This window comes from Poecilia formosa, unplaced genomic scaffold, assembly GCF_000485575.1.
Source record: "Poecilia formosa unplaced genomic scaffold, Poecilia_formosa-5.1.2 Scaffold111, whole genome shotgun sequence".
NCBI lineage: Eukaryota > Metazoa > Chordata > Actinopteri > Cyprinodontiformes > Poeciliidae > Poecilia > Poecilia formosa.
The window spans coordinates 925,751-990,795 of NW_006800050.1; the positions used below are offsets into that span (position 1 = coordinate 925,751).

Genomic DNA, 65,045 nt, shown 5'->3' on the forward strand with positions numbered 1-65,045 from the left:
AGACATTCGTTTAATTGCAACTTCTGTGCCATCATCTCTCAGTCCGAGGAATACTTCAGTTCCATCACTTCCCTTTGCTATGTGAAATTCTTTATTATTTACATAAATAATGCCCTGTATTCTTGTCACTTTGCTTTCATCAATGCTTACAAGTTTTTTAAGCTTGTCATTCCACCTTTTGCTGATTGGAAGCCTTTTTCTTAATGGTGATGCTTTGGTTGGACTGTCATTAAATGGCCTTACATTTGAGAGTAACTTTGCTACAGCAGGTATTTCTGCATCAGAAGCAGTTGTATCATCACCACAGCTTGGGTCTTCTTTTTCGTCTTTCTTTGTCTTCTTCTTCTTTTTCTTCTTTTTTTTGGATTTAGCCACAATAGAGCTTTCATCACATTCAGTCTGTGGGTTGTCTAAAAATTTTTTTAGACGTTTTAGTCCTTCTTTTAGTTTGTCATTCATTTTGGTGTCTGCGTATATCAGTATGTCCTCAGGTACTGATTTTATCAAGCCTGACTGAAAGATCTTAGCTGAGAGCAGGTTTGCAAATATGCCATATGTATAGGCCCTGATATCATGGGAGTACTGCTCATCTACAAAAGGACAGACTGTTTTGCTCAGTGTTTCAATAACGTCTGATTCCCAGCTGTTGATGTCCTTTGTTTTCTGTGTTATCACATAAATTGTTGGGAGAACAGCCTCCCAAATTTCAAGTCCTGCTTGCGTTTCCAGAACAGCCTCCCATGTTGTATGTCTCTCTTTTAGATGAAGCTGATCCAGCAGTTTGGAAAGGATGGCCTTTGCTTGTTCATTTGGTATGTCGTCCATTGTGCAGAAAACTGCATTTAACGTATCAACTACTGATCTCACTGATCCTTTTGGGATATTTTGTAAACGTCTAATTGCACTTGATACATATCGATTTAAATTATTCATTTCCTTAAGCCAATGAATACTTCTCCCTTTATAGTCTTCTACCTTCTTCTTCGCTTCTGCATTCTGAAGTGCATTTCTGCACGTCACATTGAACAGCACTTCAATCATGGTCAAATGGCTGTCAGGATTCTCCCGTAACATATGCTTATGAAAATCTTTGAAAACCTTTTCTGATGTTTCCTGTCCCACAGCAATTTCAACATCCAAAAAATAACAGATTTTGGAGCAAAAAACATTTCCTTTAGATCCCAAATTATGAATAATCCGAGCTATGATTTTGTTGGTTTTCAGTCTGTCGAGGTGTTCTGGTGGTAACAACAACACCTTTGCTTTAGCAGAGAGGAGCATTCCGACAACATCTTCTCTTTCATTACTGGCAGCAGTTTGTAGTGGTGTAGGCATCACAATTTCCCCGGGTCTCCACCCATTTGGATCTGCTTTTGCTTCAAGAAGTTTTTCTACGAAACCAATTGGAGCTTTGGCTAGTGAGACATAATGCAAAGGTGTCCACCTATTGGTCGAGGCACGATTTGGGTCTGAACCTTGTTTTATAAGGTATTTACACAAACGCATGTTATGGTTTACAACAGCAGCAGTCAGAGGGGTTACATTATCATTTAGTTTACTGTATGGGTAAAGAGCATTTATAGAGTTTTCTCGCAGTAACTTTTTAAGATTTGTTAAGTCGTCCTCTTCAATACATTTTATCACTGGATGTTTCACTGGTAACATTTGTGCGACCTGCTTGATATTATCCATGTTTGTGCTCCAGATAACCTGTAGAAAAGAGACAGCCGTTATAAACGTGTATTATGTAGTTAAAGTTACATTTTCATGTGTGCAATAGAGACACAAAGACATCTAAACACTGACAAAGTGTCAAGATTTTCCACATAGAAATAAAAGCTGTATAAAAATAGCAATTAAACACAAAAACAAGAAACTATAAGAATCATTTCACCTATAAGTTAAATCATAATAATTAATGATAACAAAGTCCATATTATTACAAAAGTAGCCTAATATTGCTCTCAGTCATTTTATAATTTGTATGTTTTGAATAATTCACCAATGCTTACCAAGCAGTCTGGGAAAAATGTGTTTGCCTCCAGTGACACAGCACACCAACACACCCAGTTTCTATGGCTATGTTCATACAACAGGCAAGTGCAACCCAAATCCAAATTTCTGCCCCTATGTTACCCTTATACAACTTTTCCATTGAGTGTTTACAGCCGTGAAAATATGTAATTTTCACACATTTGGCAGCATCTCCCTGCAGATTCACTTACCCTAACCCTACGCCTACCCTTTTTTCCAGCACATTATCTCTCTGGGTTTCGATTCTGCCGTCTCCGGTTGTCCTTGTTGTACGGCAGGCCGTTTTAACATAAAATCGGTTTTGTTTGATTGTCCATTATATTCTAGATATCTAAAAATGCATTTTGACATAACCGGATTCGTCATTTGAAGGGTGACACTAACATGATTATAATTAGTTAAAATTACATTTTTAGATATCTGGATTAATGATTGCCCGTAAGCTTCTGTGTGCTGCCTCTGACAATTTCCGTTGTCCTGCACAAAATAGCCACAACAGCTCAGCATTATGGGCTATGTGGAGAATGAAAAAGTTTGTGAACTTGAAGACATGCTTCAGAAGTCTGTAAAGAGTCTCAAATTTATTATCTTCCGACAAACACAATGCACTTAAAAAAAAAGGCTAAATGTGCAACTATTAACCCATTCCAAAGCGATGCCTTTTTAAAAAATCTTTAAAATTTTATTTAAATCCATCCATTCATTCATTATCTTACACACTTATCCCTAGGACGCTGGTGCCAATCTCCATCACAGGTCAACACAGAGGCAGACAGGACAAACAATCATGCATGCACAGACCCACAATAAGGGAGAATTTAGAGAGACCAATCAACCTCACAGTCATGTCTTTGGACTGTGGGAGGAAGCTGGAGAAACCACCGCTGTATGCACGGGGAGAACACGCAAACTCCATGCGGAAAAACCTCGGTCTTGGATTCAAACCCAGGACCTTCTTGCTGCAAGACAGAAGTAATACCAACTGCAGCACTGTGCAGGCAATTTTTTACAATTTTTTTTTTTTTTTTAAGATTAAAAAAATCTTTACATTTATTTTAAATCTTAAATTAGTATTCTGCCCTGACAGAATACTAATTACATCTTGACTAGGTATCAGTAATGTCATTCTGCTAGTCATAAACCAGTTTCTGAAATCTGTAACGTAAGTGTGGCGAAACCAATTTTATGATAAATTGGTCTGCCATACCGGCACTGACGTAACAAAACCGAGCTGCACGCAAGAAACGTGATTCCCCCAGCTCAACGTCGGGAAATGATCGAAAAACTTGTATAGACCTTTGTAGGATCACATGTACTGACCCAAAAGTGCACTGGCCTACCAAGTAAAATGCCCTGCATGCTAAGCCGTCAAACATCAAACATCCAGCGTAGTATTACTACTACTGATAAGAACTATAATATTATACAAAATAGTAAAACATTATGTGTTACTTCGAAAAATCTTATACCAGAAGGCAAAAAGGAGATGTGGTTTTCCATGTAACCGACTTTAGTAAACATGTCATGATTTTACTCGGCAACATTTCAAATAAGATCGTGAAAAACAACTTACACGGGGCCGTCTTCATCTGTCCCTCTGGCTTCTTGTATAATAGATTCAACTCGGTATTCTGTTCTGTGTGCTTGCTCCACCCTTTTGGCATCCGGACGTAACGTTATAAATAACACCCACATTCTTTTACACAAACTGAGGACTTTGTGTTTACATTTATGCCTAAACCTGACATTTTTCCTAACCATAACTCAGCTCTATTCCCAGCATTTTAACCAAACTTCACACCATCTTTAAATCTAAATAGTAGAAGACAGCAGGAAAAAAAAAGTGAGGATGGAACCCCATACTTTTGCAAATGTTAATATTGCGAATGTGGTCCTCTACAGGTCTTGCATGAATAAAGAGGACAATTATAACTCCGTCTCGCGGTCCACGTCCTACCCTATTTCCCCCTGATGATAAGGTTCTATTTGCTCATTTTACGTTACATTTAACGATAACTTTACCGACACCCCACACTAAAAAAATTGCTCTTAAGAAATCTCCCTGTTTACTGTACCCCCAGTAATGAAAATGAATTTCCTCCCTTGAGCGAAGCGTCATTTTATTTTGACGGTTCTACCGGAAGTGGTTTCATTTTGACAGCTGTGGCAAAAAAGTGACGTTGCAGGATAAACAAACGAAGGAGGAGGCGAGTGAGCGGTGTTCATCCTGTATCCTGACATTTCTACATTTTACAATAATGCAGTCTTCTAAGAGGAGTGAGAGCGACTGGCAGGGACTGGTCAGCGAGGTAAGAGGACCGGTAAACACCGAGAACCGCTGCTTTTCAGACGGGCGGCTTTAACAGATGTTCCTCTTGTCCATATGGAACCAGCAGGTGTGTTTGATGAACAGAGGTCATAAACTCGTTACCGCCACATAGACTCACCCGCTAAGGTCTTCACCAAGGCTTTTAGCTATGGCTCAAAAAGGCAAATATTTAAAGCCCATATAGCATCCGACAAGGTGTGGGAACGGACGGAGCAGCTAATTACAGGTGAAACACACCTGTAAGCCTACCTGGTTATCAGGATGTTTGCTTGAAATTGCTACCAATTTCTGTTGCTCAAACACAAAAAAAAACTCAATAAGATATTATAGTTTGTACTTATTAGCTTAAGGGTTATGAATACTATTGTAAAGCACTTTACAGGTCATAAAATTAATACTTCTGCACATTCAGCTTCAGCGGCAATTTGGTTATAAGCAAGATAAGGGTTCCTCTGCTCTGTTGTAGCTCTGGTAAAGTTATTATTCCTATTTTTTGTTGTTTTTATTAAGTTCACTCCCACCCGTAAATTATCAGTGCTCCTAGAATGATGAACTGGTATTGCACTGTATTACATTTCGTGCATCTGCATAGAAATTCCAAAGATGGCACATTTTGATATAACATAGCATTTTATAATCGATTTGCCCAGAGAGTTATCCAAGCAACAGGTACACATTTAAGTTCAACAATGCAATTCCCATCTTTTGTCAGGCCTGTGCAGGAATTTTTTTCATTAGTTTCCAAAAACATGACTTTTAAGATGTTTCTCAATTGTTGCCTGTGGGACTGAACAATAATCAGAAAAACAACCAATTGCAAACTTTTACTTTTTGTTTGCATTATTATTCATAACAATGTCCCACAAATTTGATACTCTCATTTGTATTAAAGTATTTCACACAGTGATATTGCAATAATGACTGAATTCCAATATATAACACAGCTAGTTTTTTTAGGTCTTCTTATTTTCCATTTATTAGTCTATATTTTCATATTTGAGCAGATATGTTACTGTTGCTGACATTCAAAAGAAACAAAACCATGATCTTTTTAGGATTTATTGAAACAATGTAATATTGGTTTAGTTCAGGTTTTCAATAATCCATATAACAAACGTTTCATATTAAACTCATTCTTCTTCAGCCCACACAAAGTATTGGGTCCATTAATTGAAAGTTATGTCACTTCCTGAATCGTCAATATAAAGGCATAATATTGGAATCATTTCAAGAGATGATGTGAGGTAATCTGTTTTGATATCATTTTTTAAAAATGTTGCAGATATTGCTTATTTTAGCTTAATTGTTGTCACAGAACTAGAACTCTATAAAAAATGAAGTTCGAGAGACTATAGGAGACGACTTGAAAGTCAGGAAGACTAATTCTGAACATTATAAGAAAGTCTGGCTGCTTGTTAAGCAAAATAAAAAAATAAAAATAAAACGTCGACCTAGACATAACTTGAAACCTAATCCACTCTTAATTCATTTTGTAACGTTACTTTACTGTTTTCTGTTCACTCCATGTTTCAGTTCCTGGTGTGTAAACGCAAGTTGGAGAGTAAAAAGGAGGCGCTGCTCATCCTGTCCAAAGAGCTGGACACATGCCAACAGGAGAGAGACCAGTACAAGCTGATGGCCAACCAGCTGAGAGAGCGCCACCAGGGACTGAAGAAGAAGTACAGGGAACTTATTGTGAGTATTCAACATGCAGGAAACAAAATAGAACTGGATAGAAACATAATGTATATTTTACTTCTGATTTTAAGGACATTGATAAATGCATATCTGACCACTTTCTCTTGTTATTGTGGCATTTAGTAAATAAAAATAATGTTGGTAATTCTAACTGGCCTAAAATGTAGGACGTTTGGTCTGATTTAGCTTTGGACAGTGAGAAAGAAGGTGTGTGTCTTTTAATTTATTTTATGTAAACTTCTGATTTCAACTGTAATTTTTTCTCGTTTCAGGATGGGGATCCTTCTTTGCCACCAGAAAAACGTAATCAGGTGAGTTACTGTTCACAACAAAGATGATCAAATATCTAATTTAAACCTGACTAACTTCTCATTGTTTAACTTATCAATACTGATTGTAGTTGTTACATACGACAACAGAAACTCTTACACAATAATGTTTTGGTCAATTTTATTGCCATCTCATTTTCTAGCAATACTTTTGTGTTAGATCTTAATGAGGAAAGCATTTATATCCCCCTTGAAGGTTTTATTAGTGTATCTGCAAGCTTTTGTGAGGAATCAAGTGGCTTTGCGTGGATTCACTTTCCCCCTCTCCTCCTTCCTCAGGTGAACCTGGGTCAGCTGTTGAGGGACTCCAGGGAACGAGTGAGGAAGCTCACTGAGGAGGTGAAGGACCTCAATCAGAGGCTGGCTGAGGCCCAGGGGGACAACAAGGTGCTCTCACAAAGATCCACTGAAAGAAAAACCATGAAGGAGAACACATATTTTTGAAGGAATTGAACTTAATGTCTTCTTCTTGCAGCTGCTGAGGATGACCATCACTCGACAGAGGCTGGGAGACGAAGAGGTGGGGGTCCGCCACTTTCCTGCACATGAACGAGAGGACTTGGTTTCTCAGCTAGAAAGAGCAGGGCGACAGGTGACATGTTTTATCTCATGTTACTTAAACAAAATACATTATTTTTAAAAGTTTTCTATCCTTGTATGTTGCTATAAGCTCTATTGCAACACCATACCAAAGATGTTAAATCAAATTTATATTGCAAGTTAAATTGGTAGACTTTGTCAAACCCTGCTTTTGTTTTTTTTTTTTCGCTAATGGTCTCGTGCTGATTTTTTATAAAATATTAAAGATTGTGACCACTGATCAAACAAAAACAACTGAGACTCCTTGCTGGTAGATATTGTGTATTGGTGTCATATAAGACACTTTTTCTTTGCCTCCTCCACAGCCATTCTCCTGAATTTTTCCTCTGCAGTCCTGACATTCAGGATGACTTATCATTATTTGGCTATAAATACGCAAGAAAAAAAATTATTTGACCGCTAGAGGTTAACGTTTTCTGTCAAATGACTCCAAGACTACAATTGTAGTGCTGGTAAATTCATAATGTGAGGCTTCTCATTTCCTGAATAATGAAAGCAACTTGTGAAGTCTCAACAAGCTGTACGTCACAGAAACCTTTGACCTTGTCACGTGTTTGTAGATGGAGGAGATGGAGCACACCATAAAAGCCTTGACGGACGAGTTGCAGGACGTTAAAGCAGAACGCATCGTTTTTAGGGAGAAGGCTGACCGGCTGAATGTTGAACTGAACCACATTTTAGGGAACCATGAGTCGCGCATCATTGATGTGGATGCACTCTGCATGGAAAACAGGTGAATAGAAAACGCTGTGCATCTTTTATTAAGTGGTTTCCACTGTAGGCTTGTAACGGTGAGGTTCTCAGTTTGAACCCCAGCTTTGGGCCTTTTTTCATGGAGTATTCATGTTCTACCTGCAAATGTGTGGGTTCTGTCCAGGTACAGTCCAAAAACATGAGATGTCAAAGGCTCCAAAAAGCATGTAGCTTTTTTTATGGATGTAAACTGAAATCATAGACCACTGTGCAAAAGTTTACTGTTTTCAAAGCAAAGTATAAACACATTAGGGATGATTCAAAACCTTGGCACATTAATGTACCTGAACTTTATTATTTCATGTATCGCCTTCTGCCTTGTTCAGAATTACCATTTTCCAGAACTTAGAACTGTCACGTCTTGCATATAAAAAGCCTCTAGCCATCTGTGCTTTGACGCTGATCGCATTTTTAATCGCTTTCACGTTAGGTATTTACACGACCGGCTCTCGCAACTTCAGGAGGAGGTGAACCTGCTCAAATCAAACATCATGAAGTACAAGGTAACTGCTTCTGTTCCAGGGTTAATGCTACAACAGTTTTTTAAATCTCCGAAGCCCACAGGATTTCCTTTTTTGTTTGTTTTTGTTTTTTTATGAAAGAAGCCGCATAAACTCAAATCATCCATCAAGCTTTGTTGTCTGGTTTCCTCTCCACAGACGGCCCTCGAGAGGAGGAAAAACTCCAGCGCATATGGGAGATCAAACAGCGTTCCCCTTACAGGAGTGCTGTCAGCCAAACAAGGTGAAAACACCAACTGTTGAGCTCACGTTAAACATAAAATACAGAGCCGTTCATCTGGAAAGCGTAAAAAAATGAAAAAGCTGGCGAGACTGTGCCTGTCACCTCGGTTTTATCTCCCAAATTTGATTAGATATCTTCATTGTCATCAGTAAAAGAAACTAGTTTTCCCGTCTCAAGCTGTGGTTTTTACTAAATTATTTAATAACCTATGTTTTGCCGATCCTTCAAGCCACCATCCGGACACCAACTGTGTTTTTAATTGTATTCTCAGTGGTGCAGAGTGCCACTGGCAGGGAAATGAGGCTGCCATGATGACTGACAGTCACTGGCAGAAGCAGCACAGTGGGTTCTGGAGTTAAAGTTAGGGAGGTGTCACCTAGCAGACAGCTGTTTCTAACACTCCGTCTCTGTCTTACTCTTGTCACGCTGTTTCCTCCCCCTCTCATTCCGTCAACCTGTTTTCTCTGATGTCTGCTTTTTAAGGTTTTGTTGATGCATTATTAGTAGATTGTGGCTCCGCTCCTCTGTCTTAGAAAATTTCGGTCCTGCTTTTCCTGTCACACTGTTGTCACTTTTCTTCCATTTTTTTTTTTTTAGTCCAGGAGATGCTCCTGGAGGAGCAGGGCTGCAGCTTACCTGCCACACCTCAGTCCATCTCTGACCTCAAGTCGCTCGCCACCGCTCTGCTGGAGACCATCCATGAGAAGAATCTGGTCATCCAGCACCAGAGGCACACAAACCGGTACAGCGCCTTGCAAATTTTATTTTATTATTTTTAACTCTTCCACATTTGGTCACCTAGTAATCTTGAACTGCAACATTTTACTGGTGCTTATGATATGGTAGACCAACTCGAGATGGAGCATAATATTGAAGTAGAGAGAAACTAGTGCATTTTTAATGTGTTAATAAAAGTTTTATAAATTAAAAAATACTGAAAAGTTTGCCATGCACTTATATTTATTGACTAATCATACTACTTGACACAATCGCTCCAGCTCTTTCAGACTGAGAAGAGGGTGTGGAAAAAGATTTTTCAAGTCTTGGTAGAGATTCTCAGTTTTGGTCTGAACTTTGACTAGGCCATTTAATGCACAAATATGCTTTGATCTAAGCAACCCGCAGCTCTGTTTAGCTTGTCTGTCTAGCATGATGCTGCCACCACCATGTTTCACCATCTGGCGGGTGTATTCAAAGCAATATGCAGTGTTAGGTTTCCTCCATTTTATATTAAGGTTAAAAAGTTTTGGTTTCATCTGACCAGGGCATTTTCTTGCATGCGTTTTTGTCTCCTTCTGTATGGTAGTTAGTGAACTTTAAAAATGACTTCTTATTATTTTATTTTTACTATGGCAGAGGTGCTCAAGTCCAGTCCATGAGAGATACTACCCTGCAACTTTTAGATGCATCTTTGCTCCAACACACCTGTCTCAACTGCATGAATTCCCTCATCAGCAGTCATTGTTTTACAACCTAACCTTACTTTAGGTGATTTATTGCATGCACTTGATTTTATGTCTTAGTATTTGCATAAGGGATTCTGCATACAAAGGCACGCCACACTTTTCAGATTCAGTCTTACCATTTTACTTCCAACACCACCACCTGACACACTTCAGTAGTAACTGTTATATGAGCCCTCCTCCTCAAAGACAAACACTTAAGACAGACAAACACAGACTAAGTGTGTGTAGAAACCTTACCTCTTATTTCTGTTCTGCAGGATCCTGGGAAACAGAGTTGCAGATTTGGAGAGGAAGTTAAAAACCTTGGAAGTCTCGGGATTGTGGAGTTTACCAGGTGAGTTAAAAAAAATACATAGGAAATGGATTATACTGTAGTAAATACTGAAAACCTAAAATAATCCCCAGATAGTGAGTGTCAGGAACAACCCAGTTCCACCATTTTTACTGTTGTTACAAGAATGAATGTCTTTGTCAGTTTGGAATTTAGCCCAAATTTGTACATTTTCAAGTGTACTTAATTGTCAATTTCAGGCTCTTTTTGTATCCATTTCTATGTTTACCAAGACAGGCGACACTGAGAACACAGTCGCTCTACCACACCATGAGCAAACACAGCTGTGTGACTGTTCATGTTTATCCTGTGTATTAACCTTTCCTCAACAGATCCGTCACCACTACTGACAGTGGACACACTTTCTTTCACAAAAAAAGAGTAGAAAATAAATATTTTTAAAGGTTATTTATATATTTTTTTCTTTAATATTAGTTTCCCTGACATTTTTTTGTGTGAAAAGTATATATTAGTTAACTCTAAATTCCCCAAAACTCTGCATGCCACACATCTTCTGCTGAGGTGTAAATACATGCATGTCCACTCTTCCTCTATTAACTATAACATATCAATAAGGTTTTGTATTTACAACGTTGTACCTCTCTGTCTCTCCCCTCTGGCTGCGTCTCAGGCTTGACCTACCACGTATCTGTGGGAATTGGGAGTATGTATTCCTTCTGCCCCACTTAGCCCATCCATGCACCCCCTCCTCTGTATGTCATGCCAGAACAAATCTGGGCAGATGCCCAGAAAACATGCCACCTCGTACCCGCCTTTTACCATGTGTCAACTCCATTGACCACCAGCTAGTGTGTTTGTTCATGATACCATCGACGCAACCAGACCACATCATCAACACACACCGTTTGTATTGATCCAGCTGGCCTGGTATAGATGGGGGAGGGAGATGGAAGAAAAGTGCTAGCAAAAGTATTCATGCTTTCAGATTAGTCACAATCCTTTAATATATTTTTGTGGGATTTAATCAGATAGGCAACTCAAAGTAGTTTATATTTGTGTACAGAAAAAGTACATTTAAAAAACATCTTTTTGCAAAAATATGAAAAAAAGTTTCATGTTTACTGTGTGTTGTTCATGGCATGTGGCGAACTAGGAACAATATTTATAATGGCTTTAATTTAGGATATGCTTTCTTGTTGCCACTTCCATGATCAACTGAGAGCCAAATAGCTGATTAATGCTCTCTTTGCCCGACCTGCTAAGTTTGATGGATGGCCATTAAAATAAAACATTTTGGATGGATTTGTACAATTCATAATCAAAGGCATGCCACACTTTTCAGATATTTATCTGTTCATTTAAATTTTTTTAAAATTCTACATTATTTCGACTTGCTCCTGTTGAACCTCTTAAGTGGATCAATGACTGGATGAGTTTCACTTCCACTTAAAAAATATGCAACGTTTTGTGTTGCTCCATCATTTAAAGTGCAATGAGGTTTGTGGTGACAAGAAAAATAAACAAAAAAAAAAGATTAAGGGATATGAAGATTTCTGAAATCCAGTTTATTTCTTATGTTAAGGTTCACCAGAAACTTTATAAAATACAGCTGTAAAGGTTATTTAATATTTAACTCATTATTAACAGTTCATTTACAGATTTAAAGCCTTTTTGTAAACAAAGTAGTACCATTATATTCAGCTGAAGTAAAAAAAAAAAAAACTTAAAGAAAAAAATCCTTTAGGATCCAGAAGTAAGAATGTAGAACTGAAAGTCAATCTTCAAGCTGTTTAATTCCTTTAAACAAAAAATGTTGTGTATTATGTAAAGTAACATTCTTACTCGAATGGTCTGAGTAAATCCAAGTGACCAACCCTCTTCACAAGAAAAGCACTTCCTCCTTTTTGCCACCGGAGGGCGATGTTACACTATCTACCAAGCAGTGTGAAAGGTGGAGGGGCTGTGGCTGGCTGGAGGTGCGCTGTCATGAGACCGTCATTCTCTTCGCCATAAAACTGACAAGCATCCATTACTGAAAATGATTGCCCACATTACAAACACATTTAGGGGAATGTGCCGTTATTAGGGAATTTGTAGGCGAGGGCCCAGAGTGCCTGATGAGCACGCTGTCCACCACAGTTAGGGAGACAAGGATATAGAGAAAGAGAGGCGAGTGTCTGTGGCCTTGATGTGATAGGACGTCGGGCTGATGGATATTAGAGCCAAACAGGATAGGATGGAGGGCCTTGGCTGCCTACCTGAAGCCCGGAGAACACGGAAAGCGACTACATTGTCTACGGATGAGAGAGGGCAGAAAACAATAACAATCACATCGATGTAGTGAGTTAGATGAAGTTGAGATTGATGGGCTCTCGCAGTCCGCCCTAACTTCATGCTAAATAAGTGCAAGCTGAACTGTAACGCTGCAAATGGAAGCCTTGAAGGGTGCGTCAGGCTACAGACTGCACCTTCAAAGCTTTATTTTATCCTACTGACAGACTTCAGCTGCTTAAGTGACTCATTTTAACTGAAAAAGATGTTTCACAGCTACAAAGGACTGCGTTCCAGACTACCTAAATGAGCTCATTTATCTTTCTTTGGTTTTCAGTATTTTATTATAAATATGGCTTTTTGAGGTTTCACATTATTATAACATTTCTTTATTGCTGGATAAAGGGATGAGTAAGGACTGAATTTGAAAATTTTTGGACAGATAAAACTAATTTTCCTGCCTCCTCTGGACACGGTTTAGTCTAGGTTACATGTGGAGCAGATAGTATCTTCCTGTGATGCTCTCTTAACACCTGCCAAAAACATTTGGATGCATCCTGGCACAACAGACCATCAACTAGACTTGCACTACTTTGTTAAAACCAGCTTAAAGACCTTAAGAGGTCTTCCAGGGTGCATCAAGAAGGCGTTGCACCCACCATTACAGGTGATGGAGGTTGCTGTTTTGAGCATTAATGGTATGGCATTATCGTCAATAACTGTTTTGAGAAACAGATATTCAACTTACTTTTTATTTGTAGGCATTAATGAGTAAAAATGTCTAGATCTAGAAAATTTCTGCTTGATTTTAAAGACAAATATTTACCATTAGGGCATTTTCTGTCTCTATTGACTGTTTTCACCAGCAAAATATACAAAGGAATCAATTTATAAGTTTTTTTTTTTATTTCAAGTCATTTTAGATTTGGTGAATCTTTACCCATTATGCTTTGTCAGACTAGTGAGAATAATTGTGAAAAAGACTATCAATTGGGATAAATCACTTTTGAATAATTGCTGGGTTTTTTAAATGAGGAAGCCTTTAGTGTTCATCCATATTGCATTCTGCAGTAAAACAGATCCAGTGTTTTCTCACCATTGTTGGCAATTTGCAGTTTTGTCCTATAAGATGTCACTTTAAAGGTCACATTTTGCCTTTTGGGTTTCTTTTTCTTTCCTTCTTGTTACAAAAAAACTTCCCAAAACCCTGAGTTAATGGTGTTATTCTCTCCCTACGAAAACGGAGCAGCTGAGCCGCCTTGTTTTGTGGCCCAGGCTTTTCTTCCGTTATTTGTTTACATCAACATGCAACAGATTTGCATAATGCCTGCCTTCTGGCTATGTTGGCACAACTCAAACAAAGAAAAAAAAGTTGCCCTTCATCATTTTTAACCAATCTGAACAGAGTTTTTGGAATTGGGGCCAAGAAAAACACATCTTGTAGTTTTTTTTTTTTTTTTGCCATACTGTGACAAGCAGTTCTGTAATAATAGAAGAGTGGAGAATAACTAAGTTTTCTTTATTGTTTTTTTATAATACTAAAAATTTATACAAACTTCTTTGAGTAGAGCCTTAATTAGAAACTGGCATGACACGAATCGGTTTTCTATAATCCTTCCATCAACTCTTACCAGCTTTCCTTTCAAGCCTGGGGAAAATGACCCCCCCCCAGAGTATGACTCTGCCACCACCATGTTTCATCCTGGGGGTTTTCAGGGCGATGTGGACGTTGAAACGTTTTAATCTCAGACACAATTTCAGTACACATGATCTCACTCACTGTTTCGATATCACATTACAACATGCACTCATAACAATGTTCCCTGTTCACCACTCTTATTTCCCATGCATCATCACTCCATTGTTGCATCTGGTTTTTGACTTCTTCTTTTTTTTTTTTTCCTCACAGTAGAACTAGTCTGACTTTTACCAGCTTGTAGTTTCTGTAAAAGAACTACACACATGCACACTTCTGCGCTTGTGTTTATGTGCGCATACAAGGGTGTTTATATTTATAACGTCTGGATTATGGTGTACAGTCTCTTTCGAGGAGCATATGGTGTCAGCCTAAAAGGCGTGCAGCCATCACTAATGAAGACGGATGACAGGGAGCTGAATCCTCTTTCTGTGAGCGCTGCACTGCATACGTGAGTGCATGTTTGTATGATGTGTGGTTAAGGGGGAGGTGGGAAAAGTCTTAAATGTGCTTCATCCATTCCATAATGTCTTAAAAGTTACTACCGGCTTAGTGTTTTTTTTTGTTTTTTTTTCTGTCGTCGTGTTGGATGTGAGAGTAACTGAGGTCGGCGGCGTTTCTGTCGTCTTACAGGAACCAGGGACAATATGGCACTAAATGAAAATCTCCAGCCAGAGCTTCATCCAACGTGTGCCACGTCTTTGCCAAACACGCAGCCCCTCAAAGGTGAGTCTGTAACTGTGTGTAGCTTCTTCTTACTGATGAGAATCCCCATCCCTGCCATTAACACAGGAATTAGCCGCCATGTGGAGAAACGCTCCTTTCCGTCTCCCGTGTTTAACCCGAGTCCTTCCCCTTCCCGCCTCTGCTCCTCTCAGCCTCTTATTGGTGCAAGCTGCCCAAATGCCATGGCATTTTGGAAATGTGAAGCGAATTCTCGCCCACTGACATTCAGAAACTTCTGCCATGTTCTCTTTTAAGAGAGGGTGGAGAGGATGCCATAAATATGGATGCCACTTCCAGTAATGTTGCTGTTTTTTTGTTTTTTTTCCTCTCTTCTCGCTGTTTTGGCCTCTGAGAGTGTGTATAAAAATGTGGCTGGGACTGTGCGTGCAGTCTTTAACCTTTTTGCCTGAACATCCACAAATATGGGTCAGTGAGCCCCTAAGAGAGGGATTTTCGGGGACGAGGCAGAACTAAGCTGTTGCTATTACTCAGACGGAGGCGTCATACTTGTTTCAGCTCCACCTGTCTGGGGCACTGCTGCTAAATTTAGCCTGATTCAGTCACATGCAGCGTTTGACATATTTACTTATTCCTACCGTGGAACTTGTTCACATTTTGTCACATAGCAATCACAAACTTCAGTGCATCTTAGGGGAGTTTTGTGTGATAGGCAAATGCAAAGTAATAATTAGGAAGGTAAAATGCTTGGTTTTTAAGAAAATATATAATAAATAATGTAAACCTAGAAACACAGCAAACTAGTCAGGGAGAAAGTTGAGCAGATGTTTAACAGCATTAGGTTATAAAATGATTCCTTAAGCTAAACAAAATATCCCATAAATATAAATGCAGGCCCCACTTTTTAGAGCATTATTGGTTAAAAATCACCAATTCTTTTGCTTCTACTTACCCTCTACAATAACTTATTACTTTGTCAGTGTATCCCATAAGAGCTCAATAAAATTCCCATATTTTTGTGACTGACATGTCAAAAAAATCTGGAAAAGTTCAAGTGTTGGTGAATACTTTTGTCAGGCATCATATGAAACTCAGTTTTAAACAAGTAACAGTGATACATTGACAATTTTTCTTATTTTGTTGTGTTTAGCACATCATGGACTTGGTTTTTGAAAGTAAAAATGTGTTGTAGAACTAAACTCTAGTTACAGATGTAAAGAGAATTTGAAAAGATGCAATACAACGTTGTTGTTTTGATGTGCGGTGCCGTTTGTTTTAATGCGTAGATGATCTCCCCCGTGAACACCATCAGGGCAAATTGAAGCAAAAGTGTTTGCTTTCTGATCTTGGCTTTGGCTGCAGCTCAAGTGAGCAATTACAATGACCAATCACCTCAATTTTTTTCCTTCTCTCCTCTTCTGTCAGATGACAGAAGTTCACATGAATCATCTTGGGAATGCCGCACCGCTGGCAGTGACCTTGGCACAGATGGCGCCGGCAGGGAAGACGCACCTGCACTGCTCAGCGGCGCGGATCCTTTCGCGGGCGTGGAGACGGATGGGATTGACGGGAGAGAGGGAGAAATCGTGACCCTGAGAGACGATCCGGAGCCGGAGGATGAACGGAGTCCGGTGGAGGAGGCAGGGCGCGAAGAGGAGGGAGCCGAGGACGAGGAGCTGGGCTCCTCTGTGGAGGAAGGGGAAGAAGCCGCTCTGGCACTGGATCTCCGTCTGACTGAGTCGAAGCTTCAGTGGCTTTCCATCGCACAGACTTCTGTCAGATATTCAGAGGTTTCCTGCCAGGACAGGGAGTCTAACGATGCACTTGAACACGAAGAAGCCTCGGCATCGATTCCAAAGAGTCAGCCCACAGAGGGACAGAGTAACACTGAGTGGGACATTCACTGTCCATCTGCACCTGGCATGATCTAATGTCACGAAAAGATAGGGGGGAAACTTCTCTAAGTCCTTGTCGTCGTTATTGATGATTACATTAATCATCCCTAGTTGGATTCCCACTGCTTAGCCTCTGCTCATTAACTTCCTTCCACACTGAGCAGCTCGCTTTCAGTCAATAAAACAGAGAAAACACTTTTCTTCCCTTCTCCCCCCCAGATGCTGCTGACAAAGCCAGAGGTGCACTCTGCATCTAGACTAGCTTCTGTTGCGCTAAAGCAAAAAAAATCTTTCAAACAGTAGAGCTGCAAACTCGATGCCCTGCAGAAAAACTAACAAGTGATCAGCTTGTGTATCCTATATTCTCTTGTTGCGTTTCCCCGTGAGGAGATAATCCCAGTTGTTTGCTTTATTTTTCTATCAAAGCTAAGGAATGCCAATAAAAGTGCTGCATTTTTGGAGGGGATCACTTCCAAAAGTGATCTCAAATTGGTGAAGTGCCAAAATTTGAATTATATGTGTGATGGATACTTTTGAATTCATTGTTTCACCTTAATACTGTTAATATTTGTTTGTCTAAATCTTGCCTATTTTTTGATGTATTTGGATGTGCCTTATGTGTCAAAAATATTTAATATTTATAAATGGAAATTCATAAAAAGCTGCCATATTGTTTGGTTGTATTCATTTGCAGTACAGAAAGTTGGGATCTATTTGTTCTGTTGTTTTTGTTTCCTTATTTAAAAAAAAAAAAAAACATTAATCTCCAGCCAAACGTACTTTAAACAATAACATGGAGGAAGAACATCCTTTGAAACCCACAGGTTGTTACTGCACACAGCCCAGTATTCACTAACAACCCATTACAAAAGTAATTTAATTTCAAAGAGATGCTATGATTAATATAAACATTAAAAATATATTCTCATAAAAGAAAGATAAAAGGTTGTACATCACAGACCTGCTGGTCATGAGGCATTTAAAAAAAAAAAAAGAAAACCTGTTTGAAAGCTTAAAAAACATGAAAGCCACAGTGAAGGCAACATCATGCTGTAGGGATTGTGTTCTTGGAACTTGAGTGTGACCGTTTGACCTTCCTGTTCTTCATTTTTCAGATTTTTTTTTTTTTAGTTCGACATGTAAATGCATTAAAATATTAACTTTACTTTTTTTCCTTTTTAAACATTTTACAAGGGTCATCAATAATTGTGCAGAGCGCTAAAGCTGAGGTCCAAATTGCTCTTCGAAACCCAAAAGCTTAAGCTTTTTTAATAAACATTTAATTTAATTGACTCTTAGCCTTGAGAGGAAGATGTTTTCTTCTTTCAATTCTCTCTTATGAATGAATAAATCGCACACTTCATGTAGGACGTCAGTTTTATCGCGTTTTAAACTTAAACGTGCAGTAGAGCTTCTTCAGTACAGCAGAAGTTTTCCTGTCGAGAAAAAAGTTGAATCCGTAAACACACCCGGGTCGTCTCGTGGCCAAAGTCCAGAGCGCAGTGTGTTTTGGGAAATCAGCAGCGAGTCCCACTCCTACATGCAGGTGACAGCTGGCCTCTCCAGGCAAACGCAGCATCAAACCCAGAATGCATGAACTGCTTATTCTGCAGGAGGCCGCTTGCTATTTTTAATCACTAATATAAAATAGAGCCGAGGAAAAAGAGGGAATTCAGCTTTGGAGTGGGGTGGAGATGAGTGGGGGGGAATAGGGGGAGCGTAGCACGTACACAGCATGGGACCTGTGCCATGCAGCTGATTTGGCAAACTGCACCAAGGCTTTTTAATTTTTTTTTATTTTATTTTGTTCCAGCTTTAAGTCTGTCACCCAGATGGGAGCTGAACTAATAAATTTAGATGATAGCAGCTTGCCTTTAAATTTCTCCAAAGCAATTGCCTAGTTTTTGATTGTTTGCATGCATATAAATGATAGGAGGAACCCAGTTAGCTGGAAAATACATTTTTAGCAAACTACATGGCCTGATGCAGTGAATGTGTGATTGTGGATTTTGGCCAAATATCGGTGCTTTTGTCAAGTTAGGTGAACCTGCACCGAGGAACGTAGAATAGTCTGTTACATCTTGCCTGTGGTGTGGAAAATTTCAGCTCCTTCAAAATGTATAACAGAATCTGACTAAAATCTTTTTGAAGAATTGCTACACTGGAGGACAAATGTCAACAGTAGTATCTACCAAGGTATTTCAGTCCAAAGATGCTTAGATTATATTTCCTCTGGGAGGTTTGCAAACACTAAGTGTGTGGCTGAGTTTGAGATTTCCCTCTGATTTAATATAGCTTCTCCTTAATTCGTACTTGTTTGTAATTGGACACGCATACATTTATCCAAATTGATGTTTGGATAAATGTGCCTCAGCAAGTTTCCCTTGGCGCAGCCATCAACTAGCCGCTGGCGTAATTCAGCCACTGTTTTAAAGATAAGCAAACAAAAATGAACACCTATCTAAAAGAAAGAAATCAAAAGCACAAGTGATGAGGATAGATGAAGGAATGAACTATCACTACTACTATGCGCTGATTTGTGTTGGTTTATAACTTACAATGCAAATAAAATACAATGAAGTTTGTGATGTTTCAAAATGTATACATACAAAAAAAAGTCTGAGTATGAATACTTTTGAAAGGCATTGTGGTTAAAGAGTTTGACGTAATGTCATGTGTTTCTCGTGTATAGTTCAGCTTTGTCACTTTAAAAAATGTCGTCGGGTGCTACCAGTCCCTCAAAACCTACACATCACATCTTTATCGAAAAAAAAATCCTATTTTTCTGTTTGGTTCTAAAAGGCCTGACTGACGGAGGGCGGCGAGCGTGGCCATTTTTATTTTGGCTTGGTGGTATGTCGCTTTAAAGAGCCAAGTAGTGTGAGGTTTCTTGCCAGACGGCAGACTCAGTCGAGAGTTACGGTGCTTACAACACTCTCGAGTTACAATAGTCTCTTCGTTTGGTTATTTCTAAGATTTATTGAACTTTATTTCTGTTCTCTGAAATACTAAATCTGAACGCATCTTGCAGTAAGTTACTATCCTTACTACTTTGACAACCAGCAGCAGAAAATGCATCCTAAATATTCCGATCTGTGAAATGAGACCAGTTTAACCCTGAAAGTCTCCTGCTGGAAATAGGCTGAGGCATCTGGAGCCGGTGTCCCATCACTGATGTCACATCAATAGGTCTTGTCGGCTCTTATCACACTGACCCACCTTCTCCAATCTTAATAGCGATCTGACCGTACGGCGCGGACATGCGCTGACCTCCAGCGTGGCCTCTCAGCTTATCGGCCGGCCACAAGCTCTTGCGTCCACCAGAAAACCCCGGCATGGGATGGATGTCCTGCGGCTGCAGTCAGATTTAGTTTTGGCAACAGGAAGTGTGGCAACCGGTCGATTGCGACAAGGAGTAAAGAGCCAGAAACACTGAGACAAAAAAAAAAATGTAATTTATGATAAGTAATATCTGATTCTCGTGTTTGTTCCCTAAATGCTTGGGTATCTGATGAAGAATATTTTTGAAACTGTAAAAAAGTAAAATTTTACTGTCATGTCATTACATGACAATAACAAAATAGGGTGTGGTGTAATGTGGGTGTTGGGCAAAGGGAGGGACACTGAATTGAAGTCCTGCTACAGATAATCAACTGGATTTAAATCTGGACCTGGACTGCAGTATTTTAACACATGCACATTCTTTCCATCTTATTGCATATACGACTGTAAGCAGTGTTGTTGTCCTGCAAAAAGATAAGCCTTCATCCCAGCCTTTTGGAGCCTCTGATAGGTGTCTTCTTCACCAGCTGCCCTGTATTTAGCTTCTTCCATTCGCCTCACCTTGTGTGGTTTAGAACAAATGTGAGAACTGTAGGCCTGATAAGAAGTTAAATATTAAATCAGCATCAGAAAAAAAGACTGGAGAGAAAGAAAATCACGGGCGACTAAAAAACCGTCAGGAAATAGTAACGGTTTCTGACGCCTCGTGAGCCGTTGCACTGCTCATCCCCCCTCCGTAGATCAGATTTCCATGTTCTTAACAGATGCAAGCTTTCAAACGGTCAAAAATAGAACAAAATAACACACTTTTAGCTTCGCTGTCTGATTAGTTTTTTTCTCCTTTTCTTTTTAAAACTGCAGTTTGCATTCATGTGATTAGTGCCTAATCCATTCGCTTACTGCGAGCTCTGCCTGCCACAGCTATTTCACAGATAATTGGAGATGCATTTAACAGCCTGTGACAAAGAGGCAGACTTCCAAGGTGGGAAATTCGCAGCATCCTAAAATATCCTGAATATTGGAGCATGATGACTTTGTTGTGACTCTCACTTCTTCTTAATCATCCCCATCAATCTCCCAACAATAGGAAATGAACTGCTTATTCACGTTTATTCAGCCCGTGAGCAGTGTCTGCGCTGTGTAATTATCTGTGTCAATAGCAATGATTGTTTGTTTTGACAGGTTGTTCTTCATTTTATAATTTTGGACACTGGATGTAGGATTTGAAGCTCTTGAAGGCCATGTTTAAAAATAAATAAATTAAAAAATGACATCAAAAAGTTAGTGGAGCTGCTTGAAAATATTTATTTTCCAAAAATTCAGCACATGGAAAACATTAAGTATGACAAACAAAGTATGCAAATGTCACCGCTAATATTTAGTTCAATTAATGTGTTCTCTACCTCTCAGAAGTTTAAAGAAACAGCTTGAATAAATCAATATTTATCCAATATATGCAATTGAAACCAGCTGCATGTAGTGAGTACTGGTGAGCGCACATGGAACAGCACTGGGCAGAAGAGAACTTCAGCCAGTAAAAGTTTGAACTGATCAGGTTGGAGTGCGACTACACTTTTCTGTATCTTTAGCCGTGTGTGTGTGTGTGTCTGCTGATTATGAGCTGCGTCATCCTGACTTCCAGGTGGCCCAAGGCATGCGTGAAGGAAAAGGCTACTTAGAGCCTTTAGACCAGCAGACGGCCCACAGAAATGTTTGAATTCTCACTCATTATAAAGATCTCAAAACATTGTTTATTTATTAAGAAATTCTCTTTAACCATTTCCAAACAGTGAATGAAAAACGCATATATTTAAATGTACATTTATATATATATATATTTAGACAACTTGATAAATATGCTAGTTGTGAACACAAAGAAACATCTTAGTTTGACAGTTTTTTTCTAACAGTCGATGAAGTTTATTAATCTGTGCTGATTGGGTCCCTTTTTTACACACTGTAACTGTCTGCAAAGCTCAACAAATGTATTGCGTTTGCTTTAAAAATAACCCTTCACACTTGACATATTATTATAGAGCAAAACTGAGGCAACCAGCTTCTTATGGTATTCCTGAATTGCCTGAAGAACACCAAAATAAGACAAATAAGCATTTTCCAAAATGCTGATTCAATCTAAACACTCTTATCCCTTGTTTCTGATTTATTAAATAATGTAAAGTCACTGACATGATTGTCAGGGAAAACACATATGCTAAATGGCCTGTACTTATGAAGTGCTTTATCAAGTCCAGAGGACTTGAAAGTGCTTCACACTACATTCTGTTGTGCACCCATTCACATTGTTGCCAGGTCTGTCTGACAGAAATGAGGTTTCCATGCATATCTGACCTCTGAAGTGTTTTGCCCAAGAACACAACAACAGACAGGAAACTCGAACCAGAATCCCATTGGTCACTAGACAGATTCTTACCACTGTTGCCTCCTTCACCCTATTGTCTCTTTAAGTTATTTACAATTGGTTGCCCAGATAACTATAAACAATTGCAGCATTGCTGTGGGACTCAAAATGAATTCAACTTAATCCGAAGTCATTGTATTCTGCAAAGACTGTGGTTAGAAGATGTGAATAAAACAACAAATTAAACTTTTATTCAATGGAAAAAAATAAACCAGCTCAGCAAATGTTAAAGAGTTGGCCACTGCAGTATTTTTTGAGTGTTTCTGTTGAGATAAAAAAGTAATTTACTTGTACAACAAGAAAAAAAACATCAAATTCTTTCTTTGCTTGGTTGCTTTATAATAAATACCTTTTACGGGGGGCCTAACCCTGCTCAAGGCCTCCTCAAGCCTTGGGTCGCCTATGCTGACTCCGCTGTAGTCACAGCCCTCCTGCATCATCTGTATCCTCCTCCGCATCCAGCTGCTGTGGAGCATCTGCTTTGACCTAGACTTTCAAAGCAGTCATCCCTCATTGAATTTAATACGTCTGGAATTTTTTTTACAGTGATTTTCAGAGAGAATAGCAGCTTTCTGGTTTATTTTCTTGATCATCGGGAATAATTATGAGGTAGGAGTTTCCGGTTGCCGTGTTAGCCGGGGTTTAAGCGTTTGGTCAAACTCTAAATGGATTGATTCGCTATTATTTTGGACAAAAACAAGTCTCAGCATGTGCATACCTCATTTTTTAGCATTAGAGTACGATTATTCTTCAAGTTAAAACATGTATTTTTTTGTTATATGTTCCTCTAGCCTTTTAGCTTAAGCGTTAAACTACTGGGATTGATTGCAGCTTGTTATTGTTGTTGTAAGCTAACACTGTCAGTGTTTCACAGATAAACATGAAGTTACAGCGAGCTGGAAAAATTACAGGCTTTAGTAATTCGGGTAAATGTCAGCAAGGCGCTCAAGGTAGCTTGCAGTGTTTAGAAAATAGAAAATAGAATAGAAAATACACTAATGAAGTATTTTGCCAGTAGTGTTAGCATGCTAGGCTAGCTAAAGCTAAAGTAGAAAGGTCATTCTGGAACAGACTTCCCATGTTTTAATAAATGCATGACCCTTTTTTCCTCACAGTATCCATAGGCACCTTGCTAGCTATCCATTTTTATTTAAGAAGTTCAGAAAAAATGTTAAGTGTTTAGCCATTTTAAAAATATTTTCTGAACAGTGTTTGTATTGCCTCTAAACTGAACTCAGGGCCAACGTTTTGCTTCCTTTTTTAGAGGAAAATATTTTTGGGGAAACGCTGCTTTTAGAGAGTATCCATAAAACACATTTCCAATGAGTCTTAGCAGCTCTCCTTGGAACAGTTATGGGATTTTCTCATAGTGTTTTTTTTTTAATATTTGTGTTGATTGGAGAGTGTAACTTTGTTCCAAGTACAGTGTTTCTTCATTATGTGGATACATTCTCATGTTTTAGAACAGAGGTGGGCAATCCTGGTCCAACACACCTGAATCCAACAGCTGAATCACCTCCTAAGTGCAGTCAAGTTCTCCAGAGTCCTGCTAACGACCTCATTATTTGACTCAGGTGTGTTGAAGTAGAGAGACATCTAAAAGTTGCAGTAGACCGGCCCTCGAGGCCTGGAGTTGTCCACCTCTGTTTTAGAATGACCCTCAGTGACCATACCTTATTGAAACTAGAATCGATTGTTCGAAGTGCAAACTGGTTACCGTTTGTGGACCTTGTGATGATTTTGTGCTGCACCTTGACTGTAGTTTACAAATGGTAGCAATTTGGCCCACCAACACAGATTGATGTTTTAAAAATTTATAGTTTGAGTTTTGGTGATGAATTACGTTCTTTGAAGAATGGAAACTGTTTGGTTACGACATGCTTTACTTCTATTGTAATGCCATCAATTATAGGGCCACCAAAGGTCCACTGACTAAACTTGGCCAAATAGAGCAAGAGTATTTTAATATAAGAGTGACTCATATCCCATTCTTGTGAAGGATAGAAGAAATAACCCCAAGAGAATAGAAAAAAAACAATCAAACCCACCAATAATATAAAACTGTGTAATAAAAGAAGCATTTTAATGAGAAAGTAGTGTTTGGCCTTTTTTTGTTTTACATCTACAATGATTTACATATTCACCAGGCTAATTTCTCCGAAAATAGTGCATGCTAAGCTTATTTTTGAACAGATAAAAATGACAAACACCATTATTTTTGATGTTTCCCTGGTTCACCACACTTGAATTAAGAAATTGGTCATTTGCAGGTTCCTGCAGAACTTGAGATGCTGAAGAGGTAATGCAATAATTTTTAAAAGCGTAGAGAATGATCCATAACAAGGGTCTTTTTACGTAGAGGTTGCATGTTCTTCCTGTACATGCTCGGGTTCTTTCTGGGTACTCCAGCTTCCTTCTGCTGTCCAAAAACACGACTGTTGGGTCGCCCTGCAAGGATAAGTGGGTATGGACGGATTTATCATGACTTGATACATGTAAAAAAATTCCCCCTTCCAGAGAAAAACTGTTACCTTTACGAACAACAAAAATGTGAATAGCGCGTCAATAACTGACCAATAAGTATTAATTTGAAGAAGTGAAGGATTTACATTTTAGTTGGAGGTGACCTTTTGCATGCATTGTTTGAACATTCATAACGAGTCTTATCAGTTCTCCTCGGAACAGTTGTGGGATTTTTTTTTTAGTGTTGTAATATAAAAGCGACACAAAACACTTAATAGCTTTTTCGACAATGTAAAAGTTTCAAATTTGTGCGCTGAAGCTGATAAATAGGTCTTTTTGTAACGGGAAAAATGCTCCAAGCAATTAGTTTATTCATGACCTTTGCATGCTATACTTGATTAGACATCTATTTGCCAGTGTGAAAAAGAATGTGCAGTAACCTTTTCATAGTATTTTTTACAAAAGAAGAGCTTGACATGGTTAACATTTGTCCACAGGTTTTCTTTTTTTTTTTTTTTTTTCTCTCACCGTTGGCCTAAATGGAAGCTGAAGTGTTTCCTTTCGACTGCGGTGTTTTATTAAATCCTAACTTCATTCTCCTTCCTGTTCAAGGCGCGACAGAGACCGTGATCGTGACAGGAACCGGGATCGGACCGGCAACAGGGGCCAAGACGCGATGTCGGGCGGTGACCCCGTCGCCTCGGCCGCAGCCAGCTGGAGTTTCGCGAATCGACCTCCCGTTCAGCAGCAGACGAACCCCTTCACCAACCTGCCCCACACGCCGCGCTACCATGAGATCCTACAGAAGCGGCTGCGGCTCCCGGTCTGGGAGTACAGAGACGTCTTTACGGACATCCTGATGCGGAACCAGTCGTTCGTGCTGGTCGGAGAGACGGGCTCTGGAAAAACCACGCAGGTAGAGGCAGGGGGACACGCTAAAGTTTTTGAAACGCAGCAGCCATCAGTTGCCCTCCTGCCCCCGTACACCAGACTTTTAATGAACTGACCCAAGTATGTCACAGTAAATTTAGAGCCTGACTCTGGGCAGTTAAAATTGCTTTAAGGTTATGATAAAAAGATATTGATACCATGAATGATTCATGTATTTTCATTGGGTTGTTTTACGATTTGATTCCCAGTTAGCTAAACTTACCAGTTAAATCTTAAGTGGTTTAAGCAAGCAGCCAGGCTGTGTGTGTGTGTTTTTTTTTTTTCTTTTTTTAAATTTGCAGGAGAAGATTAGAGTAAGTCACTGAGTCTCTGCCTCATCCTGAGATGAATATAAACGATCCTGCAAAGTGGAGTGGTTTAAGTGTGTCGATGCGTTCTGCACTGATGATGCTTAAAAATCTGTGCTGTGAATATCTGGGTACGTTTTATGCAGTTTACTGATGCATGAAAGTTGGGGAAATTAACTTTTTTTTTTCTACCCCCCACCCAAATACAAATACTTACTTAGATAGATTGGAAAAAAGAAATTGGATTTATTGCATTCTTTTGATTTTACTTTTTAGTGGCCTACCTGCTACTTAAGTCAATAAAATTTTAAAACGTATTTATATCTAAAATCCCAGTTGTAAAAATAAAGAAAAAGATTAAGCAAGAACTCAGCTCAACTGGAATCGCTATGCATTTTCTTGTTGAAAAAGATCAACTTTAATTTTTTGGGCAAAGAATAAAAACATTTTTTCATGTAATTTGTAGTTCTCAAAACGAAATTAGAATGGAAAACTGTGAAACTCCCAGTAATGACATTAGAATCTTCCTTTTCAAAACAATATGTGCATTTAAACCATTGATATATGTTGCAAAAAATATATATGTATATATAGGTGTTCAGTGGTACATTACTCTGTTGATTAACAAAATCAAACTTTTCTCCTGTCCTGCAGATCCCACAGTGGTGTGTAGACATGGTGCGTTCGCTGCAGGGGCCGAGGAGAGCGGTGGCCTGCACCCAGCCCAGGAGGGTGGCGGCAATGAGCGTCGCCCAGAGGGTGTCTGATGAGATGGATGTGGTGCTGGGTCAAGAGGTGGGCTACTCCATCAGGTTTGAGGACTGCAGCTCTGCCAAAACTGTGTTAAAGTAAGTAGCTATTACATAAAAATTTCACCAGGGCATTAAAATATGGCTGCTTTTGATGACGACGACGATTTTTATGGTGACTAACTTATTAAGTAACGGATTGTTCTAAACTTTAATTATGAGCTGGCTTTGTTTTTAAAATTGGTAGGTCTAAGGTAGCGTTAACTATAAATAGGTCTGAAATCTCTCTGTTTTGTTTCCCTATTTTAAGCAGGTTTTACCAGATATTGTAGCCGTAGATGATGATAAAGAATCAGTGTACTGCATAGTTAGTGTTGGCACCGTATCCTCTTCTCGCTCAGGTACATGACAGATGGAATGTTGCTGCGGGAGGCTATGAACGATCCCCTGCTGGAGCGTTATGGTGTCATCATTCTGGACGAGGCCCACGAACGCACATTAGCCACCGACATCCTCATGGGGGTTCTCAAGGAAGTAGTGCGCCAGAGGTCTGACCTCAAGGTAGGAACCAGCTCACAGAAATCTCCTGAGTTTTCCCTTTACTCTCTGTTTTATTTTTAGGATGTAATTTCAGGATCAGGTGCTGCAGTTGTTGGGTTTTTTTTGTTTTGTTTGTTTTTTTTACGGCTTGCAGATTTATTTTACAGACGTAACCTTTTGGTTTCCTGCAAATATTATGAGTTTATCTCTCGTAAAACTACATTTCAGCCCTAAATATTAATTCCCCTCCAAGGATGAATTCAAAGAAGGAGAGGATTTATTTCTCGCCTCTGTCCCTTTTTTCTTGTTGTTGCGTTTTTCTGACCGAGTCTCCATGTTGTGGAAAGAGAAATGCTGCTGTTAGACTCAGGGACACCCATTTTTTTCTGCACCGCAGTAGCAGCACAGATCGCTCCTAGACTCGCCTACCGTTTTCAGCCGGTCAACCAGGAGGAAAACGGCAACCGTCGGCATCAATGGGACGATCGTAAAGGCAGGCAGAAGTTTTATGGCCTAGCGTGTGCCAGATATAATTTTCATAAAGCAGATGGATAATGACTAGTTGTTTGTCAGAGTGAAATCAAAGGTTAGATTGTTGTTCGCAGACTGTTAAATGAGCTCTAGGTTATTGGGAATGATCATCCACCCACTCCCCTTATCTCCTTCATCCCTATCGCTCACCAAATTTGAAAGTTTAATTTGCCTTGATTAAGAGCAATTAGGATCTCTTGCAGAGCGTAAAGCGAAATGCAGAGACGCTGGCCCCTGAAAATATTAGAGATTGAAAATGGGAGACGTGTTTCCCCATCAGAATCCTAATGCACACAGTCTAATGGCTTGTGTTTAAGAACACCGTGTACCTAGCTACAGGAACGGGGTCTGCCATAGATTTTTGCAGGTCAGTTACTTGGATTGCAATGCCGAAGTGTACATTACGGACTCTGTATTCGGTTTGTGCCAGGGTTCTCTTTTAAAATTAAAATTTGTTGCATCATTCATGCCGCAGAAGGACGCAGACACATTAATCATGACTTTAATTCCACCCTTGTCTGCTTTAGAACTTGTCCTAATGCATAATTGGCAAGACAACAAAAAAAAAAAAACATTTCCTCATGAATGCTCGGACCCGTTATTGCACAAACTCGTGCCCCTCGCCGACAAGCTGCCGCGTCCCGTTTTCTGCCCAGGTCATCGTCATGAGCGCAACGCTGGACGCCGGGAAGTTCCAAGTGTACTTTGACAACTGCCCGCTGCTAACCATCCCCGGACGCACGCACCCCGTGGAGATCTTCTACACACCGGAGCCCGAGCGAGACTACCTGGAGGCGGCCATCCGCACCGTGATCCAGATCCACATGTGCGAGGAAGAAGAGGGCGACGTTCTGCTCTTCCTCACTGGACAGGAGGTACCTCCCGCAGACAATATCGGGGGGGGGGAAAGTTTTACGGTTTAGTGGGTTCCTGGAAAATATCCAATATTTTTTTTTTGTTAGTGGGTTTTTTATTTTCCAAATCTGGATAAGTATAGAAAAAGATGTCTTATCTATTTTTGTGCTTTTTCTTTCTTCCTTGTCTCTATTTCCCTTTTGGCTCCCTTATGTCCTTCCTTATGTTCATCCTGTCTTATATGCATCCATTAGTCACTGTCTTCCACCTTCCTTCCTAATGCTTTACCTTCTTTTCTTCCTTCCTTGTGGGAAAAAAAAAAGCTGCATACCTTTTTGCCTGAGTAGCCAGAATAGCAATCAATTTTATTTTTTACACATAATTTTAGTAAATAATTCAGTGGTCGTATCGGTCACTTCTTTGTTTCTCTTTGTGACGTTTAGCATCTTGAACCTTGTCCTCTCTGTCAACTGTGAGCTTCTACTGCAGTGAGGCTCCAACCAACAGGCAGAATATTAAATTTCCATTCAAGCATGAATTCATGACACTGGAGATACATTAGTCCAACAATTACTGCATTCCGGTCCTGAGCAGTATCAATAATGCACGCGCTGGTACTGCAATAACAATACACTTACATATTGTGCATTCCCAACGCGCACCCTCTTTTAGTTCTTAAAGTTTATGCATCATGACATTAAAAAAACAACATTATTTTGGTTCCTAAATTTCACCTAAAATGAAAACTTAATGAGCTACTACTGTGTATGTACAAATAAGTATACTGCATGATGTATTTACCTTCTATATGACCTTATCAGCCTCTCACTTTGTTTGATGGGATATTGGCCGCCTCTTTACAAGTTGCTTCAGTTCATTGAGGTTTTATGGGGCATAGTTTATGCACGGCATTAACATTTGCTCTTACAGAGGAAATGGAAGGTTAAATGATCTTAACAAGTTGGATTTCCCCTCTGCAAAACTTACAGTCGTTTAGAAGTTCTTTGAATTTTTAAATGTATGGAGTTCTTTTTCAGCGTGCTGTGTTTTGCAAAAGTATCCTTACCCCATGAAAAAGTTCAGTATTACTTTTTTGGCATTTAATCTGATAAAGAACAATTTAAATAATTAGCTGAATAGAATTAGTTTAAAGCCATAGACGTTACATGACCTTTTGAAAAAAGACAACATATAATTTTTTTGGATAAATGCCTACCATAGGAATTTGTTGACTTTTTTTTTAAAAAAAAGAACCACCATCTTATGCTAAAAGTCAATACATATGTTTACTTTGAGGTAATGTTATTTATAGAAAAGTATGTTCAAACACATTTTCAATACCAATACATAAAAAATTGATCTTAAACAATATTACTGGTATATTTAGTGTCATTCTGTTGTGGGAATTAAATGCAATTAATCCATGGGGGAAAAAAAACAAAAAAAAAAAACTGCTAAAACAAGGATTTGTTATTATACCTAAGTTTAAAAATATTAGTTGTAGTTTCTAGCCAAAATTTAAAGAGCAGTTGTGGAAAGCCCAGGGAGCTGCAGGTTGGTGAACTTTGTTGTGGCCAATACTAAGAAGGCAACATAGTGAAGCATAAGTTAAAAAGGATGGATGATTTTTTTTTTTTTTTTTTTAAGATATTTTACAAATAAAAATCTGAAGTTTGGGTCTTTGAATAGCAAAGAGCAAGTCTCATTTTCAGTTTGATTCGCCTCTGGTCTTTGCGTATTCTGACACATTAATGTGCTTTGATCTTAGCCATTATATGAAGCTCTGTCTGTATGTTTAGAGTTATCTCAAACCTTGTCCAGCTGCTAACAATTTTTTTTTTTTTTTCTCAAAAATTGCACTGCGTTTAACTCCTGACCTGCCTCTCTGACTCAGCTGAGGTATAACTTTCCCACAGCATGGTGCTGCAACCACCAAGTTTTAATGTGCAGATTGTTTAAGCATGAAGCGGATCGCTAGAGTTCTACCACACGTAGGTGTGTCCAGATTCATGTTCCTTTTTTTTTTTTAGAACGATATGTACTGTTTAGAAATGTTCTAATTGGTGATACCTTAGAATTAAAAAAGTGTACTTTCACCACTACGAATCCTAAATGTTAACTGTGTCCATGGAAACTGAAATAAATAAATAAAATAGGCACATTTAACAAAATATCTCTAATCCTTTGATGAATAAATGACTTGGCTGTCTGTGACTCTGGCTCTTTGGGAATCATCAGGATTTGTGCTGCAAATGTAAAAAAAAGAAGACAAGTGACCCAGATTCCAACCTTCTCACAAATCTCTGAAATTAAGTCATTATTTTTCCCCCTCCTGCAAATGTCGTCCACTGATGTGTAATGGAGGGCAGGGTCCGTGCCCAAAGTGATGAATTTGGTCACAGCTGGGCGGACACACACACACGCGCAGAAAAGCACCAACAAATGTCTCAATCTCCTGATCAGTGGAGAGGAGAAGCCTGTCGGATCCAGCAGCGCCTTTTGCTGCCATGATTAGTTTCTCGGCTCTTTGACGGAATGCTGTTGGAGAACATTTAATCAAAAGTGGTTGTATTGGCAGGCGCCGCCGGTGGAGACAGATAGAGACACACTGGACTAAATTTTGGTGTTTAGATTCGACAAGTTTATTTCATTAAGGCGCACTTTAAATCCAAGTGCTTTGCAGAAAAAAACAAAACGACAGAGGCGCAGAAAACTACAACGAATCAATAAATATATTAAATGTATACAACATTTAAGCGTCACATGAAACGTATGCGTCACATGAAGAGTTAAAAACAAAAACACTAAGAGACAAAACGAACCGATGAAGTGATCTTTGATCTCTATTGCGAGCTGGAGTAAATAATGTTTTCACGCTTGACTTAAAGGAGCCAACTGTTTTCTCTACTATTGAGATGCAGTTATGCTAACGCAGATGTTTTAGGGTGTACTTAGTTTGTGCACACGTGATGATAGTCCAGGAGGCTTGATTTGATTCGGGACCAAAGTTGCAGGATTGTTATATTTCCACCGGAGAGCAGCCCATTCCTCCCCGGGTCTATTTTTAGAAACTCGAGGAACCACCAGTGAACCTGCAGTCTGAGAAGCGAGCGCCACGTTGGCCACTCAAACGATGTCATGTTGCTCTGACTCCCCCCCCCCCTCCAGTCGCATTTTCCGCCGGTTGTTTATTACCAGTAATTATCTGACATTTGACACCAGCTTGGCTGTAGTAGAACACCTACGTCAGTATTAATTTGTCAAACCAAGATCGATATGCGGCTTGTTGCAAACAAGATCAAGTCATTGGGCGGCGTAGTGTTTGGAGTGGTCTCCTTTGAGGATTGGTAATTGATTTTAGAATAAGTGGTATCCCAGCTGAAACATTGATCGTCCCTCATGTGACTGACTAGGAAAAAGTCTAAGATATGTGCAGCCAAAGTGTTAAAGATTTTCTCTCTCTCTCTCTTTTTTTTTTGTGGTTAGATGTAATTTGTTGATTTATATTCCACAACCCCATGCTGCGTAAAGCCCAGGCATAACAGAGAGCGCTCCCATGGTGAGTTCATTATCACCCTCTCCTAATTGGGTTAAAGAAGTTAATGTGTTGTAGGTCTGGCAGAGATGGCTGTTCAAAGGGTGCAGCAGTGTGCCCCTCAAGCGCTTCTTAACCTCTTCAGTCTCCCAGCAACTTTGATGTAGACTAATGATTTGGAGGCAGATCCATGGCGAAGCCATAGATTCTTTTTATCTGACTGTTTAATTTATATCAGAGGGGAAGCGAGCACAAAAAGGCCACGTAGCTCTCTCCGCCGCAGCTTTTCTGAGAGATATTTGGCTTCCCACAAACAAACAGAACTGAAGCGCCAGCTACAAATGAGAAAGTTGAAACTTATCACAGCTGTCGAGAGCAGATAAGTCCTAATATTTAAGCTTCCCCCTCAGCAGCTAACATCAAAAAAAAAAAACACAGGAGGATTTGTGGGGGTTGGGGACGGGGGTGTTGTTTGCTTGTCAAGGAGGGTGCCCAAATGTGTTGGTACTTTAGCTTGGCTAGTTAGATTCTTGCTTCCGGGGTCACAGGCAGAGCTGGTGGACGGGTTCCCAATGCTGGACAAATGTTTATGCACGTGCACACACGTGTACACGCACACACGCGCGCACACACACACACAAACACACACACACACACACACACACACTTTGTCTTCAAATCCCTACAGGACAGACAGCCAGCTTGCTTTCAGCGTTTTGGCAAAGAGGTTATTTATTTATTTTTTTCCGTGGCAGCTGCTGCATCCAGAAGCTTGATAGGCTATTAATACTGAGGCTAATTTTACCGATCCATTCAGATTTAGCGTTTTCCACGTGTCAGCGTGTTGATTAAGAGGCACATGGCCATCGGAGAGGCCCGACTTGATTTGATGAACAAGAGGACAAACCGGGCTAATAACCTATTTGCAGTCCTGATGGGGGGAAAAGAAAGGAAATCCAGGCTTCTGCAGGGTATTAAAAAGTCTAACATTTAATCTCCTCAATATTAGGCACTAAAAAGTCTTAAATATATCCAGATTTTTCATAGGATGTTTTAAATTATATGTTAAATTAGTTCCATCATAGATCCATTGTCTTTTTTATTTTATCTTCTGGCATCACTCGTTTCTTCCATTTGTTGTAGTTCTGATTGAGCAATGAGAGTCTTGTTATGCTGTGAAAACTACAAAACCCACAATGTAAACAGCCTTCAAACAGGCCTGCTGGAAGTAAATATACTCCTTTATGATCCTAAACATTCGGTTTCCCCTGCAAACATTTGCATGTTGCATATATTCAGCGCCTTTAACTGGATTATTGTAAATTTTAGACAAAAAAAAAAGAAAAAAATTCTGTTGTAATAGGAGATGAACTAAAAGGTTTGTCAGGAAAACAAGGATTTCAATAAATGGCTAAAACTTGTTATTCATGACAAGTTTACTGAACATCACTGTATAAGAAGGCATTGAAGACACGTAAAACTTTTTAATATACCTTGGACTTCTTTGCATTTTGTCACAAACTTCAATATTTATCATTGGGTTCTTACTTTATTTTTGCAATTAAAACTCTGTAGTTCCTGCTGATGAAAAGCATTCCCAGACCATGATGGTGCCACCACCATGTTGCTTGTTGCCAACAATGGCTTTTCTCTGAACGGCCTCGCCTCGCCTCGCCTCGCCTCGCCTCGCCTCGCCTCGCCTCGCCTCGCCTCGCCTCGCCTCGCCTCGCCTCGCCTGTCATTTTAAACGTCTCACGTCTTTGTAGGTTTGCAGTTGTGGAACAACTTCCATCTTTTGGAACAAAGTTTAAGTTATATAAATGACTATTCTAATTATGAAAACAGCTGGCTGCCCCGTGGGCTGAATAAAAATTAGTCACGTAGATTTTGACTCGTAACAAATCATCCCAAAGTGATTTGAAAAAAAAAAAAAAAAATTCTTCAAGTGAACTTGTCAAACTTGAAAAAGTTTGAGAGGTACTTTATCATAGCATTATCGCTTTTCCTTAAACGAGTTTAGGAACAGGATGTTGATGAACATTTTGTAGGTCAGAAATGTCACTTTTTTTTTCTTTGGCTGGATCTTTGGTACGCTGTGAAACCGCTGTTACTTCTAGTACTTGTTCTGAGGCATAAATTTCAGACTTGTTACTCTGAGTGCCTTCATTGGAACTTTTTGAGAAGTTGCTGCAGTGCTCCTGTGGGCCTGTAGGTGGTGCAACAGCATAAGCAGCAAGGTGTCACGCAGAGGAGCTGCAGCACGTTGAAGATGAAATGATTGTTGTTTGGAACATAATGAAACGGTTCCTAACTGGGACTAGCTTAAAAAACAAACAAAAAAAAAAAACAACTAAATGTGTTGACAGCTTTGTTTTATGCTGCAAACTGTTCAGAACTTTGAACAGTTGTTAAAAGATGGAATTGTCTGTGTGTTACAATGGAATGAAAGCAAAATGAATCAGTCTTTATGTTGTTAGGCAAAAGGCTTTGTGGAATATTTATAATGTATTTTTCCTATTACATTTAATATGCCGTTAGAGAATAGGCTCCAATTTCGCATTTCCTATCCTCATTCCTGGCGCTGCTCACGGCTTCTGTCTGCCAACCCACCGGCTCTTGAACGTTCAGCTCCACTAAACTGATCTGCCATGATTTGCCGCTGGTTATGCATCAATGCTGCAGTCTCATATCACATTCCCCTCCACAATACTGCGCTGTGGAATAATGAACCCCGTTTGAGTGTGTCTGGCTCTGCACGTTTGTGCCTTCCGAGCGTGCTCCTCTGTGTTTTCCATGATTGCTGCATTTGACAACAGAGCCACAGGGAGCTCAGCAAAGCATGCTGCAGTCCAAGTTTAATTTCCTCCATCAGATGGAACGATAGTTAGAACAAATGTACTGTAGCGGGGAACCACGGTTTCCCCGGCTCCCCATCTTATTTCTTCCCCCTTCTGTCGCGTCCGCCCACTTCCATTGTTAATCCAGGTGTTGCTCGAATCTGCCTGGTTTTGTGTCCGTGTACACTGGAGGTTCAGGGAACAATTGTGGTCCTTTCATCTTTCAGGAAATCGACGAAGCCTGCAAGCGAATCAAGCGTGAGGTCGACAACCTGGGGCCACAAGTCGGCGATATGAAAATCATCCCCCTGTACTCCACGCTGCCGCCGCAGCAGCAGCAGAGGATCTTTGAGCCGCCTCCGCCAAACAAGCCAAGCGGCGCTATTGGAAGAAAGGTAAGGTGGCTCCATTGGTACAAAATCGCTTGCAGGAAGCAAGCGAGGGAGAGAGTAAGGGGAGGCCAGATGGGGGAATATAAGAGAGCTAAAAAGGTGGAAAGTTGTTTTTTTTTTACCCCCCTCTCTTCCTTTTTTCTCAGCTTTAGCGCAGAACTGACTCACACAACATATGCTGCTTTTGTAAGCATGTGATTCTGTGCTCTAAATTATATCTGGAGTATTACTCACGCCCTGTGAGCTCGGGGCGGGGGGAGGGAGCGCTCCATTCCTAGCGTTTTATCCCTGCACTCAAAAGTGCGCAAAAAAACTCTGCAAAGGTATGTCGCGTATCTCGTTCTTTCTCATTTTATCTCACGCTCTCATTGATACAGACACGAAAGAGCTCCTCCGTTTTTGTGTGCCAGTTTCTATTCAGATGGGCTCATCGCCATAGCAGCGTCTCCAGCTGCACTGTCACACTGTTGGCTTGGGATCTGAGAGAATACAAGACCGTCACCAGTGCCAGCGAATGAGCAAACACTCAGCCCCAACAGCTGATGGAGGAAGGACGGTGTTGATGAATGAGTCATCGTTACAACCCTGCTAATTGAGCCAGATCAGACTGAAATGAGCAGGGAAAGTATTTATGCGCTGTCGACGTCGAGCGCTATTGTGATACGTCAGAAAACACTCGACTCGGACCGGATGGCGTGACTTTTTAGGGTCACCGAATTGCCTTTGGATTTTGTGACGCTCGAAATACGAACGCTGCCCCATGCGGGTCCGCTGTCAGGCCTTTTGTAGCTGAGAAAGAAAGTTTGTCTTTATCTTTTAACATGTGAGATTGTGCCTGGTTTTGTTTGCAAAACAGCTCAAACACAGCCAAACTGGACGGAGAACTCTTGTGGGCATCCCGTTTATGACTTGACGTAGATTCAGAAGTGGAATTAGGTGTAATGCATGACAATACTTTGATCTGCAGGATTCCACTGCAGCTCTAGCTGCTTGTTTAGCATCACTTTCCGTCTGCGAGGTGACGCTCTAGCTCTAGTTCTACAACAAGTTTTCTTCTGGGGTTGCTCATTGTTTAGCTTCATCCATCTTCCAATCAACTGGTAATTTTATTAAGATAGGTAGTCTAAGTTTTCCACTACACTGATCTAATCAGAGCAACTTCTTTTTATGAACTTCTTCTGGCTTTCTGTCAGCAATCGCTTTCTTCTTTATATTTTTCCAGAAAATTCTGCAATGTTTCTTTTTTTTTTTCATGATGTTGTGATGATTATTGAGCACAGTTCAAACTATGATGGTCTGAAATGTGCCTGTGAGACATTCAAAGTTTGTGCTGCTGATTTATTACCGAACCTCTTCTTTAAACTTCTCCCTAAATTTATCTCTGACCGTCTGCTGTATTTTTCTGATGCTGTTCGTTCACTGATGTTCTCTAACAAACCTCTGAGGGCCTCAAATAAGATCAGGATTTACACTGAGATTAGGTCGCACACAGGTCAACTCTCTTTAATTGGGCGACTTTAAAAAGCCAGTTGCATTAAAAGGAGTTAACTGGCTGAATGTAAATCCCCACCACATATTTCTTCTTTTTTTTTTGTTTTTTTTTGTTTTGATAAGACATAAACGGACGGTTGGATAGGAGATATAAGGCGTACACAAACGGTAAGCAAAAACCTTGGTATGTATGTACTTCGGTTAAAGTCATGGCTCGGTACATTAGTGGTTTGTTCAAATTTGTTTGAAGAGAAACTTCTAAAAAAAATGCAGACTGTAGTAGCACGATACCAGACTGTAGTTTGACTTTTTGTTTAAAATAAGGGCTGAGCGGGTATGGTGGATGGTACAGTTAGCAAACAGTTAGCAGCTGGATTTGAACTTTAGCAGGTTTTTGTTCAGTATCATGGATGTTTATATTCAGCTCGACATTGTTTCAGATGAGTAATTCGGTTACACAGAGCGAGCTGCATGCTCTGCTGCTTTAAAATGTTACGGTGACAAGTTTCGGTTCAGTTCACCTTTCTTTTTTTCCAATGTAGCTGCATCAGAAACCTTAATTTTCCCAAACAGCGGAGTTGTTTAGTGAGAGGTGGGAGTCCTCTCACTTTTTTACTTTTTAAAGTTGAGGTACAACACGTTGCATTGATCACTTAGTCCTATACAAACATGCCTCACTTTAGCATCCCCCAACATGAGCTGGAGAGAGTTGATCGCTATGTAGATCTAGATTAATATTCCTAAAGGAGACATTATGATTGTTTAGTGGCTGTGAGTCTTTTTAACAGCACTTAAGATGTTACTTTATGTTAAATATCATTCCACATCGCTACAAACCCCAAATGTTTGTGTAAGGATGAAATGAAATACAGTAAATAAAGTCAAGTAGTCTGAAGTTTATGCCCAGCAACCAGTTTAAACTTCAGAAGGGTACAGTTTGTCTCTTTTTTCTTTTTTTTCCCCCCCCTCAGCCTCAATTTGTCAGGGTCTCGTTGAATTGGCGAGGTGGCATCTAAAGTTGCCGTCCTTGAAGTAAATGTGCTTCTCTTCAGTGACTGACTGAGCAACTCATCAAGTGAAAAATGTAGAGATGTCATCCAAGCCAGCCCAAGAGGAAGTAGTGAAAAAGAATTAAGGTTCGCCGCATCTGCTGCTACGCATGCTAACGACTGCATTAGGCACCCCTCAATTAACATAAAGCACCGGCTCGTCATTGCTCCATTTCTCTTGGAAAGCTACTCGTCTTCCATTTTTGAACAGTTTAATCATCTTAAAGCAAGGCAGGAGTTGACTAATCACTAACAGCAGCCGTAATCTCACTTAGCGCTCCAAAATCTGAAATATATTCTCTAATAAATGGGCTGCAGTTGGTTTTAGGAGTTTTGTCTCATCGGTGACATCTTCTAAGCCCTCCGCCTGATGTTACTTAAGATGCTGCCGCGTATCCGTTTCATCGGGCTTCAAATGCGAGCGCATCACGGTGTTCTCCTTCCCTTCGTCGGCGGAAGGCTTTATTTGTCAACACGGCTGTGCTTCCCAGCAGGGAACGTGAAAAATGGCCCCCATTTTAGCTATAGAGCATGCTCTCCTGCAGGTAATAACCCAGAAATAACATGCAGAGATGATGCTCTAATGATATTACTGATGAAGAAGCCCGGATTATCCAGTGCAGCAACAGACTGGAAGGAGCCAGCCTGCGTTCAGCGTAATGGCCCCAGCCCGGATAATCCTTCAGAATCAATGCAGTCAATGAGGCCACCCATACGATCATGAAATGTGAGAGGGTGTCATGTGCGGCATCTGCTGGAGCACCCACTGTGACCCAGTGCTCCAGACAGAGGCAGCCTCCGCTAGTCCATTTCTTTTTTCTTTGTAGACAGACGTTGAAGCATTCCTAGCTCTTTGATTCCTTAGGAGGGTGATGGGTGCCGGCACGGAGCATCCTTCACAGGACTCCTGCTACAGTAAAGCAAAATGAGTTCATCTATGAAGCACATTCGGAGCCTGATAGACGGTGCAAAACTGGATAAAGACAAAACGGGCAGGTTTGTTTGAAGCAGGCAGTTGGTTGGTGTGACATTCTCACAGTGCGGTAATAACTCCGTTTCGTGCAATCGAAAGTTAAAAGCGGAGGTTTAAAACAAAAACCTACTACCTTGATCCGGCTCGACAACTGCGGTTTCATTTGTCCGTGTAGTTTGTCTTTAAAGTCAAAAGTTTAAAACTGGGACTTAGACTTCACGCCCAAATAGAGCGAGTTCTGTTTGCAAGGAGACTTCAGTTCCTGTGGGATTTGCTAATTTGTTTTAATTTTTGATGATCAAACACTCAGGGAACGTGCTATTAAATAAATATTGAACGGCTACGTGTGTGCCTGAAGCTTAATGAGATTCAAACTGTCAGAGGCGTTAATTATTAGTTTATACCTGCAACTGCCGTATTGGAGAGAGAATTCAAGGCTGCCTGGCGACCTCACAGGGACGACCTTGATTTATTTGGGACTGAGAACCTGAGCAATTTGACTTCTGAGTACAAAAGAGAAGAAACAATAAGACAGCCTTATCTTGTTTGTTTTAAAATACTTCCAAGTAGTTAATTTAACCTTTTTTGTGCGTTGTGTTTTGATGTACAGCACTTTGTATCAGCTGTTGTTGTTTTAAAGTGCTTTATAAATAAAGTTGGTATGGTATGGTGTGTGTGTAAGAATGAGTAAAACATCCATTGACTGGGTCTGTGAAGCAACAGGTGGGGGAGGGGGAGGCCTGTATTGCTATGCTTCATACAGCTTTAGAAAATCACTCAGCACCGTCAGCACGTTCTCTGGTAATGATGATAATATTATTTATAGCATCTTTTAAGGATTTTTCAAGCAAAAATGAGATCTTGAATCTCAATGAGGCAGTCTGTATAAATAAAGATAAAAAAAACATTTTCTAAATACTGTTTATTGCTTTTTTTTTATTAAACTCAGAGACCTCAGCAAAAAAAAAAGAGAATAAATAATAAACCCCTTTACACAATAAGATAGTTATGACAAGCTGATATTGGCTGGTTAATTAGTGCTGAGGTAGCCAGACATGTTCAGATTTTGCCTCTGTAGTTTTTAAACAGTGTTACCTAATTTAAAACAATGTGGGTTTTTTTGTTTGTTTGTTTGTTTACATATTGTCTGTGTTTTTACATAACTGGAAATATTTCCAAAAAAAAGCAGATTTGTAGAAATCTTCTTTTAGACGCTTTTCCTGATGTCTCATTAGAAGGACTTTAAACCACAGCAATGATATAACTTACAATTCCAGCGATTTTGAAGCCTTGGTACAACTTTAAAATGGAAATCGGCCCATTCCTTGCTTCAATGTTATGTTTCTATGGGTCACTTGGGGAAAAAATAAATAAAAAATGGTGCCGCTAAAGCCATAAAACTAGACCAAAGTAAATGATCTACCTTTGAACTGAGCAGCTGATGTATTACTTAGTGGATAGCCTTTATGATTGATCGTTATTAAATGTGATAATTTGTCAGGGGGATGCGCTCACATCTCGACAGCCAAGAATTATGCATATAACGGCCAATTTTTATAAGTTTCTGCCCAGCGTTTATTTCCACCTCTTCATTTTCCGCCTTGAATACTAAGGGGGAATGCGCCGTTCGACAGGTGAATTACTCGAGGTCAGAGGCAGAATGATAGGGGGGGAAAGGCTGTCTCTGGCATTAATAACTAAACAGTCAGGCATTCTCAGGCTGCAGAGAAATCCTCACTTAAAAGGTGGGATTTAAAAGTCTCCAAGGCTCTCGGCTTGAAGACAGCTGAAGAGGCACGGCTACAAAGGAAGTGTGTCAAGTGTGCAAAATTGGTTCTGTGGACGTGTATCAGCAAAGACTACACTTGATGTTTGGTTCTGCGCTCGCCGTTTTATGATGAGGACTACCGAGAAAGCGGACGGAAGCCGTCAAACGTCCGCCTGGATAATTTTGTGGTTTGTTTACGCTTCGGTTGCATGTTAGACGACTAAAATCGGCAACATTGTTTTTAATAAGCAGCGGCACCGACGCCAGGGCGTCCTGTTAAAAAAATTGAAGATCTAATCGAGTTTCCTAACCCAGACCGTCTCCGGGGTTATTTATAAAGAAGATTCCCCAGCAGCATCAAAGTTTGCGTGAGAGCAGCAGAAACTGTCTCATCTTCCTTGCCTTCTCCCTCTTACCCCCTGTTTGCATGCATCCCAACAGCTAACAGACTCCGGGTGATGTGACTCATTGGATAATTTTGCTTTGATTCAGCTGTCATTTCCCATGCACATCTTTGCTATAAGGGACGATTGTAGATTTGAAACCGCTACGTGGAACTGGTTCACGATTTTCCCACTGGTCATGTTCTTGGAACCCCAGCAGCTTTTCATCACACTGCTGCTTTTCCTTTCTTGTTCTCCTTCTCGCAACGAAAAAAGATATTGACTTAGCACATTTCCTTCACAGCAAAAACATCCAACGTGCCACTGTTTACCACCGTTGCGGTTTCTTCTTTTAACATTAAAGCAGCAAAGCGCCCTGTCTGGGTTGTGTTGTTTTTTTTAAAGGAAGAAAGCATATTGATGCAGCTCTGTCTTATTTATTTTTAATACTGCATTATCAAATGCAGTTGTAAGATTTTAGATGTTAGAGTTGGGATTATGGCATTCATTAACGACAACAAAATGATGAAATAATTAGTAATTGATGCTGATGAGTCCAGAACCCCTCCATCCATCCATCCATCCAAACATCTGAACACTGACCTCGATGGAAACGCCCACCATAAATTGATGTCAAACTCAACATTTATACCTTAAAATGAATTAAACATTATTTGCAAACACTGGATTTGAGTAAATATGGCAAGAAGAACTTGCGCTGAAGTATGAAAGCATCTATCTGAGTCTTTGTATTGATCTTCTTTACGCCGTTCATCCTTGCTTCTCACTACCTTCTGTTGGATTTTTTGCAGGTTTTGTATTTAAGGCCGGAGCTCAATTGTCAAAGTTATTTAACGGTTAGCTTCTCATTTCTCAGCAGCCATGTTGAGAGACACATCCTGTGGTCACCGAAAAGACGTCGATGCGTTTAAGAAGGATCAATTCATTGGCATCAAGCAGAGAAAATGATGCAGAAACCACTAAAATTGGGTCGAGAGCTCGCCAGCGCATTATTACCAACTGGGAGGATAGCAGGGAACCATTGGCTTTCAGGAAGAAATGCAGTCGGAAGTAAAGCCCCGAATCACCGTGATCGGTGAGCGCTTAAACGTTTGGTGACATCAAATCGAAGGAAAACAACAACGTAACTCAGGGCTATGTGCAGTCGTGAAAGTCAGAACATTTTCACACCACAATGTGAAGGGACCTCAAGTGATTGCAACTGAACAGCTGTGTACCCTTAAGAAATCCACTATTCAGTGGCTAACCAGAGAAAACGGTTACAATTTGTAAGGAAACATAAAGATTGGACTCATGGAAGAAGGTCATGTGGTCTGATGAGTCCAGATGTAAAATGACTTTAAACTTTTAAACTTTAAAGCCTTTTTGAGGCAGAAATATTGAATTTAGATCACTTTACTACCTGAAGAAGAGGAAATATGACAAGTTATATCGTCATTGCGACTTTCTCCAATACTGTCACATCGCAGGTTTTCCCCAACATCATGCAGCCCTGTAGTGAACGCTGCTAATTTCACGATGGAAAAGCACAGAGCTGAACGTGAAGGCTTCAAAAAGGCTTAAAAAAAAATTGTCCAAAAAAAAATGTCCAAACTAAGCTCATAGCAAAGCTTTGCCTCAGCTTGTATTCAAAGTAAAGCTGTCGGTGCCAACATTGCACAGCAGAAATCAAGAGCAAGTCATGAACAGTGAGGTCGGCACAGTTGGTGCATCCCTAGATAGCGGTGCTTCAGATATCAAGAAAGAAATACTTGCTTCACACAAGTCCTCCCTGTGGGGAGAAAAGAGGTATGATAAACGAATAAAATATATATATTGTTTGGTGCTGCATTGTAGAATAAGTGAAATATTTTCTTGGGCCTAAAGAATTGACTTGCAAAAAGGATGTTAGACCTAAAATCTTTTGTCTTGTTACTTAAAACTACAGTGTATTTTATTAGCATTTTATGTGACGGTCAAACAGAAGGAAGTAAAGAAAAGATGGACGGAGTCTGGGGAGAAACCCCAATAAGTCTGAAAAAGATTTGGTTCTTGGATGGAGGTTTATCTTCCAGCAGGTCTCAGACCATATTCATGTGTTGGCCAAGGTGCAGATCTAGTTCTAGTTGAGAATCTGACCAAAAAAAAAAAAAATTGTAAAAAAATAATTATTTTAACTCAGTTATTGTACCATTTCAATCAAAAAGCACAGATATGACATGGCAAAATGTTAGCATTTTCAATGAGTACCAATTATTCTTCAACAGACGATTGAGTACCAAATAGTCGTCTTGTTGTCTTTGGTTGCAGTTTTTATAAAATTAGGGAACGTTTGAGAATTGCAGCTTAATATTCCACGACCAGCCGAAAGCAAAAAGCCCGGCGCTGTTCACCTGATGGAACAGCACCGCATGTACCTGAAGTCAGTCGAGCCAGATCCAACCTCTGAGATCCCATCGGTCTTTCCGGACGCCTCGGGTGGATCATTTAAATCATGTGTCCTCATGTTCGCAGGTCGTCGTGTCAACAAACATCGCCGAGACGTCCCTGACCATCGACGGAGTGGTGTTTGTAATTGATCCCGGATTTGCCAAGCAAAAGGTTAGCTTCCCCTCCTCCCCCCGCCCACCACCCGCCACCCCGCAACTCCTTATCTGCTCCGATCATTTGCGTCTGTTGCCTGAGAATCCTCAGATAAACACAGCAGTGCACAACTGACAGCAGCAAAGATGGAAAAGCCTGTTATTTATTCCCCTGACATTTCACCAGCCTGAAGCCAAGTCATACACTCGGCACAAAACAAGATTATATATTCACCGTGGCGAATTGGGCGCATGTGTCACTCTGCAGCTTTTTGTCATCATCTTGTAGATGCGCTAGATGTTACTTTCTTAATTTTTTCTTTAAAAAAAGAAAAAACAGCGCTACCCCAGTTTAAGCATTTCTGTTTTGTTCCCCCCGCCCCCTGTTAAATAATTTCAAGCCTTTTCTCTCTGTTCCCCTCTCAGGTGTACAACCCACGCATCAGAGTGGAATCCCTTCTGGTCACCGCCATCAGCAAGGCCTCGGCTCAGCAGAGAGCGGGTCGCGCCGGACGGACGCGCCCGGGAAAATGTTTCCGCTTGTACACGGAGAAAGCCTACAGGACAGAAATGCAGGTGAAAAGCGGCGTGGCTTTAAGATGACTGAAATTACACGAAATATAAACTCAAGACGTCTCCTTGCACATGCCATTCTGCAGTTGCCTCGAGCATCTTGTATCCCCCAGAGCGACCTTATAGCTGTAGAGAAATTTGCTCTCACGACTCTTGGATTTCAGGATCCCGATTCTAAATCGCCTTCTTAAGATGTGTTAACAACATGGCCGCGGTGACAAATGAACTTCTAAAACCCAGTTTTCCACTTTCCTCAGGGTAATTCTATCCCATCACTCTTAGTGGCATGGAAATGTTTCTTTTTTTAAATAGCCCTTCAGATGCCCTACGCTCCCTGTTTTCTGTTTAAGCTGACATATGACTGATTCATGAGTAGGTAGTAATCACTGTGTCTGATTCACTTTAAATTGTTCCCTGGGCTTCCTTTCTAAATGGCACAGGACAACACATATCCAGAGATCCTGAGGTCTAATCTTGGCTCCGTGGTGCTGCAGCTGAAGAAACTGGGCATCGACGATCTTGTGCACTTTGACTTCATGGACCCTCCAGGTTAGTTTAAAGACGACACAGATTTTTAAGCAAGAGTCGCCTCGACACATGACTTAACGGGGCATGATTGAGTTGAATCCGTCGGAACAGGAAGATGGATTAAGCTAAACATAAGAATCTGCGGAAAGACTTTAAAATTGCCGTTCAGATCTTGTCCGCCCGATTTGATTAAGCTGGAACAAAGAGGTAGAGAAGGATGCAATTACATGCCACACTTTTCAGATGAATAAAACTGGTTTTGTTAAGCCATGCATCCTGCTCCTTTTACTTTGTGGTTATTCACAACTTTGTTCTAATCTCTCTCGTTCAATCCAGATAAAAAGTTTGTAGCGTGATGTGGCGCAGCGGGAAAGGTTTAAGAACTATGATAGCTCGAACGCTCCCAGAGCCAGCATGCTGCGGTTTTTCATTAGATTCGAGCAATATTTGTATAATACAGAGGACACCAGATAAACACTTTCTTCTCCCAAGCTTTTTAGTTACAATTTTAGATTTATCCTGCCAGCTAAAAGTTGAACCGGACCCAAACAGATGGAATAAGTCTCCACATAGACAGTCCGGCTGTGACGGTCGTGGTCGTGCTTTAGCTTTGGCAAAGTTCCATCTGAAAGCATTTAACAACTTTTCACGTTGTGGTTTTAGTTGCATCTCTCCAGAAATCACTGTCAGCACTTTTTTTTCTCAACAACTTTGATGTCTGCTTCATGCTGCTTCTCTGCACATTATCATTAGCCGAGCCTCTCTCCTATGCGCTTTATCGCATTCTTTAATAAACCAAGAAAGACGTCTGGACTGTGTCTTAAACAGTTTGTGTCTAATTGAGGTATCAGGTGGGTTATTGTATTTTCTAATGTATGTATTTTGAGATCCTCCCGAAGAAACCACCCACCTCTTCCTACCCCTTAACCTCCGTCTCTCCCTCCTCCCTTTTTCTCGCCATAATATAGTTTTCATCTCACCTCTGAGATTAAACCCATCTCTCCCCGTCTACTGTGGCAAACGCCATTTGGAGAATGAAATTGGTTACATCAATAGCAGCACTATCACCTTAGCAATTGCCTTCCCTTTATATTCCTTCAGCGAAACGTGACTGACCTCCAACACCACGCTCGCATTCCTCACAAAAACGCGCAGGTACGCATCAACATACGGGATTGGCCTTGTCGGCGGAGTCTTAACTGGGAACAGTGGGGTGAAGGAAAAGGGGGCAGGATTACCTTTTTATTTATTTGATCCACTCGGGGCAGAAGGTTTCTCCTGAAGCGGCTCCTGCACAGGCTGGTCGCAGGAGCTACTTGGGTGTGGCAGACGAAGTCTGATTTAAGTCTGAGAGTTACTAGACAGGTCTTATAGCATGTATTTACAGTGGATCACTTTTTATATGCTGCGCTGAAGGTCTCTCGCTGGGAAAATGGCCAATATTGACTGAAGGAGTTGATAAATATACTGCATAAACCTTTAGAGATGGGGCTGCATTTTTTTTTTGTTGTTGTCTGCAACTGTTTTTAATAATAATTTTGGTATGTTTTAGTAATGTTTGAAAACTAATTGCTGGATTTGAGTTTTGGTGTTTTTATCATCTAAGCCAGAGAGACCACTGGTTTGTCTTGCTTTTCTTTCAACGGGAAGGAACAGCCCTTCTCTTTTCCTCGTGAATTTCACATGGTTAAGGTATAGCTCAAGTTTGAGTCAGTAAATAACGGTGTCAATTAAAAGAATCCATGACTTGATCAGACGGAATACCTGGTGGCGTTTTAAAATTGAACAAGTTTGGCTTCTTTTTCATATACCGACATTTATGGACGCTCTCATGGAACAAAGAGTGGGGAAAATTGTAAAAAAAAAATAACATTTTCCGTATTACTACCAGTTTTATGTTTTATTTAGCATCATTAATTAAAATTGATCAAGCCAACGATAAATCAAAAGTCCTATCATGATAAGAAAATTTTCACAATATGTGATAAACAATGCAATAAACCTCTACTGTACATATGTGGATTTCTATGCACTTTAGTAGGATTTTTTGCTAATAGGCCAAAAAGTTCAGTTTTGGTCTCGCGTCGTCTTCCGTATGTTTGCCGTGTTGTCACCCTTGTTTCTTATGATGGACTTTTATTTCAGAAAACGGTTCAGTTCTTTGTTCTCCCAGCACTTTGCTGGGCCAAATTCATTTTCCTGGTGACATTTCCAAAATGCGCCTTTCAAAACCGACGTTGGTTCAGTGTACCTTTAGCCTTTTGCCTCATTGATTTCAACCCGGGTTAATACATCGGATTCTCGTGTGTCGAGCCAGTCGATGTTTGCTTTCTGATGAGTTGCGTTACATTTAGATTGAATTTCCACGCTGGTTCATCTTGCTAGCTGTACTTGGAAATCGGATTCTCACCTTTTGTTCAGCCCCCAACACAAGCCATCAGAATGGTAAGTAATCTGGCCGACTTTCACCGTGTGGAGGAGGAGGAAAAAAAAATGTAAAAAGTAGCTTTGATAGACTAAATCAATATTTGTTAATCATAAAAAACCCACCTCCCTGCTGTTTGAAATTGAATTTTTTTTTTTTTTTTTTTAGAAGCACTTGAGAGAAATGAAAGTGAGCAAACACCAGAGTCGGTGTTTGAAGCTAATTTTCAGTTAACATGCAACTGGTCATTAGGCGTCAGCTCTGAGGAGCCAAAGGTCAATAATTGCATCTGGAGGAAAAATCTTTTAACCAAACGGTGGAAGCCTTTTGTGTTTAAGCATTAAGTAGAAAGTTCCCCTGTAATTACATTAGTTGTTTGGGATTGCCAGAGTGTAGGATGAAAAATGAGCTCTGCCATGATTGCTTCTCTGCAAACGCCGCTGTCGAACGTAACTCTGGCCATCGCATAACGGGAGCCATCTCATTCTGATTCACCTCATGCATCTGGCTGCCAAATCTGCCAACTGCTTCCATTTTAGTGTTTGTTTCGTTTCTTAAAAGGCATTTGTCTTCTATTAAAGCTCAAAGTACAACAGTTGATGGAAGTGTTTTCTCTGTTCCCGGTCCTTTGAGGGGCAGGTTTAGTTCTTCAAAAAAAGAAAAAAGAAAAAAAAAAAGCATTCTGCTTCTCCAGACACTGACAGATGGGATTCTTTCGATTTAAAAGTAAAATAAAAACTGTGAAACTTTATTAACTGACTCACATTATGAACTACATAATTGGGACTAATAAAATAATATAAAAAAACCCCACATTTTTCTTTTGTTTAATTGGACTGTCAACCAGTTAACGCTAGATAGAACAAATGCATATCACGTCATTTGCTGTAACATTTAGAAAGAAACACACATTTTAGCTTTCACATGTTGGCAATATATGTGCTTGCACTCGTGATAGTTTTAATCATATCCGCCATATTTTCGTTTGAAAGTCGATTCAAATTGCACTCTTCAGGTAACGGCGCGATGAAAAGAATGACAGTTTTGCAAATTGTCTGCATCTGCCACCTGTGTGCTTCCCGCCTGTGGGGGTCGGAGCACTTTAACAGCCCGTCGCTCCCACTCTGTCCTCCCCAGCCCCGGAGACCCTGATGCGAGCGCTGGAGCTGCTGAACTACCTGGCAGCGCTCAACGACAACGGCGACCTGACCGAGCTGGGCTCCATGATGGCGGAGTTCCCCCTGGACCCGCAGCTCGCCAAGATGGTCATCGCCAGCTGCGAATTCAACTGCTCCAACGAGATCCTCTCCATCACCGCCATGCTGTCAGGTAATGCCCGGAGATGGCCCGTCGTGTGAGGAGAGGCTAGACTGACCCAGAGAGCTCAGAGGACATGTGCAGGGCTGCTTTCAGGTCCAGATTCCCAAAACAGTAATAAACGTTTATACCAAGACTGGAACTGGAACACCAGCTAACGTTTACCTTGCCTAGAAAAGTTAAAAACTGTTATTGGACTTGTTCAGCTAGAAGCAATACTATTATTATGTCCCTCTTATATTGTAGCTCTCAAAAATGGCAAAAACCCAAAAATGAATGCAAAATTTTGATTGTTTCAACTCCACTTCCTGGTTGTTTAAGGCCACTTAGAATACATGCCATGTGTGCCTTCAGAACTTAACTACGAGGCAAGTGGAGTAAAAAGTCAGTAGCGTCAGCTGTTTGCGAGCAAGAAGGGTGGTGGTGGGGGGGGGGAATAAATGTCTGTACAAAATGTATAGGTGTAGCTGGAGCAGCACTAGCACGCTACGGCAGTAATTGCACTTCAGGCTTGCCAAAGCAGAATGCTGCTCATTGAGATGAATCTTGACGCCTTTGAAGGGAGCGTGAGGGTCTTTGAGAGCGGGGAAATGGATTTAACTAGCTGTTTGGACGTGGTGTGCACTTAAAGCAGCTGTTTCAGGATGGAAGGTTTTTGCTGAGTTCATTAAAGCAAGCAGCAGAAGCTCACCTGAGAACGCCGCCGCCGCCGCCACAGCAGTCGACCGTGAGGCTCAATAAACACAGCTTTTATCCATTAAAGGCACAATCAAGCACGTTCGATGTTAAGCAGGCCAGGAGCAAATTGACGGAGGGTAAAGGGCAGAACCAGACAGCCCCACTGAGTCAGTTCTGTTAGATTGTGCGCTTGTTTGGACTGGTTGTCAGATGTTAGCTGTAGCTCGTCTAAAACCAGGCTTACTGTGGAGGAGGACGGAGAATCCCATCGTCCTTCCTTCTCTTAGACCCTCCTCTCCCGTTCACCCGTAAAACTCTTGGCAATGCAACTGTGCCTCGTTTGAGGCCTTGTTCTTCCCTCTGTTGGATTTGCTTAACTTATCCCTGTGGGTGGCTGGGGGGCCCATACCAACCTTGTTTAGTCCCACAGTGCTTCGTTCGACCCACGGAGGCCAAGAAGGTGGCCGATGATGCCAAGATGCGCTTTGCCCACATCGACGGAGACCACATGACGTTACTCAACGTTTACCATGCCTTTAAGCAGAGTAAGTTATGTGTTTATTTTTCTGTGTTACACTCATTTACGTGAGAATGCATCGTATTATTGAAAAGTTCGCAAAGGTTACCAGGTGGATCAGCGGTTGGTCAATGTCATTGTCCCCTGTTCGATTCCTGGGGCATTTGCTGTGTGTCTTCTCTCTCTTCCTGTCTAGTTACAAATGAATAAATCCACAAAAACCTTTAAAAACCATATTATATAGATTAATTGCATACAAGCTGATGTTTTTAAGACTTTATTTCTGTATATTGCGATGATTTTTCTGCTTACTGCTAATGAAAACATTACATTATAGATCAGACCAATTTTAATACATAAACAAAGAGTATGTTTAATACTTCTTTAAAGGTTCCCACATTCATTAAAAACTCATTAAAATGCATATTCTAATGTATTGAAAATGGCGATGTATATTTCAATAAAACCATAGTATCAACTAACTGTGGTCCTTGGGTTAGTGAAGGAGTCTTTAAATAAATGGATGATATTGCCCGTATCAGTGATTGGCCATTTTGGTAAATATGATCAAAATGGAGATGATACTTACAGTCGGCAGACATTTTTTAAAAAAATAGCATCTGGTATTCACATTTTGAGGAGAGTTTGAGGTTTTAATAACACGCAAATCAGAGATACAAAATAATTCAAATAAATTAACCGCAGATTAACTTCTCGGTAATATTAAAATTTGAGCCTAACCTGCTTAATGCTTCTCCAAATCCCTCTCCGCCACTTTGTCACAGACCACGAGTCCACCCAGTGGTGCTACGATAACTTTGTGAACTACCGCTCGCTGATGTCGGCGGACAACGTCCGGCAGCAGCTGTCGAGGATCATGGATCGCTTCAGCCTGCCAAGAAACAGCGGCGATTTCAACAGCAGAGACTATTATCTCAACATCCGACAAGCGCTGGTCACCGGCTTCTTCATGCAGGTCGGCGATCAGTCTGGTGGAGCTGCTATCGTATTTAGGCTAAAAGTATTCATTTGTTGCTCCCTGAAGCTCACCCTTTTTGAGGTCGGTCCTTCGAAAAACAGGTTTTTCATATTCGCAGAACACAGCGTGGAGCTACAAGCACACACACACACACACACACACACCCCCACACACACACACACACACACACATTTAGCGCCGTTTTGTTTTAACCACATAACAAGAAATCCTATTAATTTGTCTCTTACTCAGGGATACAAATGGTGGCTTTGCAAGAAGCCATTTTCAGGGCCACGTGAAACAAGCAACCTGACAAGTTGAATTATGGTTCTAATATTGAAATATTTGTCAACATTAACCTTTATCTCGGAGACAAATTTGCAGCTCATGTTCAAGGGTTCACAGTGTTTGGTTATCACATCTTTGTTTGGAAAGGCCTTTATTGAGACTGATTGCCTTGTTTAATCACGACCGCCACAGAGGCTGGACCAAGTGGCTGCAGGGTGGGTGGTGGTGGTGGGATTAGTCGTTTGAGGGCTTAAAAATAGGTTTCAAGCACTTGCTCTTTTTCCAACCATGCGGGTCAACAATAAAGACATTTTTAAAAAAGTGTCATTTCAATTTGTTTGGATGTTTCCTTCATAATTGTCTGTTCTGCGAATAGGTTGCTCACCTTGAGCGCACCGGCCATTACCTGACGGCAAAGGACAACCAGGTGGTGCAGCTGCACCCCTCCACTGTGCTGGACCACAAACCTGAGTGGGTGCTCTACAACGAGTTCGTCCTCACCACCAAGAACTACATCCGCACCTGCACAGACGTCAAGCCCGAGTGGTGAGTTTCAGATCGCTTGTAAATATGTCACTGTTCTGCTCTGTTCATGTTGAGTTCTGATAACTTGTAAATTGAAGCATGAAGTTTTTGTTTTTTGATCCTTGTATCGTTTTCATCCTATCTCACTGTATCGATATGAATAAGTTTGCAAGGTGCTGCATACCTTATAAAAAAAAAAAAACGACTGAAAAATATGACAACAAATGTGATCCAAACTAACAAGCCAGTCACACCGGCGCGTCTTTCTGAGCAACCAGCTAACCTGAAACAACCCTTTTAGCTGTTTCTGTTCCCCCTGTGTGACCTCGTACAATTACGTTCCAAATTTGTTGCGCTTGCTCCAGCAGTCGCCTCGTGAATATGGAAGAACGTAATTTATTTATTTTTTTTCTCCCCTACAAGAAAACACGGGAGACAATTTGGTGACTGTTGACTTGCCTTCTTTTCCAGGCTGGTGAAAATTGCCCCGCAGTACTACGAGATGAGTAACTTCCCTCAGTGTGAAGCAAAAAGACAGTTGGAGCATATTATTGCAAAACTCTCATCCAAGGAATACACTCAGTACTAAGGAGGCCTGCGAGTGCTGCGGCAGTACAGAGTATAAATGCGAACTCGTTTCAGTGTTCTTTGTCTTTTTAATTCCCACGAAGGACACTGTGTGACGGTTTTTTTATTTTTTATTTTTTTTTCCCCTTCACTGCACCAAATGCATTCTCATGATTCATCAACTGTGGGATATTTATTTACTGGACCTTTTTCTTTTTTTAAGCATCATTGCAAACAGGCTAAATAGGTTTAGAAATATCTTGTCATCAGAAAATGAAACATTCTGTCTGATGCATGATACTTGATGTGAATTTCAACATCCCATTGTTTATTGCTACTTTAGCGGCATTAATGTATTAAGAGTGGCTTTTGATCAGATGTAATTAAACGGCATTTTGATGTAATGTTCATCTCATTTCCCGTCAGCTGTTCCCGTTTAATAAAAAATGCATTTGTAATAACTCTCTCTCTCTGTCATCATTACAATTAAAGCGTAATCTGCACATGAACTTCTCATTCGCTCGCTCAGATCCATTCACTTCCCGACCTGTGAAAGCCAGCCCGTTTTTCCTGCCTCTTTGGGGACGTGGGGTATTGATGGCTCGAGAAACAGTTGGAGTTGAGGAGGAATGTTAATTGCAAATGTTTCAGAACAAGATCGGTGTGAAAATCCCTGCTGTGCCAGATCCTGTTCAGGCTGCGCTGCTTTGGGCCGGCGCCTCTTGGACGTGGAAGGTAAAGGCGTCGGGTTGAGAGAATCATAATTTGCTCTGTTTTCTATTCAGGAAGAAAGAAAATATGTTTAGTAGTTGATAGTGAAAGTTGGATGTCTGTTGCCTTGTATAGCAAATGGAAAAGCTCATTGGTCTATAAATTAGTCAGAATTGAATGCTCTGGCAGCTTTCGGAAGATCATTTATTTATTGTGTTTATCAGGTTAACAAGATGCATAGAGTTTGATTGAAGCATTTTCCAAGTCTGGATGGCTGTGGGGAAAAAAAAAAAAAAACGACTGAAAAATATGACAATTATGGAAAAATGCTTTCATTTCCAGACATTCTTTATCCTAGTCGCTAAAACTTGCACCCATCCTTCCTTTCTTTTTTCAGACCTCAATTAAAATCTGCTGCAAATTTATGACAGCATTTTATGTTTGTGCTTTAAAAATTGGTCAAAGTCATTGCAAATCCTAGTGGTACGAAGAATGTGACTTGGGAGTGTAATAGTATTCTGCAATGTAGTTTAAGTCCTTTACTCCAAAGGCTAATATCTGAGAGATATTTTGTTTTGAATTTATTCTACAGGCAAATGCAGTTAGAATGTAATAGATCTGTGATTTCTTCTTTTAAAAAAGGCATTTCTCTCTTTTTTCTGTTTTTACATCCACTGTCCACTGATGAACTAAGAATAAAGCAAGAAAATGAACAAGTAAGCATTTTTACAACACCTCCGTAGCGTCTGGATGTAGCCAGGCGGAGACACCAGACCCTGCATTGGGACTGTTTTTTTTTTTTTAAATTAAGTCTGCAGATTCTGTAATGTGCCACGTCAGGAAGCAACCACGTGTGCTCCAATGTTTTTGACTGTTGGGGAAACGGGTTTCTGAGCGGTCGGCCTTTTGCTCGGGAACACACGGAGCGACACAAAAAGTCTCCGTCTGACTAATCAGGCCAATAGAAAAGCCATTAGACTGAGCTGATCTGGAAATTATATGGGATTGATCCCGAGGTAAGAACAGTTTTTCATGCTCGGTACTTCCGATTGATTCACGCTGCCATAATTACAAATGAAAATCATTATGTCTCCAAGCTGTATTTTCTCCAGTGTCTGATGCGAGCGCCGCGATTACGGCCTGTATGAATGAGTACACGCAGACATCCTTGTCAACACCTATTAATACTGGATAATTAATATTAATAAAATGGTATTTGCATGTATTTTTTTTTTCCAAAGCTATTAAAAGTGTGAAGGTTATTCGAGGCCAAGGATGTAATTTATTTGACCCTACAGCTGCTCTACATCAATACTCGCAGTCCTAGCTACAGACTAGNTTAAAAGAATCCATGACTTGATCAGACGGAATACCTGGTGGCGTTTTAAAATTGAACAAGTTTGGCTTCTTTTTCATATACCGACATTTATGGACGCTCTCATGGAACAAAGAGTGGGGAAAATTGTAAAAAAAAAATAACATTTTCCGTATTACTACCAGTTTTATGTTTTATTTAGCATCATTAATTAAAATTGATCAAGCCAACGATAAATCAAAATTCCTATCATGATAAGAAAATTTTCACAATACGTGATAAATAATGCAATAAACCTCTACTGTACATATGTGGATTTCTATGCACTTTGGTAGGATTTTTGCTAATAGGCCAAAAAGTTCAGTTTTGGTCTCGCGTCGTCTTCCGTATGTTTGCCGTGTTGTCACCCTTGTTTCTTATGATGGACTTTTATTTCAGAAAACGGTTCAGTTCTTTGTTCTCCCAGCAATTCATTCAAAATTCATTTTCCTGGTGACATTTCCAAAATGCGCCTTTCAAAACCGACGTTGGTTCAGTGTACCTTTAGCCTTTTGCCTCATTGATTTCAACCCGGGTTAATACATCGGATTCTCGTGTGTCGAGCCAGTTGATGTTTGCTTTCTGATGAGTTGCGTTACATTTAGATTGAATTTCCACGCTGGTTCATCTTGCTAGCTGTACTTGGAAATCGGATTCTCACCTTTTGTTCAGCCCCCAACACAAGCCATCAGAATGGTAAGTAATCTGGCCGACTTTCACCGTGTGGAGGAGGAGGAAAAAAAAATGTAAAAAGTAGCTTTGATAGACTAAATCAATATTTGTTAATCATAAAAAACCCACCTCCCTGCTGTTTGAAATTGAATTTTTTTTTTTTTTTTTTTAGAAGCACTTGAGAGAAATGAAAGTGAGCAAACACCAGAGTCGGTGTTTGAAGCTAATTTTCAGTTAACATGCAACTGGTCATTAGGCGTCAGCTCTGAGGAGCCAAAGGTCAATAATTGCATCTGGAGGAAAAATCTTTTAACCAAACGGTGGAAGCCTTTTGTGTTTAAGCATTAAGTAGAAAGTTCCCCTGTAATTACATTAGTTGTTTGGGATTGCCAGAGTGTAGGATGAAAAATGAGCTCTGCCATGATTGCTTCTCTGCAAACGCCGCTGTCGAACGTAACTCTGGCCATCGCATAACGGGAGCCATCTCATTCTGATTCACCTCATGCATCTGGCTGCCAAATCTGCCAACTGCTTCCATTTTAGTGTTTGTTTCGTTTCTTAAAAGGCATTTGTCTTCTATTAAAGCTCAAAGTACAACAGTTGATGGAAGTGTTTTCTCTGTTCCCGGTCCTTTGAGGGGCAGGTTTAGTTCTTCAAAAAAAGAAAAAAGAAAAAAAAAAAGCATTCTGCTTCTCCAGACACTGACAGATGGGATTCTTTCGATTTAAAAGTAAAATAAAAACTGTGAAACTTTATTAACTGACTCACATTATGAACTACATAATTGGGACTAATAAAATAATATAAAAAAACCCCACATTTTTCTTTTGTTTAATTGGACTGTCAACCAGTTAACGCTAGATAGAACAAATGCATATCACGTCATTTGCTGTAACATTTAGAAAGAAACACACATTTTAGCTTTCACATGTTGGCAATATATGTGCTTGCACTCGTGATAGTTTTAATCATATCCGCCATATTTTTGTTTGAAAGTCAACTCAAATTGCACTCTTCAGGTAACGGCGCGATGAAAAGAATGACAGTTTTGCAAATTGTCTGCATCTGCCACCTGTGTGCTTCCCGCCTGTGGGGGTCGGAGCACTTTAACAGCCCGTCGCTCCCACTCTGTCCTCCCCAGCCCCGGAGACCCTGATGCGAGCGCTGGAGCTGCTGAACTACCTGGCAGCGCTCAACGACAACGGCGACCTGACCGAGCTGGGCTCCATGATGGCGGAGTTCCCCCTGGACCCGCAGCTCGCCAAGATGGTCATCGCCAGCTGCGAATTCAACTGCTCCAACGAGATCCTCTCCATCACCGCCATGCTGTCAGGTAATGCCCGGAGATGGCCCGTCGTGTGAGGAGAGGCTAGACTGACCCAGAGAGCTCAGAGGACATGTGCAGGGCTGCTTTCAGGTCCAGATTCCCAAAACAGTAATAAACGTTTATACCAAGACTGGAACTGGAACACCAGCTAACGTTTACCTTGCCTAGAAAAGTTAAAAACTGTTATTGGACTTGTTCAGCTAGAAGCAATACTATTATTATGTCCCTCTTATATTGTAGCTCTCAAAAATGGCAAAAACCCAAAAATGAATGCAAAATTTTGATTGTTTCAACTCCACTTCCTGGTTGTTTAAGGCCACTTAGAATACATGCCATGTGTGCCTTCAGAACTTAACTACGAGGCAAGTGGAGTAAAAAGTCAGTAGCGTCAGCTGTTTGCGAGCAAGAAGGGTGGTGGTGGGGGGGGGGAATAAATGTCTGTACAAAATGTATAGGTGTAGCTGGAGCAGCACTAGCACGCTACGGCAGTAATTGCACTTCAGGCTTGCCAAAGCAGAATGCTGCTCATTGAGATGAATCTTGACGCCTTTGAAGGGAGCGTGAGGGTCTTTGAGAGCGGGGAAATGGATTTAACTAGCTGTTTGGACGTGGTGTGCACTTAAAGCAGCTGTTTCAGGATGGAAGGTTTTTGCTGAGTTCATTAAAGCAAGCAGCAGAAGCTCACCTGAGAACGCCGCCGCCGCCGCCACAGCAGTCGACCGTGAGGCTCAATAAACACAGCTTTTATCCATTAAAGGCACAATCAAGCACGTTCGATGTTAAGCAGGCCAGGAGCAAATTGACGGAGGGTAAAGGGCAGAACCAGACAGCCCCACTGAGTCAGTTCTGTTAGATTGTGCGCTTGTTTGGACTGGTTGTCAGATGTTAGCTGTAGCTCGTCTAAAACCAGGCTTACTGTGGAGGAGGACGGAGAATCCCATCGTCCTTCCTTCTCTTAGACCCTCCTCTCCCGTTCACCCGTAAAACTCTTGGCAATGCAACTGTGCCTCGTTTGAGGCCTTGTTCTTCCCTCTGTTGGATTTGCTTAACTTATCCCTGTGGGTGGCTGGGGGGCCCATACCAACCTTGTTTAGTCCCACAGTGCTTCGTTCGACCCACGGAGGCCAAGAAGGTGGCCGATGATGCCAAGATGCGCTTTGCCCACATCGACGGAGACCACATGACGTTACTCAACGTTTACCATGCCTTTAAGCAGAGTAAGTTATGTGTTTATTTTTCTGTGTTACACTCATTTACGTGAGAATGCATCGTATTATTGAAAAGTTCGCAAAGGTTACCAGGTGGATCAGCGGTTGGTCAATGTCATTGTCCCCTGTTCGATTCCTGGGGCATTTGCTGTGTGTCTTCTCTCTCTTCCTGTCTAGTTACAAATGAATAAATCCACAAAAACCTTTAAAAACCATATTATATAGATTAATTGCATACAAGCTGATGTTTTTAAGACTTTATTTCTGTATATTGCGATGATTTTTCTGCTTACTGCTAATGAAAACATTACATTATAGATCAGACCAATTTTAATACATAAACAAAGAGTATGTTTAATACTTCTTTAAAGGTTCCCACATTCATTAAAATCTCATTAAAATGCATATTCTAATTTATTGAGAATGGCGATGTATATTTCAATAAAACCATAGTATCAACAAACTGTGGTCCTTTGGTTAGTGAAGGAGTCTTTAAATAAATGGATGATATTGCCCTCATCAGTGATTGGCCATTTTGGTAAATATGATCAAAATGGAGATGATACTTACAGTCGGCAGACATTTTTTAAAAAAATAGCATCTGGTATTCACATTTTGAGGAGAGTTTGAGGTTTTAATAACACGCAAATCAGAGATACAAAATAATTCAAATAAATTAACCGCAGATTAACTTCTCGGTAATATTAAAATTTGAGCCTAACCTGCTTAATGCTTCTCCAAATCCCTCTCCGCCACTTTGTCACAGACCACGAGTCCACCCAGTGGTGCTACGATAACTTTGTGAACTACCGCTCGCTGATGTCGGCGGACAACGTCCGGCAGCAGCTGTCGAGGATCATGGATCGCTTCAGCCTGCCAAGAAACAGCGGCGATTTCAACAGCAGAGACTATTATCTCAACATCCGACAAGCGCTGGTCACCGGCTTCTTCATGCAGGTCGGCGATCAGTCTGGTGGAGCTGCTATCGTATTTAGGCTAAAAGTATTCATTTGTTGCTCCCTGAAGCTCACCCTTTTTGAGGTCGGTCCTTCGAAAAACAGGTTTTTCATATTCGCAGAACACAGCGTGGAGCTACAAGCACACACACACACACACACACACACCCCCACACACACACACACACACACACATTTAGCGCCGTTTTGTTTTAACCACATAACAAGAAATCCTATTAATTTGTCTCTTACTCAGGGATACAAATGGTGGCTTTGCAAGAAGCCATTTTCAGGGCCACGTGAAACAAGCAACCTGACAAGTTGAATTATGGTTCTAATATTGAAATATTTGTCAACATTAACCTTTATCTCGGAGACAAATTTGCAGCTCATGTTCAAGGGTTCACAGTGTTTGGTTATCACATCTTTGTTTGGAAAGGCCTTTATTGAGACTGATTGCCTTGTTTAATCACGACCGCCACAGAGGCTGGACCAAGTGGCTGCAGGGTGGGTGGTGGTGGTGGGATTAGTCGTTTGAGGGCTTAAAAATAGGTTTCAAGCACTTGCTCTTTTTCCAACCATGCGGGTCAACAATAAAGACATTTTTAAAAAAGTGTCATTTCAATTTGTTTGGATGTTTCCTTCATAATTGTCTGTTCTGCGAATAGGTTGCTCACCTTGAGCGCACCGGCCATTACCTGACGGCAAAGGACAACCAGGTGGTGCAGCTGCACCCCTCCACTGTGCTGGACCACAAACCTGAGTGGGTGCTCTACAACGAGTTCGTCCTCACCACCAAGAACTACATCCGCACCTGCACAGACGTCAAGCCCGAGTGGTGAGTTTCAGATCGCTTGTAAATATGTCACTGTTCTGCTCTGTTCATGTTGAGTTCTGATAACTTGTAAATTGAAGCATGAAGTTTTTGTTTTTTGATCCTTGTATCGTTTTCATCCTATCTCACTGTATCGATATGAATAAGTTTGCAAGGTGCTGCATACCTTATAAAAAAAAAAAAACGACTGAAAAATATGACAACAAATGTGATCCAAACTAACAAGCCAGTCACACCGGCGCGTCTTTCTGAGCAACCAGCTAACCTGAAACAACCCTTTTAGCTGTTTCTGTTCCCCCTGTGTGACCTCGTACAATTACGTTCCAAATTTGTTGCGCTTGCTCCAGCAGTCGCCTCGTGAATATGGAAGAACGTAATTTATTTATTTTTTTTCTCCCCTACAAGAAAACACGGGAGACAATTTGGTGACTGTTGACTTGCCTTCTTTTCCAGGCTGGTGAAAATTGCCCCGCAGTACTACGAGATGAGTAACTTCCCTCAGTGTGAAGCAAAAAGACAGTTGGAGCATATTATTGCAAAACTCTCATCCAAGGAATACACTCAGTACTAAGAAGGCCTGCGTGTGCTGCGGCAGTACAGAGTATAAATGCGAACTCGTTTCAGTGTTCTTTGTCTTTTTAATTCCCACGAAGGACACATTGTGACTGTTTTTTTTTTTTTTTGTTTGTTTGTTTGTTTTCCCTTCACTGCACCAAATGCTTTCTCATGATTCATCAACTGTGGGATATTTATTTACTGGACCTTTTTCTTTTTTTAAGCATCATTGCAAACAGGCTAAATAGGTTTAGAAATATCTTGTCATCAGAAAATGAAAAATTCTGTCTGATGCATGATACTTGATGTGAATTTCAACATCCCATTGTTTATTGCTACTTTAGCGGCATTAATGTATTAAGAGTGGCTTTTGATCAGATGTAATTAAACGGCATTTTGATGTAATGTTCATCTCATTTCCCGTCAGCTGTTCCCGTTTAATAAAAAATGCATTTGTAATAACTCTCTCTCTCTGTCATCATTACAATTAAAGCGTAATCTGCACATGAACTTCTCATTCGCTCGCTCAGATCCATTCACTTCCCGACCTGTGAAAGCCAGCCCGTTTTCCCTGCCTCTTTGGGGACGTTAAATCTTCTTACGTGGGGTATTGATAGCTCGAGAAACAGTTGGAGTTGAGGAGGAATGTTAATTGCAAATGTTTCAGAACAAGATCGGTGTGAAAATCCCTGCTGTGCCAGATCCTGTTCAGGCTGCGCTGCTTTGGGCCGGCGCCTCTTGGACGTGGAAGGTAAAGGCGTCGGGTTGAGAGAATCATAATTTGCTCTGTTTTCTATTCAGGAAGAAAGAAAATATGTTTAGTAGTTGATAGTGAAAGTTGGATGTCTGTTGCCTTGTATAGCAAATGGAAAAGCTCATTGGTCTATAAATTAGTCAGAATTGAATGCTCTGGCAGCTTTCGGAAGATCATTTATTTATTGTGTTTATCAGGTTAACAAGATGCATAGAGTTTGATTGAAGCATTTTCCAAGTCTGGATGGCTGTGGGGAAAAAAAAAAAAAAACGACTGAAAAATATGACAATTATGGAAAAATGCTTTCATTTCCAGACATTCTTTATCCTAGTCGCTAAAACTTGCACCCATCCTTCCTTTCTTTTTTCAGACCTCAATTAAAATCTGCTGCAAATTTATGACAGCATTTTATGTTTGTGCTTTAAAAATTGGTCAAAGTCATTGCAAATCCTAGTGGTACGAAGAATGTGACTTGGGAGTGTAATAGTATTCTGCAATGTAGTTTAAGTCCTTTACTCCAAAGGCTAATATCTGAGAGATATTTTGTTTTGAATTTATTCTACAGGCAAATGCAGTTAGAATGTAATAGATCTGTGATTTCTTCTTTTAAAAAAGGCATTTCTCTCTTTTTTCTGTTTTTACATCCACTGTCCACTGATGAACTAAGAATAAAGCAAGAAAATGAACAAGTAAGCATTTTTACAACACCTCCGTAGCGTCTGGATGTAGCCAGGCGGAGACACCAGACCCTGCATTGGGACTGTTTTTTTTTGTTTTTTTGTTTTTTAAATTAAGTCTGTAGATTCTGTAATGTGCCACGTCAGCAAGCAACCAAGTGTGCTCCGATGTTTTTGACTGTTGGGGAAACGGGTTTCTGAGCGGTCGGCCTTTTGCTCGGGAACACACGGAGCGACACAAAAAGTCTCCGTCTGACTAATCAGGCCAATAGAAAAGCCATTAGACTGAGCTGATCTGGAAATTATATGGGATTGATCCCGAGGTAAGAACACTTTTTCATGCTCGGTACTTCCGATTGATTCACGCTGCCATAATTACAAATGAAAATCATTATGTCTCCAAGCTGTATTTTCTCCAGTGTCTGATGCGAGCGCCGCGATTACGGCCTGTATGAATGAGTACACGCAGACATCCTTGTCAACACCTATTAATACTGGATAATTAATATTAATAAAATGGTATTTGCATGTATTTTTTTTTCAAAGCTATTAAAAGTGTGAAGGTTATTCGAGGCCAAGGATGTAATTTATTTGACCCTACAGCTGCTCTACATCAATACTCGCAGTCCTAGCTACAGACTAGAGACAGCTTTTTATGTTTTATGTTTTGATAGCACAGTCAGTGCCTTGCAAAAGTGTTAAAAAAAAAACAACCCCAGACCTTTAAAGCTTCAATACATTTGATGTCAGATAGACACAAATGAGTGCACACTTCTAAAGGGGAAAGAAGGAGGAAACATGCTCTTCAAAATGTTCTACAATTATTCTAGGGATGGAGGTATCTGCTTTCTATTCAGCCCCGCGGGTTAATACTTTGAGAATCACGTTTCATGGCAATCTCAGCAGTAAGTACTCCGAAGAGCGACTCCATCGGCTTTTGACATCAAAATAGTAAAATTTTTACCAACTTTTCTGTGAGGCAGTTTTTTGAAATGTTGCCTCAGATTCATTTGAATTTAGGTCTGGACTTCGAATGAGGTGTTCTTCCCATTTTAGCACTAGCTGAATGGTTTTGGTTACTAATCTACAAGACGTGGAACTTCCACCACAATGTACAGTTTCTCTGCAACCTCTAACATTGAATCTCACCTTCCTGAGCTCTGTGCCACTCTGCTAGGGTAACTATAGGTCTCTAGTTGTTTCTCTGACTGATCCCCTCCCTGCCTGGTATCTCAGTTAAGGTGGATGACCATGTGTTGGTTGGTTTCCCGTTGTCCCTAGGTTTTTCCATTCTCAAATAATGGATTAAACATGATTGGTGAGATGTTGAAAGCTTGGGATATTGTTTTATCCTTTATCCAACGTCATGTGTAAGAAGAGCTGAGTATAAAAACTTTGCAAAAAAAAGAAAGAAAAAGAAGTAAGACCGAAAACCGTATACTTTTCATTTAAGTCCAAAAGTACGCACCGCTTTTGGTTGGCGCGTACCTTTGGTTGGTTTGGCCTATGTCGCATGACATCCCAAAAACACGTGTTGTACGGGGTTTCCATACTCTTGCAAGGCGCTGTAACTCACCGAAAGTCGCAAACACAAACAAAAAGAAACAAGAAAACAAAAAACAACAACAACAAAAAAAGCAAGGCAGGTATTGTTCGGCGTCATTCCAAACAGCGTGAATCACCAGCTCGCTGCAGCTCAATCTCCTGCCACCCACAGAGTCCTGGATGGTGCCTCATCATCATTTGAGACCGTGGGGTAGAGAAAGTTTATTGCAAAACACCTCAGCATTTCTGGAAATCCATCCACCCACTCATTCCTCCTCCTCCTTCTCCTCCTCCTCCCATCCCACGCCGGTCCTTCACCCCCAAACAGCACCACGACAGGTGTCTTATCTCCATCGCGCAGCACAAGCACAGCCAATCTTCCAGGAAGACGGCGGCTGGAATGTGACAAATCCATCTGTCCTGGTTTGAATTTGTATGCTAATTTGAAGTAATAGCCCCTTTGGTGACAGTGCAAGGGAACAATTCAATCACGCCATCTATGACAGTTGCGTCCTGGGCCTTCTCTGTGATACGGGAGTATATGCACGCAATGTCTGGGTTAGGCTTGATAGATTGGTTATGTAGGTGCGCGGTGGCATGTAGACTGCATGTTTAAAAACCGGCTGCCAGTTGGAGATGAATCACGCAACGACTAAAGACACCTGTGCAAAAATGAGCAGCTACTACCGTCTGGAGAACAAAACAAAACAAAAAAAAAGAGAGAGAGAAGAAAAAAAAAAGGGAAACAATGTTTGATTTGAAGCTATTTATTTCCTAGCTAATCTTCTGGATTGGCAGCCGTCCTTAGCTCTCGTTCTCACTGCAATTTTTACCGCTGCTGCCTCCCTCCTGAGATACGTGCGGTGCCCCCACAAAAAAAGATCACGCCAGCACAATTGTGAACGTTGTCGGGCTGAATTATCTCTCGCTGTTGATTTGATTCAGAGGGAAGCTTTTAAGTGTCACTGGGCAGGAGAGGGGAGCCGGCTAAAGAAGGAGCTGAGAAGATACAAGAAAAAAAAAAAAAAAAATAAAATAAGGGCGCGAGCACATTTATGGCTCTCTGTAATCTTTAAATTAATCTGCAGCTCGGGAAAAGATTATGGTTGATGGTGACAGATAAGGCTAAAGAAGAAGCCTCTCTACATTCTTGATTCAATCGTTCCTTTTCTTTTCCCCTCAAAATACATTTCATTACGATGACACATAATAATCACCGTAGCTGTCGGTGAAAGATCAAAATCTCCCTAAACTCTCTTTTTTAATTTTCAAACGCACAGGGATGTATTTTAGCACAAGTTGACCCTCTTAGCAGTGAGCTTGGCCACGACAAGAAGCATATTCCCCCCCTCCATCTTTCCTAGCATCTCTGCTGCTGCGGGGAATACCCAGACAATTTCCGGATCCGGCTCAGTGCCCGTTGACCAGGCTTCAAACGGGTGCCGATCGTGCGCGGGGAACGCATTCGATCAAACCAGGAGGGCAGCAGACGTTGACCGATGAGTCGACAGGACTCGCCCATCTAACTGTAGGGGTTTGCATCAAGATAAATGGCGTCGGTGAAAGACAGCTCTCCAAATGAGGCCTGTTGGCTGCGATTGTGCTAAGCAGCTCGGAGAAAATGAAGGATTTTCTCCACGGTCAGCAGAGCTGCGTGGGGAGAACAAGGAGTTCCATCATGGGTTGGTTTAATTCTGAAGAAGAAGAAGGAGAAGAAGAAGAAGAAGAAACATTCTTCCTTTCGAGACGTTCTGGGCGAAGGGGGTCATTTGTAATATTCCACACGCGTCGATTTCAGCCATGTTTACGAGAACATTTAGAATGTTTAAAACATGCAACGTGTGAAAATATCAGAACATTATAAAAACATGACATCTAGTCTGACTGGATTCAGCAGTTATCTAATAAAATGAAATTATGATGAAATGAAAATGGTAACGCTCACAGGAATCAAACGGCAAAGCAGCATCCAGGAGCATTAGTCAGATGTTATTGATTATTTGATCATTGGGTTTTTGTGTCCGATTTTACAGCTGAAACTCTATTTACGTATCCAAGTTTAAAAAAAAAAAAGTTTTGCTAGTTTGTTCCTCGTGTACATTTTTAAATCGAGTAGTTTTTTTTGTTTGTTTCCCTTTTTTTGTTTTACTTTCTTGATTTAGCGTATAATACCAAT

At 40.6% G+C, this 65,045-nt stretch overlaps 4 protein-coding genes across 9 annotated transcripts in view; 3 read left to right on the plus strand and 1 right to left on the minus strand.

Annotated features, from left to right (window-relative positions):
* The window catches only part of LOC103143407 (serine/threonine-protein kinase/endoribonuclease IRE1-like), an 8,872-nt gene extending 4,795 nt beyond the window's left edge, over positions 1–4,077 (minus strand). Inside the window, exons 1-2 of one of the 2 annotated variants that reach the window (XM_007559940.2) lie at positions 3,608–4,077; positions 1–1,710 (exon numbers count right to left, since the gene is read on the minus strand). The exon at positions 1–1,710 is cut by the window's left edge and continues 286 nt beyond it. In XM_007559940.2, coding sequence (XP_007560002.1) covers positions 1–1,692 — 1,692 coding nt within the window. In that variant the 5' untranslated portion in view covers positions 1,693–1,710; positions 3,608–4,077. Of the gene's footprint in view, positions 1,711–2,012; positions 3,587–3,607 lie in introns of those variants that run through there. The other variant, XM_007559941.2, reaches the window with a different exon arrangement.
* A 96-nt stretch (positions 4,078–4,173) lies between these two features.
* ccdc149a (coiled-coil domain containing 149a) lies at positions 4,174–17,455 on the plus strand. Of its 4 annotated transcripts, none has more exons than XM_016675234.1 (13): positions 4,174–4,343; positions 5,897–6,058; positions 6,334–6,372; positions 6,670–6,777; positions 6,866–6,982; positions 7,551–7,723; positions 8,174–8,246; positions 8,403–8,487; positions 9,085–9,229; positions 10,211–10,287; positions 10,916–10,948; positions 14,846–14,938; positions 16,322–17,455. In XM_016675234.1, exons 1-13 carry the CDS (start codon positions 4,293–4,295, stop codon positions 16,825–16,827), a joined length of 1,662 nt encoding a protein of 553 aa, XP_016530720.1. In that variant the 5' UTR covers positions 4,174–4,292; the 3' UTR covers positions 16,828–17,455. The 4 variants fall into 4 exon arrangements, with proteins under 4 accessions (XP_016530720.1, XP_007560005.1, XP_016530721.1 ...); XM_016675235.1 differs by having other exon boundaries at positions 4,341–4,430; XM_016675236.1 differs by lacking the exon at positions 4,174–4,343 and adding an exon at positions 4,497–4,589.
* A 5,442-nt stretch (positions 17,456–22,897) lies between these two features.
* On the plus strand, positions 22,898–52,737 carry LOC103143410 (pre-mRNA-splicing factor ATP-dependent RNA helicase DHX15-like). Of its 2 annotated transcripts, none has more exons than XM_007559946.2 (14): positions 22,898–23,101; positions 25,568–25,871; positions 26,848–27,041; positions 27,344–27,503; positions 28,670–28,888; positions 35,468–35,635; positions 43,811–43,897; positions 44,305–44,454; positions 44,892–45,000; positions 48,542–48,733; positions 49,822–49,944; positions 50,702–50,892; positions 51,560–51,729; positions 52,180–52,737. In XM_007559946.2, exons 1-14 carry the CDS (start codon positions 23,097–23,099, stop codon positions 52,295–52,297), a joined length of 2,190 nt encoding a protein of 729 aa, XP_007560008.1. In that variant the 5' UTR covers positions 22,898–23,096; the 3' UTR covers positions 52,298–52,737. The 2 variants fall into 2 exon arrangements, with proteins under 2 accessions (XP_007560008.1, XP_016530743.1); XM_016675257.1 differs by lacking the exon at positions 22,898–23,101 and adding an exon at positions 24,069–24,956.
* Positions 52,738–55,852: 3,115 nt separating this feature from the next.
* Positions 55,853–60,356, plus strand: LOC103143411 (pre-mRNA-splicing factor ATP-dependent RNA helicase DHX15-like). Its single transcript, XM_007559947.2, has 5 exons — positions 55,853–56,345; positions 57,434–57,556; positions 58,314–58,504; positions 59,172–59,341; positions 59,792–60,356. Exons 1-5 carry the CDS (start codon positions 56,168–56,170, stop codon positions 59,907–59,909), a joined length of 780 nt encoding a protein of 259 aa, XP_007560009.1. The 5' UTR covers positions 55,853–56,167; the 3' UTR covers positions 59,910–60,356.
* The last annotated feature ends 4,689 nt before the right edge of the window (positions 60,357–65,045 follow it).

Coding starts and splice junctions, on each gene's coding strand:
- LOC103143410 (XM_016675257.1), top strand. CDS start 24,859: ATGTTCTTCCTGTACATGCTCGGGTTCTTTCTGGGTACTCCAGCTTCC. Junction 24,957..25,567: donor CGCCCTGCAAGGATAAGTGG/GTATGGACGGAT, acceptor TTCCTGTTCAAG/GCGCGACAGAGACCGTGATC. Junction 43,898..44,304: donor CCGGATTTGCCAAGCAAAAG/GTTAGCTTCCCC, acceptor TTCCCCTCTCAG/GTGTACAACCCACGCATCAG.
- ccdc149a (XM_016675234.1), top strand. CDS start 4,293: ATGCAGTCTTCTAAGAGGAGTGAGAGCGACTGGCAGGGACTGGTCAGC. Junction 8,488..9,084: donor AGTGCTGTCAGCCAAACAAG/GTGAAAACACCA, acceptor TTTTTTTTTTAG/TCCAGGAGATGCTCCTGGAG. Junction 10,949..14,845: donor CGTATCTGTGGGAATTGGGA/GTATGTATTCCT, acceptor GTCGTCTTACAG/GAACCAGGGACAATATGGCA.
- LOC103143411 (XM_007559947.2), top strand. CDS start 56,168: ATGCGAGCGCTGGAGCTGCTGAACTACCTGGCAGCGCTCAACGACAAC. Junction 58,505..59,171: donor TCACCGGCTTCTTCATGCAG/GTCGGCGATCAG, acceptor TTCTGCGAATAG/GTTGCTCACCTTGAGCGCAC. Junction 59,342..59,791: donor ACAGACGTCAAGCCCGAGTG/GTGAGTTTCAGA, acceptor CTTCTTTTCCAG/GCTGGTGAAAATTGCCCCGC.